Source organism: Gymnoscopelus microlampas (assembly GCF_963454915.1).
Source record: "Gymnoscopelus microlampas genome assembly, chromosome: 10".
Taxonomy (NCBI): Eukaryota; Metazoa; Chordata; class Actinopteri; order Myctophiformes; family Myctophidae; genus Gymnoscopelus; species Gymnoscopelus microlampas.
Window position 1 is genome coordinate 992,409 of NC_139947.1, and position 72,089 is coordinate 1,064,497.

The window sequence follows — 72,089 nt, forward strand, 5'->3', positions numbered from 1 at the left end:
AAATGTATTTATTTATTGTCTATTTTTTTATATCATTGGGTTTTCTATTTATTTCTTTGTGGTTCTTATTTATTTCATTGTAACTTTTAATGTCAAACTATATATATTACATGATGCCACTTTTAGCTATTTAATCAAGTCCATAGGTCCAAAAATTAAAAAATAAATATCGCAATGAAATGAATAAAATCCACAATGAAATTAATAAAAAACACAATGATATAAATAAAAATACAATTAAATAAATAAATCTATTTATTTATTGTGTAATGTTTTTTATTTTATTGCGTTTTATATTTATTTCATTGTGACTTTTAATGTCAAACTATATATATTACATGTTGCCACTTTTAGCTATTTCATAAGGTACATTGGTCCAAAAATGTTATAACAAATACCACAATGAAATATATAAAAAACGCAATGAAATAAATAAAAAATGCAATGAAATAAATAAATTAATGTATTTATTTGATTGTGTTTTTCATTTAATTGTGCTTTTTTATTTATATCATTGTGTCTTTAATTATTTCATGCTGACTTTTCATAATCATGGCTTTTTCAAAAGAATGGCTCCATTAACCGAATCATGGTTTGACATCGCCGTCTGTCAATCAACAGGAACGGGGCGGGATCATGGCCGGGGTCTAAATTTAACACTCATTCAAACCAAAGCAACAGATTGTTGAGAAGCCGATTGCGCATGGAAGCCTATGATGGAAGCCCATTGGACAAGGAGTAGTTCCGGCTGAGCGGGGTTCACTTCCGGTTCACTTCCGCGTCTATGATAAACATAACAATAACTCCTTATTTTTAACTATGAATAACCCACGTTGTATTCCGTGACCGTTTTAACTGCTTTAAGTTGTTATTTTTTTATTTACTATTGTTTGCCCCATGTCTTTGTTTCTTTGGTTAATTTATTTACCGATCGATTTTATCTATTAGTGTCTTCGACGTTTATTAGAAAGGGAAAAGTTGCTTGAATGCTGCACACAGAGAGAAAGAGAGGTAAAGAAATAACGCAACAACTAATTTGGTAATTAAACGTTTGTTCTGTGTTTGTCAGCGGAGTCTTTAAAGGCTTTTGGGCTGTATTGCATGTAAAAAAAAAAAAGTTTACTGTTAGTTAGCCACAATAGTATCAACGTGGGATCTGTTAGACCCACGTTGACCGTAGACTTGAACGTTTTGTGTTGATCTGGTAAGCTGTTGGTTTAGCCTATATTCTCATTTATTTAAGCATATATATCAGAGCTTGATATGAGACATATCAATTAATTGGTGTTTGTTATTATGTTAGCTGCATACTTTTGTTTACCTGCATGTAATGGAGTCTGAATGCTTTCTGTGTTCTTAAAAAACACAACGTTGTTACTAGATACACATTTAAAGTTTATGGATGATCTTGGACAGGGGTATTCAACGGGGGGTCCTCAGACTTACTACAGGGGGTCCGCCAAATCTTTGTGTAATAGTATTTTTACTTTAACCACTTGAACCCTGGCATCCCTTTTCTGATGAGAACTTTAGCCAAAAATAGCAGATCTGCGAGGCGTTGTGAGCTTGTAGATCAGCTATTTTTGGCAAAGACTTAAAGGTGTAGAGGGGGGAAAAGAGCAGTAAAAGTTTATCTGAAACACAACTTACAATATAATATACAATATAGAGGGGGTCCCTGCTTCATCTCTCTCTCAGCTAGGGGGTCCTTGGCCTGAAAACGTTGAAGACCCCTGATCTAGGATGTAAAATGATATGTGTACACTTGGATGCATGATAAATGGTGGATTATCTACCTAAACAACCAGTCACATAGTGTTGTGACCTTGTAGATCTGCCATGTTTGAATTAAAATATTAATAACCTCCTGTTTCTGTGTGGAGGGGAGTCCTGACAACCAGAAAGCCTGCATGGATACATGTTCAGACACCAGCAGATACAGGAAGGACAGTGGTGACAGGTATTGTTATTACAATACACCAACCTCACCAAGTCAAATATACTTCTATGTGCAAGACATTGTACCTAAAATAATGCAGCATTCTTTATGTGTGATTCTTCTACACTCTGCAGCCCTGTCTCTCCCTGTACCCAAACTATTATGGCATGTTGTATGTATGATGTATCATATATTTACCAGGCTGTGGAAGTGTGCAGTATCCCAGGGATGGACAGAGTGGATAGGCTGGCGGAGTACTTGGTGAGACTGAGGAAAGAAACTGGCCAAACACTGAACCAGGTGCGGAAAAACAACAGAGCGCTTCAAGTATTCAAGGAAATCTGAATTGACACCAGGTGTGGAGAGTATGACACGTTGTGTCTTAGGTTCATCAGTATCCCTAAAGTTGTAAAACTTTGTAACATTCATAACCCCAAAAACACAAGGGGGTTCAGTTCATCAAGATAGACTCTAGTCAAAGTAAGATCAGGGAGCTGGTTGACCTGTCCAAGGGCCTTGGGCAGCCCGAATGGTAGAACAATTCTAAATGCAGCTAGTGCCACCAGCCCTATCCCAGGAAACGGACAGTATTGTTACTTATACTGTGCCCAAAATGCTGCTATTCCACTTGACCAGTGGATGGAGATGAAGAGGGCAGATGTCTGCCCTCCCTGCTCATTATGCTAGGGTGGGATGACTCAGGATAGAGGACAGAGTAAAGCAACTTGCAATAGGCCTGGTCTTCAAGATACGCGAGAAATCATGTACCTGTCAGACTACTGCGTAAAAGACACACAGGCACAACACCAGAAGGATCTTACCGAACCCAATTTTGGCACAGAAATGGGGTCAAATTCGTTACCTTTTATTACTACTCTTGTATGATGTTTTTGCATATTACTGTATATTATCGTTTGTCAACTACCAGCAGATAGCAGGTAGATGATACCCAGCTGCATACATCCGTCTCACCAGACAACCCCAATGCCCTGAGTGATCTCACTTCTTACCTTAATGACATCCATATTTGGATGTGTATAACTTTTTAAAACTTAACAAGGGAAAAACAGAGATTCTCCTCACCGGCCCCAAATCTGATAGACAAATTACAGTCAATGCTTGGATCTCTGGCTAGACAGGTCATAACAGGTGTGATCTTAGACTGTGACCTAAATTATAATTCCCATTTTAACAAGGTCACAAGAACAGCCTTTCTTCATTTGAGAAACATGGCTAAAGTAAGACCTTTTTTAAATCTGAGAGATGCAGAAGTGCTTATCCACGCTTTTATCACAAGCCGGCTAGACTATTGCAACTCTTTTTACAGGACTACCAAAACAATCCATAAGAAAATCACAAGTAATCTAGAATTTTAACCAATACCAGAAGATCACATTAGTCCAGTCCTGTCAACTGGCTAGATTTTAAAGCACTCAATACCTTAATATGTCAATGATTCTATACAGGCTCTCCTACTAGTGGTTCCCAATGCCTCTCATACTGTAAGAACACCGGTGAGGCTTCTTTTGACCTGGACATTCGCAGCACCATTCAGTTGGTATGATATGATTTCTGTCTTTTACAAAATGTCTTGGTTTTTAGCCGTGATATTTGCACCTAAAAATGTATTTGCATACAATAATACACACACCCTCAACAGCCAATACCTCCTCCACACTCTCTTCCACATCACTTGAAATGTATGGGTCTCTAGTGTAAACCAGCAATTAAGCTACATTTTTACCTAAAACTGATACAAATGTGTGATCATAACAAACATTTTTGTGAATGTTAAATGTACATTTGTTACTTTTGTCACCAGCTCGAAGGCGATGCAGAGCTGACGAAGGAGGAGGTGGCAGGTGTTAACCAGCTGGCCCTATTATGGGACATTGACGTCTTCTCCCAGACCAACAGAAGATGGCTCTATGACCGTCTTCTCCTCTGTGCTGTGAGTACTGATGTGCTAACACACTAACAGTGAATAACGGATGCAGAGTTATTTTGATGTCATGATTCCACCACACCCCAGGTAACTATGATTTCTGATTTAGGTCATTCGGCGAAGTAGCAGACAGATCAGGCAGCTGAAGAAGGGGCTGAAGGATACCCAGGTCTGGGGTCTCTTCACGCAGAGACCAGACACCATTCCCCTTATGTTCCCGAGGGACTGTGAAAGTGCACCCACTGCAGAGGTAACGGTCATTCACACAGGAGCTGTCCACATCGTAGTTGCAACACCATCCATTAACCGCCCATTCATCCAATCATGAAAGCAGCCTATCTGATTGTATTAAATGATGATAAACTCACCAATATTGCAGATGCATCACACTTCAGGGCAGCACTCAAAGAAACTGGTTTGACACAGGGCTGCACCGCTCTGCTTTTGTTTTGGCTATTCTATCAATTGCATTCGATTCATCTAAGTTCATTTTAAACTAGACGCGTCGCAATTCCGGGGAAATTGCAAAGTGTGGTTGCGCCGACGCCGGTCGCGGGTCGCGGCCGCCGGGACTCGAGGAATACGTCGGGAGGAATAACGTCGGAGGCTGCGCCAATTACATTGTGTCGTCACTCCTGAGATGGCTTGCGTTTCATTTTGAGAGGATTGATCCCCCCGAAAATCATGTTTTTGCATCAAACGGTTACATTTTACGCATTTGTGGCGCCCCCTATGGATCAAATTGGAAATGCTTTTGGGGATTCGTTGAGTAAACCACCCTCGACATGTGATTCAAATCTGGGATCGATTGGACGTTTCGTTCGTGATTTGTGGCCTTTTTTGTAAAACGGGCTCCTCCCGCTAACTTTGGAAGCCATTTACGGATGAATGGTAAGGACTATCAAAATGCCGCTTGGAGATATTTATCGCAAGGGTCCATAGATTATGTATACTGATTTGTGTGAGATTTGGACAAAATTTGAAGGAAAAGGAGCAAAAAGTGTGTTTTGAAGAAAATTCAAAATGGCGGAAAATCTATCCTGACGCAAATGGGCGTGGCCTATATGGGAAGTTGCGTGTTGACCCAAGGAATCTAGGGAAAAAGGAATTTTGATTTTACGACCTACGGTTCAAGAGTTATAGGCAAAAACGTAAAGGGGGCTGTTATAGCGCCACCATGAGGCTGACTGGTGTGATTCTTTTTTGAATAATTTTGCAATAAATTATGAACCTTCCCTCCAAATCTGGTATCTCTAGCTTTTACGGTTTCTGAGAAAGAAATACTTGAAATCTAGTTTTTTCATTTTCCCATTTTCCATTGAAGTGGATGGGGAAATGTAATTCATTAATAAATTAATATCAATTAAACTATTCAACCAATCCCTTAGCAAAATACAAGCGCACGATTCCCGTTCAAGACGGTCATTTTGATATTTGATATATATGGGGGATACAAACTGTGGGAGGAGATGCGGTCCAAAGTTTTTTTAGTAGAGTACTATAGTCTGGTTGCCCTGTTGGGCAACCACACTAATTAGCCATCTTTATTTTTGCAAGAAATCAATTAACCACTAGCATTAGTTTCTAATGTGGTGCACCACAGTGTCGGGCAAAAATGGTGGAAACCGCAGGTCTACAAGCTCACAGAACATTGCGATGTGACATGTGGTTAAAGACAAAACTTCTCTTTTTGCAGTTCATCATCGAACACATAGTGTGGCCAGTCCTAGATGAGACTGCGGATGACCACGACGCCCAGTGCACTCTGGATGAGAAGTGCAGAGTGGCAGGGTACCTCCGGACATACATCGAAAGTGGTAATCATTATAACTTATTGGGAGCAGTAGTGGACCTGAATGCTATAATCAAAGTGAAAATGGGAGACAGCATTTGTAAACTGATTTGACAAAGGGGCCATTTTCAGTCATTGCTACAATTTTAAAGGGGTGGATGTGATCATGGTTAGTGCACATTGACACTTTGGTAGTGGTAGGTCTGGGTTGTGTAGTTACCTGGCAGTGGTGACATGAATGCTTAAAAGTACAAATTATGAAGTCATTTTTTTTATATCAGTGCTCTCCTTCCTGTATTTAAATTTAGAACATTCAATGTAAAACAAAACCTGACAGCTTTAAAAAATGGTAAAGATAGCAGATCTCCCAAACACATCGTGATGCATTGTGAGCTTGTAGATCAACTATCTATCTTGTGTTAATTCTTGGTATTCCTTTTTCACCTTCATTATAGCTTCCTCTGAAAAGCTGAAGGAGCTGCTCAAGTTCTGGATCGCGTGGAATTCGATGAACAACAAGATGCAGGAGATGGTGGTACAAGTGGTCCACAAGGCTCTCCCGACGTCCTCCATGTGTTTCCAAACCCTTCGACTGCCAGCCCACTACGAAGAGTATGACGTGTTTGTTCATGAATTTGAGGCCTGTATTGCCACCAGTGACACTGGCTTTGGCATGGCGTAGGGTGTGACTATGCGCCAGTGATGGAGATACTGCAAGGTAGAAGTACTCTGTTACAAGTAAAAGTCTGGAATTCAAATTTACTTGAGTAAAAGTACAAAAGTATTGGTACTGGTGGTGTTATAGGTACTTAAAGTACCAAAAGTACTAAAATGTTCCCTTTTCAAATAGCCTTGGTATAAAATGGGGATAACGTGGTTAATGTGTGTTTTATAATGTGTTTTATAATGTAATCGTTTATATCTGCAAGTAAGTTTTCAAATAATTGTAGTGGAGTAAAAGTACATTATACAATTATAATGTATTGAGGCTTATTAGCCAGTGTTAAGCTGCTACTATAAAATTGCACTGTTCATATACTTTCCCTTAGTGAAACTCCTCACTAATTACAGAAAGCGATTTTACTGTTAGTTTGGACTCCTGTTCAAAACGTTGCACTTATTTTTTATACGTTGTCAAATTTGTTTATTTTCCATGTTCCTGTTAACTTGCACTATAGACCAATTATTTGTTTACCAACATTGAGACTGGATGCACAGGTAATTGCGTCAATTCTCAACCTGTTTTTTCTCAACCCCCTCTTGTGTGTTGACTGTTGAGGCGCGTCCTAGCGAGACCTGACAGACTGGGTTTCATTGAGCGCATACTGGTTCTTATCAATGTGACGTCATCTGTTAAGGGGTCTATGGAACGACCCGAGTAAACTTGCACTACAAAAATGCACTGACTTTGAATGTTAATGGAATTTAATAAATAATTCTACCTCAACTTTGCTCTGTCAATTTCTGCAAGGTTATGTGAAACGGGAAAGATGAGACATGAGGTAGTGTGGGTAAATGACTGTACCTGCTAAAATGTATTCAAAGTAAATCATGGGACATGAAAGTACACACTGTATTTTACAGTTTTTCCATAGTCAAGTAAAATGGAGATGGAGTAATCTCACTAGTGAAATAACTTGGGGCAATTGTTTGTGCTGCCAGTGACAATCCTAGTACACTAGCAACAGTGAATTTAAACGTGAAATACAGAAACGGAAACATATCTGCCACCACAAGCTCTTTCAAGTAGTGACATCAAGAGATGGGTATCCATATGCACAAGGGTACATCTTTCACATGGGCATTACATGTAAACAAACTGGCACGACTGCAACGTTGATGCCAGTTAAATAATTGTGTGGGTACTCATTTTGTTGTGCAAGGGGATGGGCTAGTTACTAGATGGGCATTCCAAATTTGATACAAAGCTAGAAAATGTATAAGCAGACAGGTTCTGTTGAGAAATGGGCCGATTTTCCCAATTAAAAAAAATTACACACTGACTTTTCTAAAGCTCCCAGTCAAGGCTTTATTCTAGATTAACATTTTGACAGTCTGAAGATATGTCTCACACGAGGGTCAACACATGCCTTGTCTATTGCTGTTGAGATTTCTCTGTAAGATCTAATAGCCATGTATGCAGAAAAGTGTTCACAATAAGCCATGCCACTATTCTACTACTATTCTATGTTTTGTGTCGGTATTCATCTGGCAAACAAGTTAATTTGTACCCGTTGTCATTCAGGTACTGCTCACATAAGTCAGTCAAGTATAATTTAGAGAATGTCTACAGTTCAAGATAAACTGCCATGGCCATATGGAACATTAGAGTCTGGCAGATATTTAAGTTCTTGTTCACTACATTGGTGAGGGAGTTGGATCTCGATGTACGGTAAATGCCCTCCCAGTCCACAGCAGTCTTGATCAACCTGAAATGATAGAATATTGAGAATTTTGATCATCATTTGATGTATATTCTGTATACATATAAAATATGTTTTGAAGTCCTTTCTTTAATTGCCCCAACCCAACCTGTCTCCCTCATAATATTTACCCAAGTGAATAATTCCAAATCATTTGGTTCACTAACATCTCCTTTGATATTAATATCTACGCTTGCCACAATTATGGTATACTACACACCAGTTAATATTTCAAATGATATGAATATATTAAAAAAGGCATCCAGATTTCTTTGGAATTCTTTACAGTTTCAAAACGTGATGATGACAAGTAACGTTTTTCATCTCCATTTCAGGTTAAGGTGGGATGTTATTGTTATGTCTCGAGTGAGGTCAAAGTTAGGGTTATGTTAAGGTCAGATCAGATCCATACAGTTAACTCTCCTCTACCTACCACCATCTAGTATATGTTGTGATATCGATTGTGATTGGTTGGTGCACGTACTGAAGGGTTTGTCATCAGAGTCAGTGTGGTGGAAGTCCTGTGTATGTTTACATACAGCAGTCTGTTTAATCAACTCCATGTTACAGCACATCATCATCCAGACTAATTGTGCACAGTGTAAAACACAAGACAACAGTAAAATTGCACTTCCTTGTACATTATCTTACTTTGATATGTAGCCCTCTGGAGTTGCTGGAGTACAGATCAGAATTCCTGTAAGAAAACAGTGTCAATATGATCATTACACAATATAATACGTTCGTTTGAACAATCTGTATAGGGTCGAGTATGTTATGGTGTGGGGGAGCTTGAATATTAATTACGGGTACAGAACTGGATAACCTATATGCACCCATGCCGTGACCAAATGCAATCGCGCATAAAAACAAAAAGTTTGTATGCAAAATACTATTGTGCATAACAATACACCAGCAATTGCACATCAATCAAAGAATCAGCGACATTCATGATATTATTGTTATCGTTCGGGTGGTTGTAATTGTTGCCTCTGGAACACCCGAGAGTTAAAGAGGGAGATTAAGCCTAGGGAAGCCTTCTGATAGCACTGATCGCACAGGCCAATACAAACTAATACGTGAGTGCGCTCCCAGTGCGCATTTCCTAACGCACCAGAGAGAGCTCGCCTCACACAATTAAGAACACACAAAAGAACGCGCTCATTTCTGGTGAAAGAACGTCATGACTGATAATAATATGACGATGATGATGAGATGAGACCCGTGCGCGGCGCCTGATATGTAGCCGAAACAATTGACTGCGGTAACGACAGCCGTCAGCCGCCTGGCTCACGTTACCGCAGTGGTTTCCAGCCGCGTATTATTACGCATTGAGTAAATTCTATAGGCTACAGGTCAGGAAGTGAATTTCACATGCAGGCTGTATACACACACACACAATAATGTTAATCAAACTGTCTATAGCTCAATGCAGTACATGCACGCCTGACCTGTAGTACAGTGTACAGTACCTAGTGTACAGGTCCTGTACACTAGGCTATAGTAAAGTCAGTCAGCGACAGAAACCTCACCGTTGGTCACCAGATCCACACATCACCATGGCGCATCAGACGAACGATACAAATGAACTGTAACGCACACACAGCCTAGGCCCTAGGCTACTGTACATACTAGCCTAGCCTACTATTCTTGGGAGGTGCTATAGCACTGCTTTATAAAGCACCCTCCTAGCACAGCCTATAGTATCACTACAATATAACTAGGTCTACCGGGTAAGCCTTTAACTTAACACTGATTGAAAAGAGGTTTTTGCATCTTCAGATCAAAAAACACTAACATTATGGATTGCAGGCTGCAAGCTTTTGCATTTGCGATAATAACACACGTGATTATTCTATTGTAAACTCACCTCTGACCATTTTATGCCAGTCTCCTTCGAATAGTACGAGGTGAAACTCCAAAGACACCAGTGATCTATTGGGTTGACAGTCACTGGCTAGATGTATATGGAGTATATCCAGTGGACTTTCCAGCGTCGGATGTCCAACACCAGTGGCGGCCAATGACACGGTCACGTCTTCTTTGACATTCTCCATATCAACTCGGTGTTCAATCGCTTTTAGAGTATTGACTATTTGCTTATCAGCATCTATATCTTGCAAGAGCGCATACTCCCCAGCATTTCCAAGAGATCTTCAATGCGCATTAAAATAGCATCTGCAGATAAACTGGCATTCTCCATCTGATCTGCTAAAGTATCGCATCCCTTAACTCATTCAAATCTGCCATAACTTTACTTCATTAAAGATTATAATACTTTACCTACATAAAAAAAAACACTAGTGACATATTTACTGAGATTTAAAAATGGCGGAGGTGGTTTGCAGACAGACCAAAATAATCGAGAGCAAGGGATTACCCAATCAGAAAATAGGTCCCGCCCTATGGTCCCGCCCCGTTCCTGTTGATTGACAGACGGTGATGTCAAACCATGATTCGGTAAATGGGAAGCCATTCTTTTGAAAAGACAGCATGAAATAAAAAAAACATTTAATAAATACCAAAAATAAATAAATAAAAAGCACAATTAAATGGAAACACTAAAAAATAAATAAATGTATTTATATATTTATTTGCATTTTTTATTTATATCATCATGTCTTTTATATATTTCATTGTGGTATTTGTTATAACATTTTTGGACCAATGTCCCTTATGAAATAGCTAAAAGTGGCAACATGTAATATATGTAGGTTGACATTAAAAGTCACAAGGAAATAAATAAAAGTCACAATGAAATAAATAGAAAACCCAATGATATTAAAAAAATGACACAATAAATAAATAGATTTATTTATTTCATTGTATTTCTTATTTATTTCATTGTAGTTTGTATTTATATCATTGTGTTTATTATTTATTTCATTGAGGTATTTATTTTTTAATTTTTGGACCTATGGACTTGATTAAATAGCTAAAAGTGGCATCATGTAATATATATAGGTTGACATTAAAAGTTACAATGAAATAAATAAGAACCACAAAGAAATAAATAGAAAACCCAATGATATAAAAAAAAATACACAATAAATAAATACATTTATTTATTTCCTTGTATTTCTTATTTATTTAATTGTATTTTGTATTTATATCATTGTGTTTATTATTTATTTCATTGAGATATTTATTATTTAATTTTTGGACCTATGGACTTCCATAGAAAAACTTTGTCCACCCCTCGGGACATTGGCTTCACATACATTGCACTTTGCTGTGCTGGTTTTTGGCGTCTCAATTGTAAAATATCTCCAAACTAGAAAATGTGCTCCTCGGAGCACAGGTCTCCGCCAGGTGAGGTAGTTCTGGGCCAGCAATGTTCGGAATTTGACAATCAGGATGGAATAAGAACAATCGGACAGAACCATCTTGATCACTTAACTACAGAGTTAATTTGTACCGATTTGCATGATGTTTGGACAACATTTGTAGGAGTAATATAAAAAAGAAGAGTGTTGCAAAAATCGGCCTCCTGGTGGCGCTATAATAGGGCAAAGTTAAAGTGGCATTTGTTCCTCAACGTAGTGCGAATATTCGTGCAAATTTTCACCGCAATCGGACGCTGTGTTCATGATTTGTGGCATTTTGTTCAAAACGGGCCTCTCCTGCAAACTTTAGATGTCAATCTTAGCCAATCAGGATGGAATATGAAAAATCAAACAGGTCGGTCTTGATCACATGACTATAGAGATCATGTGTACCGATTTGCGTGAAATTTTGAATAAATATCCAAAAATGTGTTTTACAGAAGTCGGCCTCCTGGTGGCGCTATAAAAGGCATATGCAAAAAATGCAGGACAAGGGTTTTTCCTTGGCCTCTAGGGAGTGTACATACAAAGTTTTACACAGATGGGTGCAGTTATAGGTACAAACACAAATCGGCCTGTTATAGCGCCACCATGAGGCTGATTTGAAAATGTTCTTCATTTCATTTCTTCCTCAGCCTAGTGGGAAAGTGCGTGCAAAATTGCACGGAAATTGCATGCTGTGTTCATGATTTAAGGCATTTTGTTCAAAACTGAGCATTCCTGCAAACTTTGGAAGCCAATTTTAGCCAATCAGGATGGAATATGAAACATCTGAAAGAGGTATTTTGTTTAATGACTGTAGAGATACTGTGTACCGATTTTCAGGATTTTTGGACAAAATCTGTAGGAGTAATGTCCAAAAATGTGTTTTGCACAAATCAGCCTCCTGGTGGCGCTATAAAAAGCCCATGTGAAAGATTTGGGGCAGAGGTTCTGCTCTGGCATCCAGGGAGTGTGTGTGCACAGTTTCGCTGCGATCAAGCCAACGGTGCCAGAGATTAGCTGTTCACAGACACACACACACACACACACACACACACACACACACACACACACACACACACACACACACACACACACACACACACACACACACACACACACACACACACACACACACACACACACACACACACACACACACGGACGGACGGACGGACGGACAGGGGGTAAAATATACTCTCTCGCCATGCCTTTCGGCCTCGCGGAGACAATTAAGGACATGTTTTCTTTGTTTGTGCTGGCTCCACCAAACAAAAACACTTTCTTCAGCGGTGCCACTGCACGTTTAGAAGACTCGCCCCAAAACAAATGGCCCCATTGTTTTTTTCAAATACAAGAACCAGCGGTTCTTGTATTTGTATTTGTTTTACTGATAAGGTTAGAAATAAGTTTAGGTTTTGGCACTGTTTTACTAAGGTTACGTTTAGGAATAAGGTTAGGTTAAGCATATGTAACCTGTATGATCCTTGTTACAACATTAGAGTGGTTATATCAAGTGGCATAACTGTAAATACTTATTATAGTTATGTTGGGTTTGGACTAGTGCAGTGATTGTCAACCGCGGTAGATGGTACAGTAAGTGTACCGCGGATACTTGCGAGGTGTACCGTGAGCTTTGAAGAACGTGTGAAACCACCCCCTCGAGAACAATAGCGCGTCCGTCAATCGATACGGCCATCATCCGTTTCACACACAGCCACGGCCGAGTCCATTCAGTGTAGGGGACCATCACCCACAGGAATGCAAATATGTTGTCCTGTGCAGCCACTGACTGCCAGGGTTGCCTGCAGCCTGGAGAGTGTGTGTGTGTGTGTGTGTGTGTGTGTGTGTGTGTGTGTGTGTGTGTGTGTGTGTGTGCGTGCGTGCGTGTGTGTGCGCACGCTCGTTGTCGTTGCTCGTTGCCTCGTTAAAAAAAAAGAATCAGCAAACAGCCCAAATAAAGTAGTCCATTGAAGTAGATAGGGACAACACTTATTGTCGAGGTAAGCACAACATTTTAGATCCATTTTAGAGAGTTTAAAACTATCAAGTCCAGCAGAGTTTGATGCTAGCAGTTAGCGCATAGCAATGACATATGGTACTTTTTTTGCCTTGAATATTCATGAAAGGCAGAGTGACATGGTTTGTTTTTTGCCTTGAAAGCAATGAAAGGCATACAATGTTGCTATACTCAGTGTGCCAAAATATTATGGCTTTCATTCAGACAGTATATATTTGTAATGGTCAAGGTTTCTTTATACCTGCCCAATAATCTGTGTGTATATGTATATATATATACATATATATATATATATATATATATATATATATATATATATATATATATATATATATATATATATATATATACATATACATATATATATACATATACATATATATATATATATATATATATATATATATATATATATATATATATATATATATATATATATATATATACGCACCATATATCTAGGTGTACCCTGGGATATTTTGGCTAAGCCAGGTGTACCTTGGCACCAAAAAGCTTGACAAACACTGGACTAGTGACCAGAAATTGCTAGGATCGACTATGGAGCCAGGTACCATTAATTACACCAGAATGAGCACCACTGCACAGTTGTACTCTTTGGAGGGTTAAATGCAACCACTTCCTTTTATTAACACAGAGTAAATATGAAATAGAAGAATTAGAAAAAACATACACATACTCAAATACTCTTAGAAATACAAAAATACAAAATACAACCCGGGTTATCAAAAACAAAATAAATCCTAATTGGCCAATATCTAAATTCAAGTTCTCACAAAATCCCCTAAATCTCAGTCTTCAGTTCACACCACTGTGGAAGTGGTATGCGTGTGTTGGTCCCACGGTTGATTTGTCCTACCACACTGTAGAGTGAATTGGAACGATACGTGTGTATCAAGGCAGTCAGTGGATTCAGTTTTCTTTCTTCTGCATGCTAGTTGATCTTCTGGTTCATCTCCATTGGGTTGGGTAGCTCGCCATCAAGGTGTTTCATCAAGGCAGAATCAGACTCCAAGCAGTTCCAAAAAACCTGACCATGCTGGTATATCTCATCTAACTTCAAACACGAAGTCAGGGCTCATCTGGTTGCACCCAGATGAGTGGTTTTATGTATAAACAGCTTCTGGACTGTTTTTAGCTTGACTTTATCACTTTTAGTAACTTTTAATCAATATAGTGGCTTCTGGCTCCACACAGCTCTGCTGTCTGTCTGTCTCTCATGGGATGAGGAAAAGGAAGTCACATGCTCTACACACTAGACTTAGCTTGACTCAACAGGAAGTGACATGTTCAAAATAAAAGTACTATTTCAGAATAAGTTCTTATCTTAGCTGACGTTTTTCTGCATAATGTTTACTCACTGGGCATACTCATGTTTATATTTCTCAAACCTGGGTTACACATAGTTACTGAGGTTAGGAATACCGTCGGATTTGCCCCGGGGTGACTGTGTTTTTGGACGAGCGTTTTGGTACTCAGTCTACAGGCTTCCCATGCTGTGAAGCCGTGAGAGAAGCAGCGACGAAAAAAGGTTTGCTGGATAAGATTGTGGGATCGATTTATTAAACTAGAAAAAGTGCTCCTCGGAGCACAGGTCTCCGCCAGGTCAGGTACGTTATTGTGGCCTCCTGGTGGCGCTATAATAGGCCAATGTGAAAAGGGTGCCATTTGTTCAAGGGCTTTTCACTGCAATCGGACACTGCATTCATGATTTGAGGCATTTGGTTCCAAAAATGTGTTTTGCAAAATTAGACCTGCTGGTGGCGCTATAACAGGCCAATGTGAAAAGGGTGGCATTTCTTCCTCAACCTAATAGAAATGTGCGTGAAATTTCACGGAAATCACATGCTGCGTTCATGATTTGAGGCATTTTGTTCCAAACGGACCAATCCTTCAAACTTTGGAAGCCAATATTAGGCAATCAGGATGGAATATGTCAAATCGGATAAATCTGTGTTGATCACATGACTATAGAGATACTATGTACCGATGTGTGTGATGTTTGGACAAAATCTGTTGGAATAGTATCAATAAATGTGTTTTGCACATATCGGCCTCCTGGTGGCGCTATAAAAGGCCCATGGGAAAAATTTGGGGCAGAGGTTCTGCTCTGGCATCCAGGGAGTGTGTGTGCACATTTTCGCTGCGATCAAGCCAACGGTGAGAGAGATTAGCTGTTCACAGACACACACACGGACGGACGGACGGACGGACAGGGGGTAAAACATACTCTCGCCATGCCTTTCGGCCTGGCGGAGACAATAATAACTAGAAAAAGTGCTCCTCGGAGCACAGGTCTCCGCCAGGTCAGTTAGGTTGTTGTAGGCCAGAAATGTTCGGTATTGGCCAATCAGGATGGAATAGGAAAAATAGGACGGAACCAACTTGATCACTTGACTACAGAGATAATGTGTACCGAGTTGCATGATGTTTGGACAAAAGTTGTAGGAGCAATATAAAAAAGAAAAGTGTTGCAAAAATCGGCCTCCTGGTGGCGCTATAATAGGGCAATGTTAAAAGGGTGACATTTGTTCCTCAACGTAGTGCGAACTTGCGTGCAAAGTTTCACCGCAATCGGACGCTGCGTTCATGATTTGCGGCATTTTGTACAAAACGGGCCACTCCTGCAAAATTTAGATGTCAATCTTAGCCAATCAGGATGGAATATGAAACATCTAACAGATTTGTCTTAATCACATGACTATAGAGATCATGTGTAACGATTTGCGTGAAATATTGATAAAATCTGAAGGCTTAATATCCGAAAATGTGTTTTACATAAGTCGGCCTCCTGGTGGCGCTATAAAGGGCAGATGTGAAAAATGCAGGGCAAAGGTTTTTCCTTGGCTTTTAGGGAGTGCACATACAAAGTTTTACACAGATCGGTGCAGTTATAGGTAAAAACACGAATCGGGCTGTTATAGCGCCACCATGAGGCTGATTTAAAAATGTTCAAGTGGCATTTCTTCCTCGGCCTAGTGGGAATGTGCGTGCAAAATTTCACGGATAATTGCATGCTGTGTTCATGATTTGAGGCATTTTGTTCAAAACTGAGTACTCCTGCAAACTTTGGAAGCCAATTTTAGCCAATCAGGATGGAATCTGAAAAATCTGAAAGACCTGTTTTGTTTAATGACTATAGAGATACTGTGTATCGATTTGCAGGATGTTTGGACAAAATATGTAGGAGTACTGTCCAAAAATGTGTTTTGCACAAATCGGCCTCCTGGTGGCGCTATGACAGGCCCATGTGAAACATTTGGGGCAGAGGTTCTGCTCTGGCATCCAGGGAGTGTGTGTGCACAGTTTCGCTGCGATCAAGCCAACGGTGCCAGAGATTAGCTGTTCACAGACACACACACACACACACACACACACACACACACACACACACACACACACGGACGGACGGACAGACGGACAGGGGCTAAAACATACTCTCTCGCCATGCCTTTCGGCCTGGCGGAGACAATAATACAACACAGCAGTACATCTACCCACATGTAGACTCTGCATTCAGATATGCAGCCACTGACATCCATCTCTTTTTAAACAACAGGGCGTTTTTATCGTAGCTGGGCTGTCATGTGTTCCATCCTATATATCTGCTTAACTTTGTGTAACCACTGGTCAATTGTAGGAGGTTTAGGCTGCATCCAATTAATAGTAGGTTCTTTCAACCATCAACAAAATATACATTTATGTAACACTGGTCAGTAGTAAACAACTGTTCATCCATTAGTTCTGCTTTGATGTTTTTTCAAAATGTCTGTTTCCGGGCAGTCCCAAAATAGGAGTAGGCTCACCAAGCAGGTCACTGTTTCTCCAGCATTTGTTAGTGGAATTTTCTTTAAAAGCACACTATCAGAGGGGTCCTGAAGAACCTTATTTTAACCAGTCAAATTCTTTCCATAATTGTCTCTCAACCCCCCTATGACAATTAGATCATATATTTTCCAAGACATCATCCTCTACAACAACATTCAACTCCACTTCCCATTTAGTAAGGCGGAATTTTGCCGTTTTCAATACACGATAGTGCACTTGGTGATACAAGCGCGAAATTTGGCACAGATGACCTTCGTATGACCCTAATTGATAATCAACCTCTGGCCATGCAGAATTCCTAAGATTTCAAGATGGCCACCATCAGTTTTCAAAATGGCTGCAACTGGGCCAATGTGTTGGACTATATCGCTTTGCCGGGGCTTATTTTAATAAAAGAGAATATGTTCTGGAGGTATTCCTACCATGTAAGATAAAAAATAACATTAGGTTCCAATATGGCATATTCTGTATATGGCAATATGGCACATCTGCTTATGGTTTATCCACATGAGCGTGTAGTACATGTATTTGTATTAATTACCATACACAGAATCCATTTATGGAACATTTGAAAGTGATGTATTAGCTTGGAAAGCTTAGTGCTTACTTTTTGTTTTGTTATCAAGTCATTATAAACACATTTTCATTTACAATGGTGGCTGGGCAAGTGACAGGCCAGTGTACTAGCAACTGCAACCACAGAGGGGTGTGCAGATACGTCCAAATTTAAAGCATTTGCAGTGTCCAGAACATGCTTTTTTACATCCACATCGTGTCAGCTTCTGGCATAATTTGGCAAACAGGACTGCACAAGAGTGACTGGCCCCATATATGTCCTGCTTGGAATGCACTTCACTTGCATTCACTTCCTTGTAGGAACTACTTCTATGAAGTTCTATCGTACATGAGTACTATGAACTCCTCAATGACTTGCATATGTTTATCATTTATTGCAACAGGTGTCGAACCTAATTTGGAGTTGTTTGCCATGCTGACCTTTTTCCCTTTCCATGGAAGGACGAAACTGTGTGGCATCCCCTGAATGCATGAAAGAAGCAAAGACCTGATGACTTTGATTCAATAGCTGATGCAATTTCATGAACAATTGCTGATGCAATTTCATGAACAATTTCATCTGAGATCCTTCCCTCCTTCCAAAGGCAATCCACAGCTAATTCAAGCCAAGTCTTTGAACAAGTGAAACTGTTAATAATGTCAGTATCTGAGGAAGAGCTGCAGAGGATAGCATCTGACACATCATGATTCGCAGCTCAGATACTGACGCTGTTGTCATAGCAGTTGCACTTGTTCATATTAAGTAAGTCTGAGACTTATTGTCAGTATCAGCTGAGAACGCAGGGGTCTAATAGACCCCTGGTATTGCTGAGGTGGAGCGCCACACTCACCGTACCTACTCATACACTGATCCTGATCGAACCCATGACCATGTGATCCGAAGGTGAAAGCTCTACCGACTGAGCTACCCAGACACAAAGACTTGGCTTGAAAAAGCTGTCGAATGACCTCAGATGGATCCCCCTTCATGAAAATGCATCAGCTATTGGATCAAAGTCATCAGGTCTTTGCTTCTTTCATGCGTTCAGCAGATGCCATACAGTTTTGTCCTTCCACGGAAAGAGAAAAAGGTCAGCACCTGTTTGAGAAAACAAAGGTTTTTGTATTTATTGGTGAACATATTGAAAAGTCTGTTGCCCTAGGTCATTAAAAAGCTACCAAATCACTTCAAAATGTGCTATAAATTGATTCTGTGTATGGTAATTAATACAAATACATGTGCTACAAGCTCATGTGAATGTACATCTATGCAATTTATCGGCAGCCATATTGGAAAATATGCCGCCATATTGGAACCTAATATCATTTTTTCTATCTTACTTGGTAGAAATACCTTCAGAACATTTTGGACTATATCACTCTGCTGGGAATGTAAATCAAAGATTTACATTCCCAGCAGAGTGATATAGTCCAAAATGTTGGCCCAGTTGCAGCCATTTTGAAAACTGGTGGTGGGCATCTTGAAATCTTAGGATTTTTGCGTGGCCAGAGGTTGATTATCAATTAGGGTCATATGAAGGACATCTGTGCCAAATTTCGCGCTTGTATCACCAAGTGCACTATCGTGTATTGAAAACGGCAAAATTCCGCCTTACTACTTGCTCAGTATATAGTCTACACCAACGCACTGTCATCATCATCATGATCGGGGAAACAAAATCCATGGTGTGTTCATATTTAGTTCATATTTGGAGCCCTTGGGAAAAAGCTGTTGGACAGCCTGTTTGTTCTGGTTCTAACTACCTTCAGTCTGCCCGAGGGCAGGGTCTCGAACAAGTGGTGGCTGGGGTGTGTGGGGTCCTCGAGAATTCTCGAGGCTCGCTTGTGGAGACGGCGTGAGTGAACGTCACACAGATGAGGCAGTTCTGCACCGATAATCCGCTGTGCAGTCTTAACCACACGCTGCAGATCTTTCCTCTCTACATCGGTGCAGCTCGAATACCACACTGTGCAGCCGTAGGTCAGGATGCTCTCGATAGTGGAGCGATAGAAATTAATGAGCAAGTTCTGTGCAAGTCCGTTGCGTTTTAGTGTCCTCAGAAAAAAGAGGCGCTTCTGGGCCCTCTTGACCAAACTTGTGGTATTGAGGCTCCAGGTCAGGTCCTCTGTGATGGTGACTTTGAGGAATTTAAAACTCAAGACCCTCTCCACCTCCTCCTCTCCAATACACAGACCTCTGTGACATGGCTGTCCTTTAATAATAACATGTACTAAGGATTTATATATATTTTAGGAATGTTTTACACAGCATATGTTAAACATGAACAAACACATTAACAGACAGTTGTAAATGATGAACTGTCTTCACTTTACTATAGGGCACATAATAACATGTACTAAGGATTTATAGATACTTTAGGAATGTTTAACAAAGCATATGTTAAACATGAACAAGCTACCAATAGCTTGTGTATATTATGTAACATCAGTTACAAATGATTTAATAATCATTTACAGATGTATTATACATGGCTTATTCATGAATAGTTTTACTACTTACCAATACCTTTATAGATGATTTGTAACCATAGTTATAAAGGTTTTAGTAATCATTTACAAATGTCAATGAACAGGTTGTTAATGATTTGTTAATAGTCTACAAACTGCTTATAAACTTTTATAAATGCTTTATAACGGGTCATTATTGTAAAGTGCTACCACATTAAGATTACTTAAAAGAAACGCACGATCAGCTGTTCCCCCTTCTAGGAGAATTCATCCCCTCCCCTCTGGAGGAATTCAAGCGTCAGATTCCCTCTATCAATGATGTTGTCATTAACCTCGGCCTTAAACACAGAATGATCATATTATCCCACTAAAGGTCTTCAACTATATTTGACTAAAAGCTCATATCTATCTTTGAATTTAGAAAAAGACTACTAAGCATTTTAAGACTAGTTCTGTATATTTTACGTATGTCGGCTTGCTTGACTGGAAGGGACATCTGTTTTAGTGTCAACAAGCACTCTTGCATAATATTAGAATGGGCTCCGTGGGAACAAAGAGCTCGGCCGGGTGCTGTGTTTAGATTCACACCTATAACAATAGACCGGATACTTAGTTAGAAGTGTTATCTTGATTAACTCGACTGTAGCAAACAGCTACAGCTGAAATCTTCCAAATAGCTTAGTGACTTTTAGTCTCCTGATGTCATAAAACACTTTAACAGTTCCTGGGTTTATAATGTATTAATTTCATAGTTTCAGTCCATATTCTACAGCACAGAACCCGATACACAACACTCCCAAATGTAGTCGTTTAATTAATTAATTCCGCATTTGTGTGTTGTCACTGCTGTTGTATCTTACTACTCAGCTGCCAGTGAGAAGCCCCCACCAGGAGGACGTAGTAGAGCCTTCGTTCTACTCCTCCCGCCCAACACTCCCTGCTGAGAGGTGCCGCCCTAGCACGTACATACAGAGACACCCTCCCCGCCCAGCTTCCCTCCCTCAAACATGGACAAATTGTGTTCGTATAGACGCTTGACAAAGCTGGACCACTGTGGATTCTTTACCTTTGCACCACCAGAGCACCGGGTTAATATTTACAAACTGATACATAGTAGACCAGGTTCTGCTCTATTTTTCAGACATAACGTTCACTCCATTCTTTAACCTTGCTTTTCATCCAGCTCCGAAGTTCCGTCAACTTCAGCTGGGACACAAGTTTTCTGTTAAAACCTGGACAAGATGCATACTCTCTTCCTGGATGGTATGTGAACACCTCTGATTCCCTAAAGACCTCAACTAGTTGAAAAATGTCCTTGTTACGTTTGGTATCTACATGATAACCAGAGGACCTGGACACTTCCAGCTCGCTGTCTACGGAGCAGATTAGGTCTTTCAAGACACCAAGGGACATGCTGATCCTCTCTGCACTCTTCTCCGTCATGTTTGGGCCTAATCCTTTTAAGAAGGATTTCAAGAAATTATTCAAATGTTCCAGGTGCAAATCTTTGCCATCGCCCTCTTTCACTGCATCCTGCATATCTGCAAGAAGTAGCCCAAAGCCAAGTCTCGCCTCTGTGTGTTCTTTCAAGTGGTCAGCAGAGCTGGAGGTGCTTACATCTCGGAGATCTGCAATGTCCTCTAAATGTTTTTCATGACGAGCCCGCCACTTAACAGAAGTGTAGACTTTTTGGCACCCTGAACTACGGCAAGGAAACTTTACCCTGTCTGTGCATCCCACTGATGTTTCTCTTGCAGCAGCAGCAATGTCACTAGCGTTCAACATGGCAAAATTGTCTATGACCCGTGCCAAAGCGTTGTGCAGCCATGTCCTCTGCTCCTGGCATGTGCCCAGCCGAACTCCCTTAGGGATGAAATGATCAGGCACATCTGTAAAGACAGACACAAACTATTGCATAATTTATTTTAGGCCGTGTCCATATTCAGTCAGCCATGCCCATTGCCCACCCCATCAACGTAACACTGTCAAGGCTCTCTCGCCTGCTTCATCCTCTAAGCCAAAACACTCCATTGTGGCAGCCAGGAGGAGAGCCTCTGTGTCCTTCCTAGCAAACTGCTTGTAGGGGTTGTAGGCTGCATGAGGCCCTGGTTTGGCATTGCTATTTTAAATGGCTTTCATATACTATTCCGGATCTGACTAATATGACAAGTTGCTTATTGTGAACACAATAGGCTACAAATTAATATAAACATGTATTTGGATAATAAAAAAAAAAGAAGTTGTATTTTGCTGCCTAGCCTAGCCCAACCCAAAGCCCGACAAATACCCAATTGATGACCAATCAATTGGACCCGGCAGGAAAACAAGCCCAGTGTGGCTTATAATAATCAGACCAGGCAACAGTGCAGACAGGGAGATAGGAGAGCATATGATTGGGGATGACGGCTAGCGCAGTCTTCTCTTAAAGGCAATGGCTTCTGGAACGGTGATTGGTTTTATCATTGTAACGCCCAAACCACACCTATGCATAATGTAAGGGGTAGCTCAGGTGTTTGGTGGGTAAGGGGGGTGCCACAGAATAGCAAAGTTTGCGGGGAAACGCCTCTTGACTAGTCCTAAATCAGATATTAGTGTGTTTAGCAATTTGGGCCGTGAATGGGGCCCATTGGTGCCTTGCCAGTGTCTGTTGATATCTATAAAGTGTGACTCCTCATGAGTCAAGGCACAAGTGTAAGCAAGTTTCATGGCTGTCGGCCAAACTAGGCATGACTTATGCCTGTTTTAAGTTTGCATGTTCAAAAAATTGCTATAGCGCCCCCCTGTGGCCAATTGGAGTAAGACTGGTTTCAGTGATATTTGGAATGACCCTCTATATTACTGCAAAGTTTCAAACAAATGTGAGTCTGCATGTATGTGTTAGGGTTAGATGAATAATGTTTTCACTTAAAAACATTTTGCCGTGATTTCTTGTCGGTACAGGTCCAAAGTTTATGTGTAGAAAGTTTCGTGCAGATTCCTCAAAAATCCCAAGAGGAGGTTGATTTTAACTGCTTATCATATAATTCAAAATGGTGGGAGATCCAAAGGTCAGAGGTCAAAAGTCAGACCACGAAAGTTGTTAGGCATGAGGAGACGCATGTGTGTATCGAAGTTTCATGGCTGTACGTCAAACAGGGCATGTTCTCAGTTGGCACTTTCAATTGAGTGCTATAGCGCCACCCTTTAACGTATGAGTGTGAGATTCATTTCTTGATAGTTTTTCATGACCATCTACCATATGGACGAGTTTCGTAACAAGCGTATGCACGGTTAAGCCAGAACTGCGAAAAACGCCAGAAGAAGAAGAATAGTGAATAATGGCAATAATAAAACGGAGCTTGGCCCCGTAATAATACTAATAATAAACATACATGTGACTTATATAGCACTTTTCTTGGTACTCAAAGTCGCTTAACAAAACACATCAATTAAAAACAACTTTATAAGGAAAATAACTAGTTAAAAGGGTTCATAAAAATAGAGAAATAACTAGTGAAAAGGGTTAACCCATTTAGACCGATTCTAAAAACGCCTTCTAAATCCTGACCTAAGTTTTCTGAAAGACTTCAAATATGTATTTAAAAAAATACAAAAATTGTTACTACTGCACATAGAAACAGTAACCCCAAAAGGGGTTCCCGGATTGAAAGGTATAGTTACAAATAGGGGTTCCCACCCAAAATGGGTTAATACAAATAGAAAAACTAAGAAACTAATAAAAATAGAACAAACTAACAAAAATGTTAACATTTAAAAGTAGGAGGGGGATTTGAATTAAGGAATGCAAGTCTGAAGAGGTGGATTATGAGGTTGGTTTTAAACGTGGCAAGGATGGAGGCAGCTCTAAAGTGAGCTGGGAGTGAGTTCGATAGGGAGGAGTGGCAACTGGGAAAGCCCTGTCACCCCAGTTTTTTTTTCTTTGTCTTGGGGACGTCCAGGAGGTTGGTATCACCAGACCTGAGGTAGCAGGAGGGGGGCGTGGCGGTAGAGGAGAGAGGTAGCGGGGAGCTTGGTTGTTGAGGGCCTTGCTATTGCATATCTCTGCTGTCGGGCAGAAACCACCAGCTACAGTATGTACCAAAAAATAGGCTGTTGACTTCAAGTCATGATGCAAAGGTCCCCTTTGGTATGGAAGTACCTTAGGGCCATAGGAAAACATTTATCCAAAGAGACGAGTTAGATCACCCTTCAATTCTGAAATATACACGTTTTTAAAAATGGCCGCCACCATTTACAGCAATACAGCAGAACCGATATCTTTGCTTCTGTTAAAGCTATAATAATAATATTGGTGTCAAAGTGTACATTTTTGGGGTCAAGTAATCCAATTCAATAGGTTTCAAGGCAAAAAAAAAAATCATTTTCTCAATGCCATGAAAACAGGGCTAAAATATGCTAATTTCATTGGAAAATGTTGTTTTAACAGGGTAACTTTCCATTTTTCCCCACTCTAAAACCTTAATTTAGTTTCCTCTTTGGCATGGAAGTACCTTAGGGCCATAGGAAAACATTTATCCAAAGAGACGAGTTAGATCACCCTTCATTTCTGAAATATACACGTTTTAAAAAATGGCCGCCACCATTTACAGCAATACAGCAGAACCAATATCTTTGCTTCTGTTAAAGCTATAATACTATTATTGGTGTCAAAGTGTACATTTTTGGGGTCAAATAATCCAAATCAATAGGTTTCCAGGCAAAAAAACCAATCATTTTCTTATTTCCATTGAAAACAGGGGTAAAATATGCACATTTTATTAGAAAAATACGTAAATAACGGGTAACTTTCCATTTATTTCCCCTCTAAAACTTTAATTTAGTTTTCCCTTTGGCATGGAAGTACCTTAGGGGAATAGGAAATAAATTATCCAAAGACACAAACTAGATAAGACGTCATTTCTAAAGTATTTGTGTTTTAAAAAATGGCCGCCACCATTTACAGCAATACAGCATAGCCCATATCTTTGCTTCTGTTAGGGCTATGATGATAATATTGGTGTCAAAGTGTACATTTCTGGAGCCAAGGAATACAATTACATAGGTTCCAAGACTAAAAAACCCAATAGTTTTCTCATTACCCTCACAATGGGGGTAAAATATGCACATTTCATCAACAAAATAAGTGACATTAAAATGTTCCCCCTATAAAAAAAACTTTATGAAGTACAACCTCTTATGCACATGCCATATGCTTTATGTGTGTCTGTCCAATCTAGGAACCCAGTCAAAAAAAGGAAAAAACAGCACCCTCTGCTATTTTTTTCCTTAATATTTGACTCTGGGGGGGACCTCCCAATAGAATGTGGATAACAGGATGGTGGCCATTAGGTCCGCCCTCAGCCCTCCACTTCCGGTCTACGTGTCTTTGTTTACATTCCTAACATTCCTAACTATACACGTTGTATCAGGAGCTCCCGACAGATTCAGCTGCAGAGCTCTGAATCTGTCTTGAGAGATTAGTGTCTGTCTGACTGCAAGTGTATATGTCTGACTGCTATCACCTGAGAGTTACACCTGTTGCTGCCACAAAACATAAATTCTGCACAAGGGACTGCGACAATTTGATTAAATCAGAGGTGACAGAAAATCTGAGACACTTTGAGGTTCAATTTGAGGTTTGTATTACTTTCTCATTGAATACAGAATGTTTGTTATGTTAACTGTGCCATTATTGATCAAAAAGTGGACAGAGCAAGAAGAAGACATGAAGAGTCTGTGAGCCCAGTAAAAACACAGTGCATGAATGGTGGTGGCAAGTTCACTGCACAGGCTATACTCTCATGCTCATCATCATCCTCATGTGAATAAACCACACCGTGTTTCTTCTGTGGTGAAGTTGGCAACAGAAAGGAACTAAGGACGGCTTCCACCCTGGGATTGGATCGAAAAGTGAAATAATGTGCTCAGGTGCTGGGTGACAAGTGTCTGTTAGCTAAACAAGCTGCTGGTGACATGGTAGCTATGGAGGCAGTGCATCATCGTGCATGCCTGACTAGGCTCTATAGAAAAGCAGAAACCGCCGTTGTGACACGACAGAAAATAAGGCAACACAGGTCATCAGAGCACATGCCCTCAATGAATTGTTTGAGTCAATCAATTATTATTAAATGTAACACCACGCGCCTTCGAGAGGATATTGACATCAGATCTGTGCGACTAGATCGTGGCTGATGATGACCTGAAAGCTGTTGTTGGCATGAAAAGCAACACATTTACTGATGTCTCCATCATCTTCAAAGCAGCTAAAATCCTCCGGGAAGAATATCTTCCGATGAAACAATAATTTACAGGTTCCTTCACAGCCTCCTGATTCAATCCCTCCCCTGCTGCAATTTTCCTAAAGATGCTTCTGGATGGATAAGGTATTGACCAGCCAGCCCCTGAACCAGAGAAGTGCCAGGTTGCTACATCAATTGGGCAGCAAATCATTTACAACTCTGTGAAATGCAGATCCAAGAAATGTCCGTAGTTGCGAACGCGGAAGGAGGCGCTGCGAAGCAGCGTCTCCGCCCAAGTGGAGCCTACTATGTAACTCGGCTCGGCTTGTGTGTCTGTCTGTGTGCAGTATGTGTGCAGCCGCGCCCCCATGTGACTCACGCTCTCATTGGCTCGCGCCCCCATGTGACTCAAAACTCCGTGACTGAAATATAGCAGCTGCACTACCTGTGTGCAGCCGCCAGAGTGCGCCAGAGTTCACTACTACAGTGTGGCTGAAATATAGAACTGCGTTCGCTTCCAGCGTTCGCGCGTCTTACTTGTGTTAGTTGTCACATAAGAGAAAGGGAACCACAGCTTCACTGTATCTGGCAATGAATCTGCACCTGCATACTGGCAGTAAACACCAGGTGGATACCATGCATAAGCGAGGTATGGTGTATCATGTGATCGCTTGAAAACATTGAGTACAGTGATCAATCAGTGGGAGCAGATTGGTGTGGTGGTCCCACCTCAGGCAGTTAAGGGTGTCTTCACTAATGGTGGTTTTGACAACATTGACCTCAACCCATCGTCAACAACAGCAAAATCAGCCCTCCACGGGACATGCATAAGCATTCAGCAGCACTTCCCGTCAGATGACCAACAAACAGCCAATCTCACTAACATCCTAGTTCCAGCTAAGATGGGGAAGAAGCATGTACAATCCTTTCCAGCTTTCTACACAACAATGGATCTGGATGTTTCACTCCAAACTGATGTTCCTGCCCTTAATACAAACAGTCATCCTCAGCCAGCCTCTTGTCCTCTCAGCAACATACTTGAAGAAGGCTCCCAGTGGTTGGAGAGAGTCACCGACACCTTGTGGGGAAAGACAACCTTGAGGATGAAGAATGGATCTCATGGGGTGCATATTATGCAAGCATTGCAGAGCCTTGTTCAGCCCCCCCATCCAGATCATACATACTGCCACTGTTCACAGAGTCTCCTACCAGTCCCACTATGGCTTGGCTTGGCATGCAATGAATGTCCTCCTTCAAGCAATCAACTACCTAAATCCAGGTCAGACACCAGTCATGTTAGCTGATCAACCCCTATTCACACTTGCCAAAAAAGATGCTCTGGAGTGTGTCTGGAGACTGGCTGGATGAATGGCAGTGGATGGACTACAGCTCTCACCAATAGTGGTAATTCAACTAGTGGCAAAGCTCAGTCTTTCATTGGTGTTGACCACATCTGCAGAACCTGGTACATGCATCAGGTGTCTGTAGCTGCTCTGTACTTGTGATGAAGGCTTATGAGCGATATTTGGAAAAGGCTGTAAATGATGAGTCGAGCCCCCTCTTCCTTTTGCCCTTTGATGAATGGCTTCAATTTCAATTATTTCAAAGGACTTGCCAGAACTGGTTATTTGCAAGTGCAAGACTCAAATTACCACAGCAACCCCATTGTCATGGTAGTAAGAAAATTATTGGGGATTTGTTTTGCCTTGAAACCTAATTAATTGGATTCCTTGACCCTAAAAATGTTTACCATTATAGCTTTAACAGAAGTAAATATGGGTTCTGCTGTATCACTTCAAATGGTGGCGGCCATTTTAAAAAACGCATATATTTCAGAAATGAAGAGTGATCTTATTTGTCTCTTTGGATCATTTCTTTCTTAGTGCTCTAAGGTACTTCTATACCAAAGGGAAAAGTAAATCAAAGTTTTAGAGGAGGGGGGGTAAGTTACCCTGTTAAAACGTATTCTTCAAATGAAATTTACACATTTTACCCCCCGCTGTCATGGCAATTAGTAAAGCATTGGGTATTTTACATTGAAACCTATTTAATTGAATTCCTCAACCCCAAAAATGTACAATTTAACACCAATATTATTACTATAGCTCTAACAGAAGCAAAGATATGGGGTCTGGTATAATAGTGGTTAATTGTCGTCAGCCATTTTTTTAAAACGCCTATATAAAGAAAATGAAGGGTGATCAAACTTGTCTCTTTGGATATTTTTTTTCCTATGGCCCTAAGGTACTTCCATGACAAAGGGAAAAGTAAATACAAGTTTTAGAGGGGGAGGGGTTAAGTTACCCTGTTAAAACGTATTTTTTTAATGAAGTTTGCATATTTTACCCACCGCTGTCATGGCAATTAATGAAGTATTCGTTTTTTTGCATTGAACCCATTTAATTGAATTCCTTGACCCCAAAAATGTACACTTTGACACCAATATTATTATTATAGCTCTAACAGAAGCAAAGATATGGGGTCTGGTGTAATAGTGGTTAATTGTCGGCGGCCATTTTTAAAAACGCCTATAAAAAAAAAAGAAGGGTGATCTAACTTGTCTCTTTGGATATTGTTTTTCCTATGGCCCTAAGGTACTTCCATGACAAAGGGACAAGTAAATACAAGTTTTAGAGGGGGAGGGGTTAAGTTACCCTGTTAAAACGTATTTTTTTAATGAAATTTGCATATTTTACCCCCCGCTGTCATGGCAATTAATGAAGTATTCGTTTTTTTGCATTGAAACCTATTTAATTGAATTCCTTGACCCCAAAAATGTACACTTTGACACCAATATTATTATTATAGCTCTAACAGAAGCAAAGATATGGGGTCTGGTGTAATAGTGGTTAATTGTCGGCGGCCATTTTTAAAAACGCCTATAAAAAAAAAAAGAAGGGTGATCTAACTCGTCTCTTTGGATAATTCTTTTCCTATGGCCCTAAGGTACTTCCATACCAAAGGGGACCTTTGCATCATGACTTGAAGTCAAATGTTGCTTAGCACCTCCACTAAGCTACAGTATGTCCAAAATATAAACTTTTCAGGAATTAAAAAAAACAACACAATACTGCCTCATCAAAGTTGGTATGGTGACTTTATACATTGTCAGATACTTGAATGTGTCCTTATATTATCATCACTTTACCCAAATACAGCTCAGGTGGAGCTCGGAGGTTTTTGACCATTAATGTGGAGATTATTTTCCATTTGACTTCGTCAATCTAATCAATGATCGAAAAGAAATACCCAACTACCTCCAAAGTTGGAGTTAGGTGTTTGACCGACATTTTGTGAATCCAATGGAATTAGGAGGTTTATTCTTTAACACATTACCCGCCAAGCCCGCAGATCTACACACGCGCGCACGGCGAGGGCGTAAGTGTTCCACGCGCACGTTACCCCTCCAGCTGTGATGTGATCGTCGCCATCATTGTTGTTTAGAAAACAAACATAGAAAGAAAAACTCACTATCTTGCAACCCGTCACCGCGCGCACCGAGTCCGTGGATGGGATCTTATTTCTTCATATGGATAGATCCGTCTGCCATGCAGATTGTAGATACTGAAGGTAGGATCGCTGCACGCGGGTGTGTGTGTGTGTGGGCGCGTCGAGTGCACGTGTCCGCCGCAGGCTCGGCGGGCGCGCACACACCCACACAGAGACCGTCTGCCGTGGATAGATCTGTGTGCCATATGCGGATTGGAGACGACTTACTGAAGGTAGCCTCGCTCGCGTGTGTGTGCGTGCACGCGCGTCAATGTTGCAGGGGCGAGCAACGCGTGCCTGCGCAGACGCGAGCACACACACACAGACAGTGTCTTCCGTGTGAGAGTCGCCGATCTGCAAGCTCACAACCTCTGGGCTTGTGGATCGGCTATTTCCCCACACTAGGCTTGAATTCCTATGTGGTATGTTTAGTTAGTTAGGCAGTACAAATAGTAAATATCACTTTGTTTTTTGGGCTTGTTTTCATATACCTGGTTGCTTATTTCTCTCTCCCAACCTGGCGTGGAATGTGCAGTCTCACGTGACCGCTTCAGTGGGGTTCAACCTGTGGGTTGGGACCTCAACGCCTCGTTGTGAGCTTGTAGATAGATATACTTTATTGTCCTTGCGGAAATTCATTTTGTACCAAGCAGCCATCAGGATACAAAAAAAATCACACCCAGTGTGAAGTGGGCGGTGTGGTCATCACAGTGGTCATCCCAGTGATGGAAGCGCACTTAAAAATGTTTTTGTTTTTTTAAGTGCATAGTCCTATTTATAGGTGGCCAGGGGCCACCCATTGTGGGTGGAAGGGGTGTACAATGGGTGGCCAATCACAGTGCAGCAAATGTCAATGTCCCAACCCCACATATAGGGTTGGCTACACCGCCCAAAAATCACAAAACATAACATAAATACACTATACATAGACAGATCACGCAATACATTGACAAACACTAGAAAAGGCTACAAACAGGAGTCCTATACTTGTAGGGACAAATGATCTTGAAGCCATAGCCTGCAACTGTGTACCTGCTATTTTCATAATATGTACATGTATCTGTGGAACCGAGTCAAACACAATGGGGGTCCCCAGTTCAAATATGATTATTTTGGGGGGTCTCTACACCTCTAGCTAAAAAACGGAACATGCTATTAACTAACTTTTTATTCAGGTGAAAGAAGAGATTCTAAGCTTTGTTTTGAGATATTCCATGTGTTCATAGTCATAGTACAAAATATTCTGTGGGTCCTCAAAGATGAGTCAGAATGGTCAAAAAGCCCGGCATTGGGGAAGCATGTTATAGAAGAAACCCTGGCGTGAATGTGTTAAAGGAGGTTAACCCAAGGTTAACCCAAAAAATGACTTATTTTCTTTCAATTACACATCCCATGAGGCCTTGAGTTTATTCAGATTTGTTTTTGTTTTTGTCACATTCCTACACCAATCACTTTGATCTGGTCTATTGACCGATTTTATTGGTCATAATTTATTGACCACACAGATGTAAAGGGTGTTCAATAGCACCGATTTATAAAAAAAAAAAAAAGGATTCAGAAACACAAACATAACATGGGCATATATACACCAGAGTTATACAAAGTAAAGAAATATACATAGGGAGAAAAAAATATTAAAAACAGCATTTAATTTGAGTGTTATAGTCCAACAATTCTTAACTTCAACTCTGAAAGAAAATCAGACACCCTGTCTGCTTTATAAAACCTTTGGTGATCATTGTTGTATCTCAACCACGTTTTAAAGGAGACACACAATTATATTTCAGCATGGTGAATATATGTATTCAACGTTATTGACTGTTTATGGATTTTTGTTTTATCTTGTGTATGGATCTTGTTTATTTTTTCCAAGATAATGAGAATGAAGATCAAAATGAATAGTGCTCATTTCATCCAGTCATGTTATTATTGTCAGCTGATGTATTTTCTGTGCTTTAGTATCTATGACTTATTGTCATCCTGGATTTACAATGAATGATCATACATCTGTCAGTGTTGTCACGTGTAAAATCACATTTGAAGAAAAATAAATCATTGTTAATGTTCATCTTACATCTCCCCTGTTTGAATGTTAATGTTCATCTAACAACCCTGTATGAATCCTCATTATGTTCACGTGCATTTTGTCCAAAGCATTTGATACTAACTTCAATTAAAGTGTCCCCCCCGTATGAGTCCTCCTCATGTGTCCTTTTAGAGTGTCACTATGATTTCAGCTGTATGAGTCCTCATGTGCATTTTTAGACTGCTACCACGACTGAAACGTTGTTCACAATCGGTGCAAGCAAAGGGCTTTTCGCCTGTATGAATCCTCATGTGTACTTTTAAAGCACCGTTTTGACTAAAACTTTTTTCACAAACTCTACAAGCAAAGGGCTTTTCACCTGTATGAGTCCTCATGTGTGTTTTTAGACTATTTCTATACCTAAAACTTCGTTCACAAACTGTACAAGTAAAGGGCTTTTCGCCCGTATGTATCCGCATGTGTGCTTTTAGATTACCTGATTCAGCAAATCCTTTACCACAAACTGTACAAGAAAAGGGGCTTCCCCCTGTATGAATCAGCATGTGTGTTTTTAGACTATTTCTATGCCTAAAACTTTGTTCACAAACTCTACAAGTAAAAGGTTTTGCCCCTGTGTGTGTCCTCATGTGTCTTTTTAGATCACTTGATTGAACGTAGTCTTTACCACATATTGTACAAGCAAAGGGTCTTTCTCCAGTATGCGTACTCATGTGTGTTTTTAGAGTACCATTTTGACGAAATCTTTGTTCACAAACCATACAAGCAAAGGGCTTTTCGCCCGTATGTATCCGCATGTGTGCTTTTAGATTACCTGATACAGCAAATCCTTTACCACAAACTGTACAAGGAAAAGGGTTTCCCACTGTATGAATCAGCATGTGTGTTTTTAGACTCTTTCTATGCCTAAAACTTCGTTCACAAACTGTACAAGCAAAGGGCTTTTCGCCCGTATGAATCCGCATGTGTATTTTTAGATGAACCATGTCAGCAAAGCCTTTACCACACACTGTACAGGGAAAGGAGTATTCCCCTGTATGAGTCAGCATGTGTTTTTTTAGACTATTACTAAGCTTGAAACTTTGTACACAAACTGTACACCTAAAGGGCTTTTCCCCTGTATGAGTCATCATGTGTCTGTTTAGAGTATACATTCTAGCAAAGCTTTTACCACACACTATACAAGCTAATGGCTTTCCCCTTGTACGGCTCTTTATGTGTCTCTTCAGATTTTCCTTTTGATTAAACAATTTGCCGCACTCATTTTGCAGTGTGTTCAAAGCTGACTGAACTTCCTTGTTCTCCTCCCAGTCATCACGGTCTCCAGTGTCAGATTCAGAACAGTGTGAAGAGAGGAGCGGGTCATCACAAGTTGGTTTTGATGGTACCCAGTACTTTACATAAGCTTGTGTTTTCATGTGTTCAGCTGAGGTGCTGGTTACAGGCTCTGTCACTATGTTTTCTTCATCATCATCTTCCTGTTTCATTGCTAGTAATGTCTGTGTTGACTTATCAGCCTCCTCTGGTCTTTGAAGTAGCTCCCTCTGTTCCTCTTTAATCTGTCGAGGTTCTGGTTCCTCCTGGACCAGACAGGAGCTCCTCTCCGGCTGTTCAGGGGAAACCTCCTCCTTACACACACAGGGGAGCAGGGAGTCTAGGGAGAAAATACAATGAGAGACCATTACAAGTTTGAACTTTACGTCCTGAATTTCCCCAGCGGGATCAGTGAAGGTCTCATCTTATCATGCAGTGTTTACTCTAGAACAGCAAAAAGCAACATCAAACAAACTGCAACATTCATCAACAGATGCTTAAGACATATCCTGGCCATTTACTGGTCTAATACCATCACAAACAAAGAGCTCTGGCAAACCACCCAACAAGAACCAATCAAAACCCAAATTATACGCAGGAAATGGGTCTGGATTGGGCACACCTTGAGGAAACCACCCTCCAAAACAACCAGGCAGGCCTTCACCTGGAACCAGGGGAAAAGAAATCCAGGAAGACACAGAAACAGCTGGAAAAGGCCTGTTGAGGCAGAACTCAGGGAAGAAGGAACATCTACAGTAGGAAGGAAGCAAAGATCGCTCAACACCGAACCAGCTGGAAGAAATTCATTAATGACCCATGCTCCCCAAAGAGCAAAAGGGTTTAAGTCAAGTAAGTCAGTGTTTCCTCCGTTTCATGAAGAGCTAGTGCACTACCTCCACTTCAGTGCCCAGGTATACGACAATAGTTCAACAAAAAGGGAAATATAGTGTGCACACTGGTTAACAAAGCGCCGCTGCTTTTATTGCACTTTGTTGTGCTCAACATTTTAATTTTCCTCAGTCAGATCTTTTATCAGGAATGTCCTGATCGAATCCATGGGAGAGGAGATTAATCATTTTATAACTGAAACATTGTCCGATTAATGGTACATTTAGATTACCACCGCTCGGGTGAAGCAGTGGTAATTGAAAGTAGCTACCCACCGTTGACTCTGGGGGGATCGAATCCCCACGGTTCATCCGGCTTTGTCGAGTGTCTATAAAAACACAATTGGCCCGTGTTCGGGTTAGGGTGATATTTGTCCTCTACAGGCTGGGGCGGCACCTATCCAGGCATGCAAACAGCCCGAGGTGAAAAAGGTGACAACATGTTGTTTTCTTTCGGGTCAGGTGTCACACAATTGCCCTATTTGGGTTCGAAAAGGTGACTGTAGCTGAAAAGTGACACTTTTGCATGTCTGCCTTTGTTATAGGGGCGGCCATAGCTGAATGGTTAGTGAGCCCGCCTAGGGAGCCAGAGGCCCTGGTTGCCCCAGGTTCAATTCCAGGCCAGGTCAGCATATGTGTCGATGAAATGAAATTTGTCCCTGAGCAAGACACTTAACCCCTAATTGCTCACAGGTTCTCATTGGAAACAAGCCCGCAAGGACTTTCATGAACGACCTGTTAAAAGGAATTATCCTTATCCTTATCCTTTGCCTGTCAAGCAGGGAGTGTTGGGCGGGAGGGGTAGGACAAAGGCTCTATGTTCACCCGGTTGGGGCTCCTCACTGGGAGGTGAGCCAGTAGCATACAACATGACAACACACAGAAATGTGTGTGGGGAGGACAACGACAAAATTGGGGGGAAGCGGCAGGCCCCGATGACATACCAGGTGGTGTCCTTAAAGTCTGTGGCTGGTGTGTTTTCAGATATCTTTAACCTCTCCCAAGCTGAGGATCCTACTGGCTTCAACATGTCCACCATAGTACCAGTCCTGAAGCGTGCAAACACATCACGCCATAATGACTGGAGACCTGTTGCCTTAACACCAATCGTCAGCAAGTGTTTTAGAGTTTGGTAAGAGTTAACATCTGCTCGGTGCTGCCCGCTACGCTGGATCCATGGCAGTTTGCATACCGGGAAAAATAGATAAACCGGTGATGCAGTGGACATGGCTCTCCACACCGCCCTCACTCACTTGGCTGAGAGAGGGTGTAACAACAGACTTCAGCTCGGCCTTCAACAAAATTGTCCCTGCACGACTCGACATGAAGCTCAGAGGCCTAGGCCTGCACCCAACCATGTGTAAGTGGATACTGAACTTTCTATCCAGCCGTTGTCAGGTGGTGCGGATGGGAAATATAACATCGGCACCCCAGGGCATCTGTAGACTGGATGTGTCCTCGGGTAAATGACAGTGTTTTGCGGAGTATAAGTACTGTTGTGTATTATCGTCACTTGAGTAAAGCAGCTGATTGTCACAACTTCATTCTAACATTGATGTTGTTCAATAATCATTTAGATTCTAAATGATGTGGTTGAGATTCAATTTTTTGGGGCGGTGTAGCCGCCCCTTATAAGTGAGTTTTGGACACCGACCAAAAAATGTGTGTACCCCCTAACCCTTCCATTGTTAATGCAAATTGATACTTTTTTTCATATCAGCCAATCACATTACAGCTAGTGTCATCACCACTAACTGTAATGTGATTGGCTGACTTTGCAAATTCAGGACTGTGATTGGCTAGCGAAACACATGACACATGTGCAGCCCTATGAATAGCAGTATGGACTTTAAAAAAAGTAATTTATCCTTTTTTTTAAAGTGAGTCATGTTGTGATGACCACACACCGCCCACTTCACACTGGGTGTGATTTTTTTAAATCTCAAACACAGATAACTGGTGTCTAAAACCATATTGACAGGAATATAGCACGGCAAAAACTGTGAAATCAGGCCACGCACCATTTTAGGATGAATCATGAATCAGGCTTTATGAAACGCAGGAATAGCCTAACAAGAAGGAGCACAAGCTCAAGTTTACAGTAAAGTCATATACACGTCATCATGCAATGTTGCAGGGAAATGCAGGGAAATGGGATTTTGTCTACAATTTAACCCATTTTGAGCGGGAACCCCTATTTGTAACTATACCTTTCAGGACGGGAACCCCTTTTGGGGTTCTTGTTGCTATGTAAAAAATATTTTTTATGTTTTTCATTAAACTTAGGTCAGGATTTAGAAGATGTTTTTAGAATTGGCCTCACATCTAAATGGATTAAGCAAGTGCCTTCATGTTTATAATATTATTTTATCTAGTGAACTGATGATGAAGATAATGAACTGTTGCATGTCTAGCTCTGTGACTGGCTAGTCCATTGCTAGGCCAACCAGGTGACCAAAACTAACACTGTTCTCAAAATATTCTCTCAGTTCATGATGTTGTCGCTAACCCCTCACTTTTTGTATTAATAAAGTATAATAAAATACCTGCCTCCAACAAAGCATATTTATTTGATAATAACTATGAACATATGAGTCTGCCTGTTAGCATGGACATCACACTGCAGTAGTCACCAGTAAATAAAACAGTACATACCCATCCTGTACAGCTTTAGTACAGGTTGCATTCTTGCATCAGAAAGTCCACGTCCCTGGTCCATCTCTCGCTGTTCCTCAGACAACTTTGAGTATCTTTTGGAGGCCATCTCTCTAGATACTGCAGACCTCTCCCTGTGGTCTGTGGAAATCACCAGTAGAAATAACTTTTAGTTATCATTCAGCAAACCTTAGTTACATACATAAAATATAATTAACACATGGCAGCCACCAATAGTAGTAAGCCTTGCAGAGCCATGTGGCCCATAGGGAAGGAGCCTATCTCCTGTTTCTGTAGTAGATCCCCTGCCATGATGCACAAGTACACATATGACCCAGGCACTCAGCATCAAGATTTGGATTTAGGGTAACTCCAATCCAAATAATAGTTAGAGCCTACTCCTGCTTTAACTCAGATTCCAGATATGAACACAGTTTTAAGTGTGCAGAGACTGGCTTTTATTGTTCATATGGTTTCCTTGTGGCTCCAGCCCCTCACCCAAGTCTACTACTGGCAGACTTTGTTTTTCTTTTCACTATTCTGTGTCAATGTATAATGTACAGTGATGTTGCTAGGTTTTCAATGTAATGGATCTCCAATCTCCATATCTTCTATGCGTGTGTGACTGTGTACATTATATCCTGATGCAGTGGATCTCAACCTTTTCAGGCAGCGACCCCCCAAAATAATCATATTGTAACTGGGGACCCCTCACCCTGAGGAATTAGGAGTTGAGGCACTTCATTTAGTTTGATTCAGTTCCACAGATACATATTGTGAAAATAGCAGATCTAGATCAGTGCGACCCGTTCCTGCTTTTCAAGACCGATACCGATATATATACATATATTAAAAAATCATAAATATATTTTTTCAAATCTATATGAATCTTTAGTATTAGCACACCTTATGGTAAGAAATACTAGTAGTGGGCAACAGATGGATTTAACATACCTTTGACCAATAGAATACATTTAATCATAGAACCTTTTAATCATTTATTATTTTATTTTGTATTATTTATGAATGTAGAATTTATTTTTACTATTTATTGTGTAGCAATAAAAGACTGAAAACACTGGCTTACAGTGGAATTATTGCAAATAAAGAAATAGGAATTCAAGAAATAATGAAGACAAATACTGGCAATGCCTATGAACATTGGCTTGCAGTTATTGCACAACATGCAATAATAATATTGAGAAAGGAAAATAAAGTTGTCTTTGAGGAGAAGTGGAACCTTATAAGTCATTTTAAGTTTAGCATGAGGGAGAGGGTCTACCCTCTTCAGGGAATTAATTGATATGATATATCTAGGCTACAGAAAACATCCAGTTGCCTATTAAACATACACAAGACACAGACGATAGACAACCGGTTACTTACAGCTGCCATTAATTAGTGCTTTTGATTGCCTTTGTGGTCAAATCAGGGTCAAATGCATATAGGCTCAACGAGCCATCGTTAACCTGCTAATGTTACACAGCTGATTGGCAACATTAATCCACCACATCACTCTGATCTCCAAGCAAGTTGGAGAACACTCTAAAATCGGGGATTTTACTTTGGCTGGTCAATTTAAGATGACAACAGCAACAAAGATTAGTAGTAGACCTGTATGTATGATGATCAGTTATTATTCCAGACAGTGGTCTATCCAAGACGTTTTAACACGTTTAAGACCTGGTCTCAACCAGCTCCTCATGCCGTCTCTCTCTCTCTCTGTGTGTGTGTAGCGTAGTCTAACAGCGAGGGGCTGTGCTGCTGCTGCTAAAACGTATGCAAGTCTCCACACAACGCTGTTTAACCGAGTTATACTTCTCCAGTACAACGGTGTCTAACCGAGTTATACTTCTCCATCAACGGTGTCTAACCGAGAGAGTCCATGCAGATCACAGCTGACAAATATTATATATTATATCGGAGCTATTATTAATGTTATCGGTTTTATCGGGATGACGTCATAATTCCTGATATCAGACCGATAATTATCGGGCCGATACTTATCGTGCACTACTAATTTTACCGCGAATTATTGTTATATTTTTCTCTGTTTTTGGTGACAACTCTAGTGCGTCCCATGGACGCAACGACGGTGTCATGAATGCGTCCTTTCGCAATATGGTGCGTCAGCGACGCAGGACGCAGGCCTACGAGCATCTCTGAATGTACCTTGTCTGCTTAGGATTCCGCCTAAAGTGCAACTTGTTTAAGCAGTGCATCCACTTACATACATACATGGTGTGTGTGTGTGTGTGTGTGTGTGTGTGTGTGTGTGTGTGGGAGCAATCAAACGGGTACATTCAAGCGATCTCATCGGGAGAGTCATTAAATGGGTGCATCCAGAAACAATCATGGAAAAGAAGCAGTCAATTCAGTGGAAATAGCTGTTGTGGTACCGTTGTGCACTGAGAGGGAGTCGCGGGCCAAAAACAGATCTGCAAATTAACACCTCACAATGTGAAATAGTTAGCTTGTAGATCAGTTATTGTTGTACCGTGACAGAGAGCAGCTCTTACTGATAACACTGTTTAAAGAGCCCACTCACCCACACACACACACCCCCCCAGACACACCCACACACACTTCTGCATGTCCAAACATTTAACTGCAGTTTGCTCTGTCACTAAATTATAAAATAAATACATAAGTGTTTAACTCTGATGGGCTGCTGCTTTACATTTACCAGGGTAGATTATCAAGCCATGATGCCCCAATACCCCCAAAAGGAGTTTGATTTCACAACACAGCCCTCATTCAGTTTACATTACTTTTGATGTACTAGTTACCACTGGTAAGCCAAAATGTTAAGTTTGTTCCCTGCTCTAAAAGTAAAGAAAAGGCTGCACACTTATGGCCACAATGCAGGATTTATTAAAGGGAAACTCCCTGAATAAGACCTTACCAGCTTGAAACATTGGTTTCCCTTTAATAAATCCTGCATACTGGTGTGCGGCCTTCTCCTGTTTGTTTGCAAGTTTGTTCTCTGCTAACATACCAACCATCATGTAATCAAATCAAACTATTGCAGAGTGCTTTTATCATTATCCAAAAATCGATATTTCCCGTCCCTAATTGAGACGTATAAAGCTACAGTCTGCAGAATTCATGTACAACAAGTTATCAGTCATGAGTTTGTCCGGTTATAGAAAACAACTCGCCTCAAATGTGTTTTTTTTGTTGTTGTTGTTTTTTTACCTGCTAGAGTGTCACATCTCATCCTCCTATGTAGTAATGTCAATGTTGATGTACGAGCCTCTTCGTCCTGTGGAGGTGGTGGTTCCTCCTGGACCAGACTGGGGCTCCTCTCCTCATGTTGTGGTTCTTCCTGGAGGCTCCTCTCCTCATGTTCACAGGAAACCTCTTTACACACAGACAGAAGGAGGAGAGAAGAGACAGCATCAACAACTTAACAACTTAAAGTGCTTTTCTCATTGGATGAGATTTATTCTCCTATCTATTGTCTTGTTTTATTACACGGCTTGGTTGAATGCTCGATTCTGATTGGTCAGTCATTATTTCTGGATAATGACCGATGAGCTCTATAACGGACCGCTGTGTAATCAGAGACTCAGAGCACCTGCACATGACAGCCATGTAAACAAACAACCAATGTCATTTACAACTAAACGTTGCTATCAAGAATGTCTTTGAAAACATTTGAAGTGAGAAATAGATGATGCAATAACCGAAAAGTGATTCTATTTGATCCACTGCACTTCCTTGTTTATCGTGGCACAACAACGGGGAAATACCAAAACGCTCGCCCTAAAACACAGTCGCCCCGGGGCAAATCCGGCGGTATTACAGGCAAATCGGCAGTATATAGAATGGGGGGCGAGTGTGTTTTGGGTCGAGTTTTCCGGTTACCTTGTGTCATTTGTTTTCCGAGGCGAACTTGTCCGCCCAGCCCAATACTTATTGAATACTTTCATTGCTGTAAGCAAGTTAATACTTTGTTTTGTTGTTACTTTTGGGTCAATGTATTTATTAAGTAGCCGTGTAATAAGCGGGATAATGCATGGGGAGGTCAAATTTCAATAATGACCATGCATTATCCCTTGCACAATCACCAATGTTTGTATATTGTGTCTTTTGTATGACGGGGCTCCTAGAAGGGGCAAGCCGACTAGAAGAGGTTGTGTGTGTGCATGTGCGAGGTGCTAATCTCACAAATCAATTTGTGTGCATGCTCCCCGTAAAGGCACCTAGATGGTTTTCACATGCGTCAGGGGTGAGGACGTGAACGGCCTTCTACCATGCGGTTTAAGGCACAAGGGGGCGAGGGGCGGGGCTGGCGGGCTAAGTTAGTGCAGTTGTGAGAGTATATAGCATGGGACAGTGTTGCCATGTCCGCTGATTATACACAGCTTGTTTTTCTGTAAAGTCGCTTGTAAATATTGGTAGTTGCGGGTTACTTTTTTTTGGGGATCGTTTCTAAAGTGTAGTTGCTTATTTGGGCTAATGATTATTTAAACCAGTGGTTCTCAAATATTTTCATGTCATGGACCCCCAAATTAATATGTATTTGTCCATAACGCCCCTGAAAATGTTTTGTGCCAGATTTGTGTTCTTAGAATGTTACTTCCAAATATTCCACATTTTATTTCACTTTTTTGTTTTTTTAAAGCAGATCTACAAGCTCAAGCGTTCATGTGGCCTAGTCACTTATTTTGGGCTTGTTTTCATAGACCTGGTTGGTAATTTCTCTCACAAGATCTGGCCACGGCTGAATAACGTACAGTGAAAGCACGTCGGGTTGAGTTCAGGCCTCAGCCGGACGGACAGATATTTTGAGGAACGTTCGATAGACAAAACGTGACAAATCTGTCTCCCCCTCCAGTCCCTACGTCAGCCCACAGTTCTTCTTACAGAGAGTATGTATGTCACTTAGGCCAAGTAAGTAAATACCATGACTTTTTTTTCACATATTGTGATATATTTGATATATTTTATTTATTTGAACACCCAACAGGAGCTTGATTTCACAACGTGTTACCTTTTCCAGCCCTCATGAGTTTGCAGGTCTACCTTCAGTCCACTCACAATTATGCTAATATTCCTTAGTTGTTTAGGATAGTCATTGAGCTTGTAGCAGATCTACGTACAAGCACATGGCGCGGCACTCAATGCAGCAGTATGAGCTTGTATATCTGCTAGTTTTGAATAGCCAAAGACATCTAAAAACGATAAAGATGCGTTACCGGAATTATTAAAGGGGAATTTTGTACCACGGTTTTCTTACCTTTTCTATGATGTTATGATATAGGATGAATGGTACAGTAGAAAAAAATCATAACTCCATCCCGGGTCCGCCACAGCTTAAAACGTGCGCCAATAGGCCTTGCGCTAGATCGCATATTTGTATAGCTTTTTTAGGTGAGATCTGACGTTCATAGTGACAGAACACTATGCAACCAAAAAAAAATTAGAGAAAAACTGAAAAAAAAATGTGATTGAAATCTTGAGATTTCAATCTTGTCTAGCGAGACTTCCGTTTTTGTTTTTATTTGCATAGTGTTCTGTCACTATGAATGTCAGATCTAAAGAAATAAAATAAAATAAAAAGCTATTAAAAAACGTGATCTAGTGCAAGGCCTATTGGCGCACGTTTTAAGCTGTGGCGGACCTGGGATGGAGTTGAGAAATGTTTCTACTGAACAATTCATCCCAAGATATCATAACATCATAGAAAAGGTAAGAAAACCGTAGCCCAAAAGTCCCCTTTAAGCATCTTTAGCCTAGCTATAGCAACATCACTCTCCTCCATAGCTCCGAGTGAGGTTCCGAACGGGGCTGGTCTAGCTATAGCCTTAAGACTCTCGTAGATGTATTTTATCGATTCTGACATTTTCAATCTACCAGAATCTTAGCTTTCACCCCTTTTTTCCACTGGATTGTCAACTCCAAAGCCTGTACTTCTCCAAACATGTACAAATGCAATATATAAGGTGCTTACCTGCTTGCCCCAATTGTTAACTCGCCCTACGGAGTAGTTGTGCAATATAATAGTCCATATAGTTCAATACAGAAGTGTTTTAATTCAGTCTGTATTTTTCCCTCCTTGTTTACTTCCTATTTACATCCTACTATAATTCTAGTAACCTCTGTCTGTCCGTCTGTAGTGGTGAGTGAGTGAGTAGGTGAAGCTACCCGGTTCTCCTCAGTGGCTGGACCAATTGCTCTGATTTTGCACACAGCCATTGACCATTACCATCTGAACTTAACTGTGAAGCCCGTTTTTCAATTTCATCAAATCTCAGCTTCTTATTAGCGTTTTAGTGTAAAACACTGTCGCCATGGTTACGGGTTGCCAGATCATGTGCGCATATCCCCCCACGGATGCGTCGACCGGGTATGGTCTAGTTGAGTGTAATTCTGGATGCGCCCCATCACTACCACCCATTGGGAATTTCCACAGACGGGATTAAAAACACTTATTTATTGAAAAATATGGACTATTACATTGCACAACTACTCCGTAGGGCGAGTTAACATTTGGGGCACGTGGGTAAGCACCTTATATTTTGCATTTGTACCCAAGTGAAAAAATAATATACTAAATATATTTTTCAGAAGTATACTTAATATACTATTTTTGTACTTGATAAATTACATTTAAATTGTGTTATTTTGGAACCACTTAAGTAGTACTTAGTATATTAAAAGTTGAACTAAAGATATGCTAAAACATATCTTTAATATACTTTCATGTACTTTCCCCCCCAAAAAAATACAATTTAATTACAACTTTACTTAACTGAAGTACAATTGCTGAAGTATACTATTATAGTGCATTACAAATACATATCAAGTACTAAATAAATATATATAGAGTATATAGCAATTATGCTTAAAACATACAATCAATGTATTACAAATATACTTGGACTATAAAATAAATGAATGTGAAGTATACTTTTAATAGTTTCAAGTATACTATCAATGTAATAATAAAGTATTTAAACTACAATCCAAATGTGCTAAAATATACTTTCAATGTAATAATAATGTATTTCAACTACAACTCAATTTAACTAAATGTACACAGTTAGTTAATTTAGAATATACTATTATTACATTGAAAGTATATTTTAAGCATAATTGCTATGTACTCTATATTTATTTATTTAGTACTTGATATGTATTGGTAATACACTATAAATTGAATGATAGTACACTTTAATGACATCAGCAAAACTGTACTTCAGATACTATAAGTATATTTGTAATTAAATTGTATTTTGTGTGGGGGAGAAAGTACATAAAAGTATATTAAAGATATGTTTTAGCTTATCTTTAGTGCAACTTTTAGTATGTTAAGTACAACTTAAATGTTTCCAATCAACATAATTTAAATTGAATTTTATTAAAAAAAAATACAAATGAGTATATTCAATATTCTTCTGTGAAATGTAATTTAATATTTTTTCAAAATAAACCTACACGAATGGAAGAGCAATGTAACGTGAAGGCTTGAGGTTTAGTTGTCTGTAAGAGCCATGACAACTCTCAATTGATACAACCTTCAACAACACACTCCCGCTATATTTAATGATGTGAAAAGGGGAGAGAGACTGACCAAACAAACAGACATTTACACTCATGGTTTTACTAACAAATGACATAAAATAACATAAATCACCAAATAGCACCACAACAAAACACTAAACTCAATAACCCATAACATAACCGCACTACGCATTCCCATATTCAAATAATAACACAAATAAGAACAATAACACAAATTTCCCAGCATGCACTGCGCCTCAGTGCATGCTGGGAAATGGACTTCCTCTAGCCACCATAAATGTAATGATAGTATACTTTAATGACATCAGCAAAAGTGTCCTTCAGATAGATAATGTAAGTATATTTGTAATTAAAGTATATATATATTTAATTAAATAAAAATGTGCTTTTCAAAAGTGTATTCATATAATGTTCATTTTTTGTTTAACTTAAGTACATTTAATGTTAAATATATTTAAATGATTAATAGTATAAGTGCTTTTACAGTATATTTATAGTAGATTATCCTCAATATGCACTTATTTTAAGATATACTATAATGTACTTATTAAAAGTATACTTTTCACAAAAACTATTTAAAATATGTTCAAGTATATATTTTTGTAAGTACACTTTTCATCAGTGCATTTATAATATAAGGCTGAAAAAATATATATATATATAACATAAGTTTGCTTTAGTATACTTTTTAAGTATACTATCATGAATATGTTCCCGGATGCTATTAGTAATATACTTCTTAACATTATACTTGTAATATACTTGTTTTAAATGGCATTCAATATATACTTCTACAAAGCACATGAAATACTAACTAAGCACATTTTTTTAAGTTTACTAATGTGCTTTGTAAAAATATATTTTGAATGCACGTCAAAACAAGTATATTACAAGTATAATGTTAAGAGGTATATTACTAATAGCATCCAGGAGTACTATGCTTCTTGAAATTCTACTTGTAATATACTTGTTTTAAAGTGCATTCAAAATATATTTTTACAAAGCACATTAGTAAACTTAAAAGAAAGTGTGCTAAATTATAAATTAATTTATGTTAGTATTTAATGTGCTTTGTAGAAATATGTTTTGAATGCACTTTAAAACAGGTATATTAGAAGTATAATGTTAAGAAGTATATTACTAATAGCATCTGGAACATATTCATAGATAGTATACTTATAAAGTATAGTAAAGCAAACTTTAAGTATAATACTTTTTCAGTTTATTTTTCCAGCCTTATACTATAAATGCACTGATGAAAAGTGTACTTTTACGAAGTAGTACTTGAGTGAAATTTCAATACAATAGGCATTAACATACTTACAAAAATATATACTTGAACATATTTTAAATAGTTTTTGTGAAAAGTATACTTTTAATAAGCATATTATAGTATATCTTAAAATAAGTGCATATTGAGGATAATTTGCTATGAATATACTTTAAAAGCACTTAAAATATAATCATTAAAAATATATTTAACATTAAATGTACTTAAGTTAAACAACAATTCAACAGTATATGAATATACTTTTGAAAAGTACATTTTTATTTAATTAAATATATATTTTTTGTTTAGTACACTTTGAACAATGTGCTAAATTACAACTTAATTCATGTTGACATTAAATGTGCTTTGTAGAAATATATTTTGAATGCACTCTGATTATATTTGCTAAAATATATTTTGCCCAAAAATGCACTGTTAGTATGCTTTGACAAAAGTTCAAATTGACATTTAACATACTTTTTGTGCTAAAAGTATACTTTAGCACAAAAAAAATACTTTTTTTTTTCACTTGGGGTACATGTCTGGAGAAGTACGGGCTTTGGAAGTGACAATCCAGTGGAGAAAAAAAAGGGGGGGGGGGGGAGTTAAGACCAGTGGCGGAGCGTCCGGGTAGGCTAAGTAGGCGGCCGCCTACTGTCCCGGGACTCCGGGGGCCTGGGCCGTCAGATCACATGGACCTTTATTTTATTAGAATTAGACGCACTTTGCGTGCTCCGCCTCTCTGCAACTTTCCCAGAGATTCACCAGCTTACAGGGAACTGCAAATATATTCGAGGCAATTCACCCCAATACACTGTTGGAAGCCCACCCTAACCCTAAAACCGAAATAAAGTAACAAAAAAACGAACACAATCCGCCCAAAAACCGCGCGCACGGGCTGGGCACACATGCACGCGCGCGCCCGGCCCAGCTTTCAGTTGCTCCGCCACTGGCTAAGACTCTCGTAGATTGAAAATGTCAGAATCGATAAAATACATAGACGAGAGTTTAAATCTAAGGCTAGTCTAGCTAATGAAAAAGATGCCAAACGGTGGAAAAGCAAAGACACAGTGGCCCTCATTTATCAACGCAGCGTATAAACCGGCGTATATTTTTCCATATATTCGGCCGTACACCAACGTCGAAGTCACATTTACAGGGTCCCCACACATTTTTTGCAATGAATTTCCAGAACTTTTCCAAAACTTTTCCAGAATATTTAGCCCAATTTCCAGGCCTATATAACAATCATTCAGTGCAATAATGTGTCTCTTACTCCTATGTACAATGCCCAAAGATAGGCAGTGTAGCAAAATAAATAAATAAAAAACAATAAAAAGTGTTTGGGGGTGGGGCACAGCTGCGAAACCTCGCTCAAATAGAGCCTGCGAGCGAAAATAGGAGGGGTGGACGACGTCGTTGCACGGTTCGTTGTTGCTTGCGGTAGGTCAGGACGGTCTCATTCAAAAACATGTATTTTAATGAGATTTCATCGCCCGCTCGCGTTGCGTCGCATCGCTGGCAGTGCGGATGGGGTGTTACACAGCCTGCTCGGCGAAAAACTACTTATGTTACATATTTCGTGTAATGTTATACATGTTTATGAAAAGGTTTTCTATTTAAAAAAATCAATAGCCATAAACAATGCATAGCCAAATATTTTTCCAGGACCCTTGATAAATTCCAGGACCTTTGATGAAGTTTGATCAATTCCAAACCTTTTCCAGTACTGGATTTTTTTTTTTTTTTTTTCAAAATATTTCCAGGAATTTCATGACCGTGGGGACCCTGCATTTATCAACGAATCCTACACAGCCGATCCGAGCGGTCATTTGGTCCCAGCCTTGATAAATCTCACGTCTGAAAACGAGCGTCATTTAAATAACACGCCCTTAAATATTCACAAAACGCCCGACTTCACGACATGAAGAACCAGAATACGACCCAAAAAAAGCATGTTTCCCCCGCTCGCCTCGCCACACACATCCGTCCGTCTCCCTCTCCCTACCCCCCCGCCCAACTTCGTCTTTCCGTAGCGGTAAATGAGACTCGGGCGGAATGCAGTGATTCCGTGCCGCCACGTTAATATTGGAGCGTCGGGTTTTAATCCTTAACCCAGCCAGGTTGTGTAGCCTACATAACTCTCTATGACATAACTCCATAACATAGGACAAGCTACTGTAAGTTTGTAGACCTCACTGTCCATGAAAAGCGGCGCAAAAGCGCGTGTATATTTTTGAAAATAGCAGATCTACAAGCTCACAACGCGTCGCAATGCAATGCAATGCTGGCTTGTGAACTTGTAGATCTGCTATTTTCAATACAGACAGATCTACAATCTTATCTGAATGACTGTTAAAGCAGTTTGTTTAAATTACTTTATAAAATGATTTGTATTTGTACTTCCATGTACTGTTGTTCTCATGTCTTACTAAATAAAGTACATCAATCAATCAATCAATGATATATTTTCACAGTGATTATTTATTAGTGTAGATATACACATTTAGGAGTGGATTATGTGTCCAGATGCTTGTCAGACAGTCAGACAATGGTGCTCCGCAGGTCTAGAATGGAATAAACGGGCGCAGCCAACGTCAACAACTGGTCTGGACCAGACGTGAGATTTCAGCCTACGGTAGGATGAAGCCCACGTCAGGATATATTGATAAATGCCGAAAGGTGCGGTGATCTCGCCGTACGGTCATTATTCGGGCTGCACCGCATTGATAAATGAGGGCCAGTGAATCTACACACAAGCGACAGGTCAATGTAGTTCAGTTCAGCCAGTGGTGGAAAAAGTACTCAAATTCTTTACTTAAAGGAGTAGTTCACCCAAAAAATGACTGATTTCCTATCAATTACACACCCCATGAAGCCTTGAATTCGTGGATTTGTTTTTGTTTTTGTTGCATTCCTAAGATAATAATTTGATTCCCAGCTCCTACCGACTAATGTATCCGGTAGGAGACACAAAGTAGATTATTTGTGTCTACTACCGGAAATACACACGGTCATCAAATTGCTGGCTTAGGAATGCGACAAAAACTAAAATAAATCCATGAATTCAAGGCTTCATGGGGCGTGCAATTGATATAGAATAAGTCATTTTTGGGTGAACACCTCCTTTAAGCATAGTAATCGGTTACAAGTAAAAGTCCAGAATTCAAAATGTACTTGTACTTAAAATACCAACATTTTAACTACTAAAATGTTTGAACATAGCAGATCTACAAGCACATTGTGAGCTTGTAGATGGGATATTTTCAAATAGCCATGCATAAAATAGGGCTAAAGTGGTTAATGTATGTTTAATAATATCATATTTCATATCTGAAAAGTAACTAATAACTAAGGTTTTCAAATAATTGTGTGGAGTAAAAGTACAATATTTGTCTCTGAGATGTAGTAGAGTAGAAGTAAAAGTAAAGACAATTGGAAATACTCCAGAAAAGTAAAAGTACCTCAACATTGTACTTAAGTACAATACTTGTGTAAATGTACTTTAATTTACACCACTGAGTTCAGCTAGTAGCTTAGCTACTTGCAGCTAAGAAGCTAAGCTATGTGTAGCTCGTGTTCAAGACAATGTAACAATGTTTACCAACCTGCAGTGTCAACATCAATGTCCAGCAGAGTTTCTAGTGTCTCTATCTCTCTCTGGAAGAGGTTGCACATGAACTCTGCAGCCGCACTGAGGCGCTCCAACACAAACACTCTGACATTAAGCTTCACACTATAAACATCAGCACCACGCTGATGTTTCTCCAAAACACACAATATCTCTTCTCCCACCGACGTCATGTGTTCATTTATCCACCGCCTAACAGACTCTATACTAATTTTACCTCTTTTGTGAGACATTTTCACCGAGCGGTTTGTTCCACAACACCGTGAAAAACGACGCGCTTTGCTTCGCTACGCTAGTACGAGCTGTGTTCCGTGAGCTGAGCTATTACACCTCGTGGAACATGTATTATGCAACGCGCATGCGCCTAGTGCTTTGACCCGGAACCGAAAGTAGGTGCGTGCCGTGAGCTCCGTTCCGTCAGCAACGATAGGACATCCGGTTTTTGAGCTAGCAACAATAAGGTTTCCGGCTGCCTTCAAAATAAGATCATGAATTCGTAATGTTTTTTATAAGATACAAATCTATTTTAAAAATACGTTTATGATGTATGTCTTTTAAATGGCACATACTAGAACACTTCTAAGTGCCAATTTTCTTTTTAAAGACACAAATGTGTTTTATAAATATATTTATGATGTATGTCTTTTTAAATGGCTTATACTAGATCACTTCCAAGTGCTATGTTGTGCCTGATTTAAACCTGCTATTGATCCCCATTAAATGTGCACTTAGCACAGTTTCTGATCCTGTTTTGTACTTTAACTGGATATTCATTTGTGTTTGTTACTTGTATTGTTTTTGTATTGTTTGTCCATTATTGTAATAATGCTGCCTCTAGGCCAGGTCACTCTTGGAAAATTATCATGATATAATATTGTTTATTGCAGAAGCAAATAAACAGTGATAAAAGCAACAACAAAATATGCAACAAATAATATAATATGCTACTACTAATAGTAGGTAGTGCAGGTGAGATTTAAAAAATAAAGCAAGGGGGGTTTATAAAGTTGAGCTCACCTATTTAAAAAAAAAAAAAATCAGAAAAATTAACACAAAATGTGTGCGTGTGTGTGTGTGTGTGTGTGTGTGTGTGTGTGTGTGTGTGTGTGTGTGTGTGTGTGTGTGTGTGTGTGTGTGTGTGTGTTTGTACTGTTCCATAACTAGAATGTTGGTGAACATTGAGAGATAATTTGTAAAAAAAAAAATAAAAAAAAAAGTGGCAGGCCGTCCAGTGCGGCCAGAGGTAAGAAAAGAAAGTGCCGTTTTCAGACAATAATGGACACTGGACAGGAGACGGCTGATGATGCCAACACATCTGACATACGTATGCGTGCGGGGACACCTCCCCTACAACGCCACACTCTCGCTGTAAAAAAAAGTGTGCCGAATCGTCCAGTGAGGTCAGAGGTCAGAAATGCGCCGTTTTCAGACAATAGTGTATACAAATTGTACACTGGACAGGAGACGCTGCTTAGTGCCGGCACTTTTGAGGTACGCACGCGTGCGGGGAGACCCCTTCTACACCGCCACACTCTCCGCTAAGCGGGAGAGGTGTATTTTGAAAAGTGGTGGGCCGTCCAGTGAGGTCAAGGGTCAGAAAAAGGCCATTTTCAGTGCATATCCTTTACAAATTGGACGCTGGACAGGAGACGCTGCTTAGTGCCGGCACTTCTGAGGTACGCACGCGTTCGGGGAGACCCCCTCTACACCGCCTCATTCTCCGCTAAGCGGGAGAGGTGTATTTTGAAAAGTGGCGGGCCGTCCAGTGAGGTCAGGGGTCAGAAAAAGGCCATTTTCAGTTTACAAATTGAACGCTGGACACGAGACGCTGCTTAGTGGCGGCACTTCGGAGGTATGCACGCGTTCGGGGAGACCCCCTCTACACCGCCACACTCTCCGCTAAGCAGGAGAGGTGTATTTTGAAAAGTGGCGGGCCATCCAGTGAGGTCAGGGGTCAGAAAAGCGCCGTTTTCAGACAATAGTGTATACAAATTGGAAACTGGACAGGAGACGGTGCTTAGTGCCGGCACTTTGGAGGTACGCACGCGTGCGGGGAGACCCCCTCTACACCGCCACACTCTCCGCTAAGCGGGAGAGGTGTATTTTGAAAAGTGGCGGGCCGTCCAGTGAGGTCAGGGGTCAGAAATGGGCCGTTTTCAGACAATAGTGCAGACAGTGAAACGGAGACAGAACGATTCAGATGCAGGGGGGTTTATTAACTAAACAGGCAAAATAAAGACAACAGGTAACCGACAGAACACAGTGACGACATTAATGAACCAACACAGACTGGAAACAGAGGTGCATATAAATAGACAGGGACTAACTAGGCACAGGTGAGAACAAGAGGTTTTTATTTAGGATGCACGTTTCGGCCGCTTGGAGCTTCATCAGGCATTCATCATCCTATATAAAAACCTCTTTATAAGTGAAGACAGTGTGCGGGACTCCCTCTCTCTTCCATATTCAGCATTCATACTCCGACGCACCTGTCCGTTTGTAGGTGTGCATAAGGACATATCCCAAAAGATCTGCAAGCTCACAACGCATCCCGGACTTGAAGTTCTATTTTCACTGTTCTTTTTTACTAATTGATGGAATTTCTTAGAATTTTTTTATTTATTAATGAAATTATTTTGAGAAATCTTAGCTATTTTTTTTATGATGAAGATTGATTTTTTTGTGGGAAATCTTTTGAAATAATAATATAATAGCACTTGGAATGTAGGAGTTGATGCATTACTTGACTCTATTGTGAAAATAGCAGATCTTCAAGCTCACAGCGCCTTGCAAGGCGTTGTGAGCTTGTAGATCTGCCATTTTCAAAATGTTTGCCTCTTTCTTATATTATTTGACAATTTGGCCAATGTTTGACCATTTTCTATAGTTTGTTTTTTACTTTTGATGCAGTAATGGTCTTTTTTTTAGGTATTAAAGGTCCTTAAATTGTCACTTCACTGTCATGGGGACCACCCCAAATCATGTGGGTCACACAGTTTAATGTATGTTATTCTTGAAAATGTGTTGTCATCAATGTTTGAAGTCCTCACATTTCATTTTACACAAAGGAACATTCAACAGAGCAAAATACATCGGTTACAAGTTGTTATAACCGTTGCCCACACACTAGTATAACTAAAAATAAAATCACTAGAGTACAACATTTCCCCTACGCCTCCCCAATCACTCCTTACATACCTTAGAAAAAAATTAGAGCAATTATTCCATCAACAGATAAAAGTCAAAGTCATAATCAATCTGTTAACCATGGTCTGCATAAACCTTAATTAAAAAGAAAGCCCTACACTGTGCTCTCATATTCACTGGACCAAAAGCAGACTAGCCCACTGATAAAAATGGTCCCATTACAGAAAGGCTCATCCCAACTACAACTATAAATCCAGACACTAAAACATCTTGCTGTTTGCTGTCTTTCCATAAGGGAATGAGCTAAAAGACCAGAGATATAGATGAGAATCTTCTCGTCTTGTGGAGTTGTAATTGCTAAAGCTTAAATACCCCATAGCATGACAGCGTTGCTTGCCTCAACGAGCGCGTGCGTACCTCAGAAGTTCCGGCACTAAGCACCGTCTCCGGTCCAGTGTCCAATTTGTGGAGTCTATGCACTGAAAACGGCCCATTTCTGACCCCTGACCTCACTAGACGGCCCGCCACTTTTCGAAATACACCTCTCCCGCTTAGCGTAGAGTGTGGCGGTGTAGAGGGGGTCTCCCCGAACGCGTGCGTACCTCAGAAGTTCCGGCACTAAGCACCGTCTCCTGTCCAGTGTCCAATTTGTATACACTATTGTCTGAAAACGGCGCTTTTCTGACCCCTGACCTCACTGGAAGGCCCGCCACTTTTCAAAATACACCTCTCCCGCTTAGCGGAGAGTGTGGCGGTGTAGAGGGGGTCTCCCCGCACGCGTGCGTACCTCAAAAGTGCCGGCACTAAGCAGCGTCTCCTGTCCAGTGTCCAATTTGTATACACTATTGTCTGAAAATGGCGCTTTTCTGACCCCTGACCTCACTGGACAGCCCGCCACTTTTCAAAATACACCTCTCCCGCTTAGCGGAGAGTGAGGCGGTGTAGAGGGGGTCTCCCCGAACGCGTGCGTACCTCAGAAGTGCCGGCACTAAGCAGCGTCCAATTTGTAAAGGCTATGCACTGAAAATGGTCTTTTTCTGACCCTTGACCTCACTGGACGGCCCGCCACTTTTCAAAATACATCTCTCCCGCTTAGCGGAGAGTGTGGCGGTGTAGAGGGGGTCTCCCCGAACGCACGCGTACCTCAGAAGTGCCGGCACTAAGCAGTGTCTCCTGTCCAGTGTCCAATTTGTATACGCCATGCACTCCTTTGAACAGCATTTATCCATTTAAATAAATGATTAATGTTTTAAATCCCTTTTAGTTACACAGAAACATAATATGTGTTGTATAGAAACATAATATGTCATTTAAATGCTTAATTTATAGTTTTAATGTGCAAATTAACCGTTAAATGCTTCATTTATAGTCTTAATGTGCAAATTAACCGTTTTTCAATGGCTAATTTTTGCTTTAGAGGGTACTCTTATTCTGAAGAGATCGTCCACCAGAAGTCTTATCGTTGCTCCGTTATCGTTGCTGACGGAACACAGCTGGTGCCGTGTAGTAGTTTTTTCCATCATGGTGGAACAAAGAGCAGCTACGGAGAAAAACGTCTCTTTAAACTAGAAGCTCTGGAGGAGCAACACTACAACATGATGGACGGTTTGTAATATATACTAATATGATACTATTATTATACTCAGATATTTGACTTCAGTAAAAGTAGCAATACCATGATATAAACATACTCTGTTACTAGTAAAAGGTCTGTGTTCAAAATGTTACTTGAGTAAAAGTACGAAAGTATTGGCGTCAAAATATACTTAAAGTACAAAAAGTAAAAGTACTGAAATGTTTGAAAATAGCAGATCTAAAAGCTCACAAATGGCCGATCTACAAGCTACAAGCTCACAACGCGTTCTGAGCTTGTAGATCGGCTATTTTCAAAAAGCCATGTATAAAATAGGGCTAAATGGTTAATGTATGTTTTATAATATAGTATTTTATCTACAAAGTAACTAGTAACTAAAGTTTTCAAATAATTGTTGTGGAGTACGAAAAGTAAAAGTACAGAAATGTTTGAAAATAGCCGATCTACATCGCGTCGCTTGTAGATCGGCTATTTTCAATTAGCCTAATAGCACTAAAGTGGTTAATGTATGTTTTATAATATAATAATTGATATCAAAGTAACTAGTAGTAACTAAAGTTTTCAAATAAGTGTAGTAGGCTACAGCCTCTGAGATGTAGTGGAATAGAAGTAAAAGTATTGGAAATTGGAAATACTCAAGTAAAGTACAAATACCTCACTATTTTAAGTACAGTACATGAGTAAATGTACTTAGTTACTTTCCACCACTGGTATAAGGTTGTTCAAACAAGGACCCCAAATGAACACGGACCCCCATTTGAAACGACTTGATGCCTAACCTCGGTCCCAGCCTCACTCATCTGCGAAAAGAAGAGCCTGGTCACGACCTAAAGCATCGAGTGTCTAGGAAGTCCGAGTGGACAGGATTTCCGTTTCCCCCGGAAACTATATTTTTTTTACCAATCACAACACTCGTTTCATTCACAGAGAATGTTAACAGATTTTTAAAGCATCAACGTCATTTCCTTGGGCGGTACTTCCGCCAAATTCAACCGTTTCCGGTTGTCAACTTCCTAGACAACCAACATCCCAGGTCTTGCCCAGGGTGCTTGATGCCAGAGTCTCAGGCAAGACTGGCATCAGTGTTGCCAGATTCTGCGAGAAAAAGAAGCAACCAAGTTTTTGATTGATTGAATGAATACTTTATTAACAGTTTGCAAGAAAGCACTATGGCTTGTTTCAGTTGGGGTCCTGTGTATTCAATTCATCGAGACATTTAATGACAGACAAATAATACAATACTATGCAAAAACATTATTTAAACAAGTAGTAATGGAAAAGAAAACTATTTACAGTAAACATTTGGGGGTCTATGAAAACAAGCCCAAAAGAAGCAACTAGGCCACTTATACATAAATTGGCTATTTGAAAATAGCCGATCTACACGTGTTGTGAGCTTATAGATCTGCTATTTTCAAAAAAATCTTGGGAAAAATATTTTTAAAATGTGAATATTTTAACAGTCTGCAGACATGCATATTACTTTGGGGGTCCTCCACATGAAAATGTTTGAGAACCACTGGTTTAAAGTCTTTAAACAACAAACTGCAAGCCCAAATATAAGCAACTACACTTCAGAAACAAGCCCTGAAAAAACGCAACCTGCAACATTTACAAGCAACTTTACAGAAAAACAAGCCTAAAGCTGCTTACATTAAGCGGACATGGCAACACTGGTGAGCAACCAATCTTGAAAAAACAAAAACAAAATGTGGAATATTCTTTTGATTTTAACTGGAGGGAACACTATTTTAATGACCTCACGTGCACGCTCGCACATGTATGCGTGAGGATGGCACAGATAGGCCTGTCACAATTATTACATTATTGTCTAATCGCAATTTTTTTAGATAATCGCAATTATTTGAGTTATTTAAAAAAAACAACGCATCGTGCAGCGACAAGTACTTCAGTTATTTCTGAAATAGTGCTTATGGTGGTTAAACTGTTCCTCATTTTGCTGGGGACCCCCTGGAACGCCCGTCCCCCTCAGGACCCCTCGGGGTCTCCGCCTCGGACCCCACTTAGAGAACCACTGATCTAAGCTACTAGCTTGTGAGTAGCTTGACTACTTTCATAATGTTGTAGATGTCAAGTAGCTAAGTGATTTCTTCCACCATGTAGCTGGTAGCTTGATAAAAGGTACATCACTAAATATATAGAGAGAGAGAGAGAGAGAGAGAGAGAGAGAGAGAGAGAGAGAGAGAGAGAGAGAGAGAGAGAGAGAGAGAGAGAGAGAGAGAGAGAGAGAGAGAGAGAGAGAGAGAGAGAGAGAGAGAGAGAGAGGCTATTGGCCGCAATGTGTTCCGAGCTTGTAGATCTGCTATGTTTGCTATTTTATTGAGACAATTTAACTTTGAAGTGAAAGTGTATCTGTGGGTTTTATAATTATGGAACCAATGAAAAGTACTAACAAGAGCTTTTGACTAAATAATAACTACAGAGGATTCATTGGAACACAGATTATTTGTTTCCATTTCCTGAAAAAGTCACAGTTTTGGACACACTATGTAAACACTCAACATTGATTGATCATGTCAACAAATCAACATTTTTGAAATTATGAATTCAATCCATTTACCATCTGCCAGAATAGATTGTAGGTATGTATGAGTAGGGTTGCCAACATCGCGTGCGTGCATGGGTCCCTCGTGCGCGCGATTGTTTTTGGTTTTCCCGCGGATAAAGTAACTTTTTTTGTTACTTTATTTCGGTTTTAGGGTTACGGTTGGGAACAGGCTGACATACCACACAAACAATGATGCCGTTCCCTCCGGAGAAAATCTCACACACACACACACACACACGCACAACTCTATGGTGCGAGCACTGTGCCTGCCCTGTCAACTGAGCGGTCCTAGCGCCCTTCGCATACAGCACACAAACACGCAGCCAGACACACTGCAGTGTGCGCAAACAGAAATATATTTTTTATTTTTCCCTTTACACCGGAGTCCGGGACAAAAAAAGTCCCGTACGGGACACGCCCCTTTTGGCTCAAATACGGGGCGTCCCGGCTAATACGGGACTGTTGGCAACCCTATGTATGAGAGACCCTGGTTACCAAAATGTTCTGGGATTCATTTCCATGGCCTACTGGCAGTGCAAGGAATTTGCCATTGATTGGTCCAGTGGTATACTAGATTACCCTCCGACAGACAGACAGACAGACAGACAGACAGACAGAGGCACACACACACACACACACACACACACACACACACACACACACACACACACACACACACACACACACACTTCTAGATGGCCCACCCCATAGAAGACCATTTTTACTCATCTTTGAGTACCCACAGAATAGTTTGTGCTATGACTATGAACACATGGAATATCTCAAAACAAAGATTAGAATGTCGTCTTTCATCCGTTTTTTAGCTAGAGGTAGTTGAATACAGCTTGGTTTTCACCAAAAACAGCCCCTTTTTGAGTTATGAGCATTTTAGTGAAAGACACACTTTAGAGGCATACAATGATTTCAAGTCTTTGACATTTATTTTGTGCCTTCATTGACATCAGTCATGTAAAAAAATCCTGTTTATAAAAAAAGAGATATATATAATTTATTATTATTATTTCAGCTCATTTCAAACAAAGTTTTTCAACTCAAGTTATGTACATCAAATAATAATAATAATAATAATAATAACTCAAAGTTCAAAGTGCAACATCAATACATCGGTCATCGAGAGCTTCATGAGAACACTTATTTTCCAGTCCAATATTCTATACTGCAGTGGTTTTCAAACCTTTTGTGCCCAAGCCACAAAGTCAAAGTCAAAATCTCAAGCCACACCTGTATTCATAGCAACAAATAGCAGATATACAATATTTTACTGAGCTTGTAGATCCATTCTTATATGCCATTTATGACAATTTGTGAAAATAAATAAATAAAAATAAGGGATGCCAGGGCGTGACCCCCCAAAATAATCATATTTGAACTGGGGACCCCCATTTTGTTCCACAGATAAATATTGTGAAAATAGCAGATCTACAAGCCATCTCTTCTCCTTCTTCCTCTCTTCCTCCCCTCTGTCTGTCTGTCTGTGTATCTGTCTCTCTCACACAGTGGTTCTCCAACTTAACATTTACAACTCTGAGTGAGAGTGCACAAAACACAAATGGGACCAAATGGACCTGAATCGGTTATCTATGCTGCAGTGGTTCTCAACCTTTTCAGGCTCTGACCCCCTAACATAATCATATTTGACTTACTTGGGACCCCCATTTTGTTTGAGTCAGTTCCACAGATAAATATTGTGAAAATAGCAGATCTACAAGCTCCGTTTTGTTGGTCCCGGCCCACAGGTTGAGAATCTCTGGCAATTAGCAGTGACGTCATTAACCAAAGGGTGCCAGTTTTTTTGCGAGAGAAATAAACAACCAGGTCTATGAAAACAAAGTTTTATATAGAGATTTTGCTACAAGCTAAAGTTGACTAGTGATCTGGCCTAGTCTTGAACGTCACCGGAGGACGTCGTCATGATGTCATTGTGCTTGCTGGGTATACATTGACACAGAATAGTGAAAAGAAAAGAAAAGAAAAGAAAAGGTCTGCCAGTAGACTTGGGTGAGGGGCTGGAGCCAAAAGGAAACCAAATGAACAATAAAAGTCAGCATCTTTACACTTAAAACTGTGTAAATATATGGAATCTGAGTTGAAGCAGGAGTTGGCTGAGTTGGCTAGAGTGTCGGCCCTGATATTAAGGTTGGAGTTTGATCCCCGGCCGGTTTGTACCAAAGACTATAACAATGTGACCCAATGCCTTCCTGGTTGGCACTCGGCATCAAGATTTGGATTGGGGTTACCCTCAATCCAAATCTTGATGCTGAGTACCTGGGTCATATCCAGGGAGTGTACTGGTGCATCATGGCAGGGGATCTACTACAGAAACAGGAGATAGGCTCCTTCTCTATGGGCCACATGGCTCTGCAAGGCTTACTACTATTGGTGTCTGGCACTGGTTAATTATATTTTATGTATGTAACTAAGGTTTGCTGAATAATAACAAAAAGTTATTTCTACTGGTGATTTCCACAGACCACAGGGAGAGGTCTGCAGTATCTAGAGAGATGGCCTCCAAAAGATACTCAAAGTTGTCAGAGGAACAGCGAGAGATGGACCAGGGACGTGGACTTTCTGATGCAAGAATGCAACCTGTACTAAAGCTGTACAGGATAGGCATGTACTGTTTTATTTACTGGTGACTACTGCAGTGTGATGTCCATGGTAAAAGGCAGACTCATATGTTCATAGTTATTATCAAATAAATATGCTTTGTTGGTGGCAGGTTTTTTATTATACTTTATTAATACAAAAAGTGAGGGGTTAGCGGCGACATCATGAACTGAGAATAGTGTTTTGGTCGCCTGGTTGGCCTAGCAATGGACTAGCCAGTCACAGAAAACAGACATGTACCAGTTAATTATCTTCATCAGTGCACTAGATAAAATAATATATTAAACATGAAGGCACTTGCTTAAATTGTAGACAAACTCCCATTTCCCTTTGCATGATGACACGTATATGACCTTACTGTAAACTTGAGCTTTTGCTCCTACTTGTTAGGCTATTCCTGTGCAGGGCCGGACTGGGACCAAAATTGAGCCCTGGCAGTTTGTTCAGAACCGGCCCACCACCCCCGGGCCGTTTTGTCTGGGGGGGGGGGGGGGGGGGGGGGCAGCCTGAAAAAGAAACGCGGCAGCCCTATGTTGCACAGTATGAACTCTGCAGCCGCACTGAGGCCACTGCTGGAAAGCATCCCAGCCCAAACATCAACGTAACTTATAATTGGGCCGCGTGACCCGGACAATGACCGCAATAATCCTAAAACGGGGGCAAAAATATAAAAATAAAAAATAGAAATGTTTTTTTTTTTTTTTTGGTGACCCAGCGGCCCACCGAGCACTTGCCCGGTATGCCAAATAAATGGCCAGTCCGCCCCTGTTCCTGCGTTTCATAAATCCTGATTCATGCTTCATCCTAAAATGGTGCGTGGCCTGATTTCACAGTTTTTGCCGTGCTATATTCCTGTCAATAAGGTTTTAGACACCAGTTGTCAGATTTAAAAAAATGGAATTTCAACCACATCATTTAAAATCTAAATGATTATTGAACAACATCAATGTTAAACACTGCGGATATAATCAGTGCTACATTTGATTTCGAGCCAGATATGAAGTTCAGTACAATCAGCTGCTTAACTCAAATGACAATAATACACAACAATAGTTACACTCCGTAAAACACTGTAATTTACCCAAGGACACTTCTTGTGCACCGGTATTGAGGGTCATTGGATCAGATGTTATATTCCCCATCCGCACCACCTGACAACGGCTGGATAGAAAGTTCAGTATCCACTTCCACATGGTCGGGTGCAGGCCTAGGCCTCTGAGCTTCATGTCGAGTCGTGCAGGGACAATTTTTTTGGAGGCTGAGCTGAAGTCTGTTGTTACACCCTCTCTCAGCCAAGTGAGTGAGGGCGGTGTGGAGAGCCATGGCCACTGCATCACCGGTTTATCTATTTTCCCGGTATGCAAACTGCCATGGATCCAGCGTAGCGGGCAGCACCGAGCAGATGTTAACTCTTACCAACCTCTCAAAACACTTGCTGACGATTGATGTTAGGGCAACAGGTCTCGAGTCATTATGGCGTGATGTGTTATCACGCTTCGGGACTGGTACTGTGGACATTTTGAAGCGTGTATGAACCTCAGCTTGGGAGAGGTTAAAGATATCTGAAAACACACCAGCCATCTGGTGGTCACAAACTTAAAGGTTATATGACATTCATTTTCACTTTTTTTTAATTTTTGGGCGGTTCAACCGCCCCTATATGTGAGGCTTGGACATCAACATTCGCTGCACTGTGATTGGCCACCATTGTACCCCCCTAACCCTACACATTCAATGCAAATCACTGGCCACCATTGTACCCCCGTAACCCTGCACCGTGATTGGCCACCATTGTACACCCCTAACCCCTACACATTCAATGCAAATCTATTGGCTGACTCTGTTCAGGACTGTGATTGGCTAGTGAAACACATGACACATGTGCATAGCCCTATAAATGGGGTGCTCCTTCCATTCCGACATCTCGCCACTCCGACTAGTGGCTTCCGCGTGTGGTTAGGGTTAGGTATAGGGTTCGTTAACGTCGGAAAGGCGACATGTCGGAAAGGCGAAATGCACCCCCTATAAATAGGACTATGCACTTAAAAAAAACACATTTATGTTTTTAGCGGTGCCAACCGCTCTAAGCTTGACTTTGTCCGTATGTCCGTTTCAGCACGGGCCGTCCGTCCGTTTCAGCACGGGATGAGCACGGCAAAAAAGATTTTACACAGCTATAACTCCAGTTTGCAGCATGCCACCAAGTCCAAATTTGGTATGTGGACTTAGACCACCAATAGGGACGAGCATGAATTGCTGATGCCCCGCCCCCTCTGTCTTCCCATTGGCTGGCCTTCAAACAGCCATAACTCAAGTTCGCAGCATGCTAGGGAGTACAAATTTTGCACATGCACTAAAACCACCAATAGGGACGAACTGTTATTACTTAAGCCCCGCCCCCTCTGTCTGCCCATTGGCTGGGCTTTAAACAGCCATCATTCCAGTTTGCAGCATGCTACCAAGTAAACATTTGGTAAGTGGACTTAAATATATCTTGAATATATTGGGGGTCCTTGAAGGACCCCCAATATATTCAAGACCCTTTACAGAAAAACAAGCCCAAAGTAGCTTATAATAAGCAGACTTGGCAACACTGCCTTAGACGCACTAGCCTAGTCTACACACCACAAATTCTGTGAATTATCGATGGCTGCCCGTTTGCCACTGGGCCCACCCCGCGATCGACTTACAAGGCTTTGATGATCTACCAGTAGATCGTAATCGACTGGTTGGTTACCCCTGGCATAGAGCATGCCGGTCAGTTATCTTAACTCACAAAACCATCTGACAATGTATACAACGACACGTGTACTGAGTAGAGCGCGCATAGCTAAACCTCGCTCCTCTGTTTTTCACTTGATTTCTGGACGAACCTGACTACTGAATGTAATGCTATTGTTGAAGGCTGCTATCTTTTTCAACACACTTTTAAATTGAGTGTTGGCTATTTGCATTTGTGTAACACATGTAATCACAGTTAAACGGGCGGACAATGGGTCCATTATTTGAAGGGCGGGTCTGGTTTGTATTTTGAAATAATCCTACCCCTCCCGCCCAACACTCCCTGCTTGACTGGTGCCGCCCCAGCCTGTAGAGCAGGCTTGTCAAACTCATTTTGGGTTCTGGGACGCATTGGTCAAAAAGTGACTTGATATGGGCCGACTGGCGCATTCAGTTATACATCATTGTTTTTCAGTCTGTTGGCTCAGTCACTGCTATAACTACAGTGTATCATTTAAAAAAATATATATTATGAAGAATATTATCTACTTTAACACATTGAGTGCCAAAACCGCATATATACCTTTTTGCAAATACACCTGTGGAGTGCCAAAAAGGTGTATATATATATACGTTTTTTTTTTAATATTTTTGTTTACCCTAGGCGATTCTGAGAAGGAAGGGACAGATGGATCACCGTGTCAAAAACATGGCTCCGCTTCCGTTCTATTTCATTCTCTAAACTATAACTTATAACTCCGCAACTTTTTACGCTGGGGAAAACGACTCATTTGGTATCCGCGATCGCTTTGCCATTGTGACCCGCGTGAAAGATGTTATCGTTCCAGCCGTTAGCCAGGCCCATCGGGCAAAATGGAGGCATGCTTTTTTTTTCATGGATCGCTCATCATGGAGTCTACAGCTTTAAACAGCACAATGGAACACAACGGTGAGATTCCAGGCACCGAACGTATTGTTGTTATAAAATTCTGGCATCCCATGTGTGTGCACAGTAGCATAACTTTTGGAGTACGTGTAAGCCTTCATTTTCCCGTTTCAATGTCGGGAAGGATCGGAATAATAATAATAAATATAGCTGCAAGCAGCGATAATACGGGGCCAGGGATTGCAGAGAGAAGAAAGAAAGAAGCAATGATAAGTAATATGCACAATAAGCCATAGAAACATAGAAGACTGAACTTGAGAGAAAGAAGACCATGCAATTAACAAATGAGCATTTTAAACCCATAACCCTAACCTCAGTGAAACTATGCCTTCCCCTAACCTCAAGAAATACAATACTACGAATGCCAAATCATGATCGCCTCAACACATCGTCGGGGACGGGGATCGAACCGGTGACCTCCGGACTACAAGGCTGCCTTTCTTCTCATTGAGCTAGAGATACGATAGACTGTGATAAACTGTTCAAAATTGCGGACAATCTAAGGGCGGAGCTTACTGGTCAAAGCGATAGATGTGTTCCTCATGAGTTCAGCTATGAGAGAGAGAGAGAGAGAGAGAGAGAGAGAGAGAGAGAGAGAGAGAGAGAGAGAGAGAGAGAGAGAGAGAGAGAGAGAGAGAGAGAGAGAGAGAGAGAGAGAGAGAGAGAGAGAGAGAGTCAAAAGTCAAACAGTGACAGTTGTTAGGCATGAGGAGACGCATGTGTGCATCGAAGTTTCATGGCTGTAAGTCAAACAGGGCATGAGTTGTACCTGTTCAAAGTTGGCATTTTCAACTGAGTGCTATAGCGCCACCTTTTGACGAAAGATTGTGAGAATTATTTCTTGATAGTTTTTCATGACCATCTACCATATGGCCGAGTTTCGTAAAAAGCGTATGCACGGTTCAGGAAGAAGAAGAAGAAGAAGAAGAAGAAGAAGAAGAAGAAGAAGAAGAAGAAGAAGAAGAAGAAGAAGAAGAAGAAGAAGAAGAAGAAGAAGAAGAAGAAGAAGAAGAAGAAGAAGAAGAAGACTGCCAATACCAAAGGTACAGAGCTGAAAGCTCTGTCCCTGTAATAATGCCAATAACAAAACGGGTCCATGCTGGAAGCCTGACCCCGTAATTAAAGCTGCAAGCAGCGATGAACGGGCCCTCGACGTTCTGTCCAAGATACAACCCTGTAAGGCTACAGGGCTTAAGCAATTTCAGCCTGTTGGCCGTCTAAGTGTACCTAGCAAATTTCGTAGGTATTCGATGCTCAGAACCAGTGTTATGGCTGTTTAAAGCCCAGCCAATAGGAAGACAGAGGGTGCGGGGCTTCAGAAATTACAGCTCGTCCCTATTGGTGGTCTTAGTCCACATACCAAATTTGTACTCGGTAGCATGCTGCAAACTCGAGTTATGGCTGTTTAACAGGCCAGCCAGTAGGAAGACAGAGGGGGTGGGGCTTCAGAAATTACAGATCGTTCCTATTGGTGGACTAAGTCCACATACCAAATTTGGACTCGGTAGCAGGCTGCCAACCGAAGTTATGGCTGTTTAATGCCCAGCCAATAGGAATTGGAGATCGGCTATTCTCACTTCCTGTTAAGGATAAGGATAATTCCTTTTAACAGGTCGTTCATGAAAGTCCTTGCGGTCTTGTTTCCAATGAGAACCTGTGAGCAATTAGGGGTTAAGAGTCTTGCTCAGGGACAAATTTCATTTCATCGACGCATATGCTGACCTGGCCTGGAATCGAACCTGGGGCAACCAGGGCCTCTGGCTCCCTAGGCAGGCTCACTAACCATTCAGCTATGGCCGCCCCAATTGGCGTTGAAGTTTGACGCTTTGCCACGGTCACGCCCTTTTACGAAAACTCTAGCTTTTAATAACTTTTCATCGTTATCGTTTACTTTTGTGTACTCTGAGCGAATTTGAGGCGGATCCGATAATCCGCCTGGGAGGAGTTTGTTAAAGTACAACCCGTGAAATACACAAAAACACAAGAATTTTATAGATGTAGGTGAAACCGTATTGTCGGGCTTGAAGCACAAAGTTTTGTAGGGGGCCCTATTGAGCCATTAGGCCACGCCCACTTTTTTCTTTTTTTTAAATACGTAATTTTTCACCACTGATGATGTGTGTGCACAGTAGCGTAACTAGCGAGTGATCGGGCCCTAATAATCATTGCAGTTTCAATAGGGCCTCGCACTACTGTGCAGTGCTCAGGCCCTAATAACTGTATCACAGGGGTTGGTGCGGGCGTTCTCCTCAGTAGTGGCGTGATATCTCTGTGTGTCCTCAGCTTTCAGGTGAATGGTGATGACTTGTTGCCTGAGGCTCTATTCATACTGTGTTTGACGACGTAAGAGAGGCCATGGTCCTCTCTATGCTAATGACCTTGGCCATGGCTTCATGGCTTAGCCATTGTTCTCACAGAACAAGTTTGGCCACTATTCATACTTTCTCAGTCAGCAACGAGGGGGGGTGGAGGGAATAACAGCCTCAGTGCCTGCAAGAAGTGGTGCTGCCGTTTTTCTGATGCTTACATCCTCTCGTAGATTAGAAACATGCAATCGGTACTGGTCCAACTGTTGACTGGTTCAAGAAGAGGCAGACTTTACGTGGTACAAGAAAGAAAATAGGCTGCATGTCGTGTTTAGTCGTCCAAAGGTAGACTTGCAAAAATGTAAACAAAATCTGGACATAGGACAGCAGTCAGCGTTGCTAGTTGTTGTTGTCGTGGGAACTGGGAGCAGTGTTGCCAGATCTTATGAGAAAGATAAGCAACCGGGTCTATGAAAAAACAAAACAAAAGAAGCGGCTATTAGGCCACATAAGAAATTCAAACCTATAAACGTTGGCTATTTGAAAATAGCCGATCTACAAGCTCACAACACGTTGCCATGCGTTGTGAGCTTGTAGATCTACTATTTTCCAAAAAGTGCAATATTTTTTAAACGTTTTAACAACTCATATCTGGTACAGGGGTCCCTAGGGGGGTCCTTGGAAAAATACACATACATTTGGGGGTCCTTGATGTGGAAATGTTCGAGAACCACTGGTTTAAACGACAATCAAAACATTAAAATGTCAACTACATTTCAGATACGAGCCCCCCCCCCCAAAAAAAAAACAATATTTACAAGCAACTTTATAGAAAAACAACAACAAACAACATGGCAACACTGCAGAACACCCCCATGCAGCCTCCCCCTCCCCACAAGGAGGGGCAGTGCACCAAAGCATTATGGTCATTGTTGTAATGCAGCAGTCCAGTCAACCCCTAGTCAAACACACAGACTACTCTATTGTCTGGCCATAGGGTGCACATTTAAAATGTTGCTAACATTGAGTGACTGCAGCTTCTTCCAGTGGTGATATGCCCCTTTAAGCATTCTGTAATTGACTCCCTCCAAGTGCTGAATCGGCTTGTGAGTGTTCACGTTCATCGTGATTCGCAAAATAGTATTTGCTGGTTGAATGCTTGTGCTATGACTTACATACCAGATACTGCCTGACGCAAAATAATGACAGCTGGTTAACCCATTACACACAGCTGGTTAAGTCAGTGGCAACACAATGGAAGGTAAACAACTTGGAAAGAGAAATAGGAAAGGTTGAACATTCAAGAAATGTAAAATTTAAGCATAAAATGTTTTACTCTCATTTCATCTTTTGCCTAGACTTCCTGCACCTCCCTGTGTGTAAAGAGGAGTGTTCCACTGAACAGCAGGAGAGGAGTCACAGTCTGGTCCAGGAGAAACCAGAGCCTCCACAGATTCAAGAGGAGCTACTTCAAAGACCAGAGGAGGCTGCTGGGTCAACGTTGACGTTACTAAGAGTGAAAAGTGAAGATGATGATGATGATAATGACAATGATGGTGAAAACCAAGAGACAGAGGTTGTAGCCAGCACCTCAACTGAACACATGCAAACACAAGCTGATATAGAGGACATTGGAACATCACAATCAACTAGTGATGACAAGCTTCTCTCTTCACACTGTTCTGAATCTGACACTGAAGATAGTAATGAAGATTGGGAGGAAACTAGGGAAGGTCAGTCAGCTTTAACCACACTGAAATCACAAAACACAAAACAGGTGAAAGGGCAAAGATTGTCTTTAAGCAACAATATGTCCCAGGACCTGACATCAAAACAAACGCACTCCATAAGAAGGAACACAGGGAATACACGTTTTAATTGCACAGTTTGTGGCAAAGGCTGTGTGGATGGGGGTAATCTAAAAAGACACATGATGACCCATACAGGAGAAAAGCCCTTTACTTGTTCAGTTTGTGAGAAAGGCTGTGGTACAATGAGTCTTTTGAAAGAACACATGAGAACTCATACAGGAGAGAGGCCCTTTACTTGTGAAGTTTGTGGAAAAGGCTCTAGTTGCATGGGTAATCTAAATAAACACATGATAATTCATACTAGCGTAAAGTCATTTACTTGTACAGTGTGTGGCAAAGGCTTTGGTCGAAAGGGACACCTGAAACAACACATGATAACTCATGCAGGAGAAAAGCCCTGTACTTGTGAAGTTTGTGGCAAAGACTTTTCTTCAATTGGTACTTTGAAAATACACATGAGAACTCACACAGGAGAAAGGCCCTTCTTTACTTGTGCAGTTTGTGGGAAAATATTTGGTGACAAGAGTTATCTAAACAAACACTTGATGAGACATACAGGAGAAATGCCGTTTACCTGTGCAGTTTGTGGGAAAAGATTTTATGACAGGAGTAGGCTAAACAAACACACAAGGATTCATACAGAAAAGCCCTTTATGTGTACAGTTTGTGGCAAAGTCTTTGGTACAATGGATACTCTGAAAATACACATGAGAACTCATACAGGAGAAAAGCCCTTTACTTGTACAGTGTGTGGCAAAGGCTTTGGTCGAAAGGGACACCTGAAACAACACATGATAACTCATACAGGAGAAAAGCCCTGTACTTGTGAAGTTTGTGGCAAAGACTTTTCTTCAATTGGTAATCTGAAAATACACATGAGAACTCACACAGGAGAAAGGCCCTTTACTTGTGCAGTTTGTGGGAAAAGATTTGGTGACAAGAGTTATCTAAACAAACACTTGATGAGACATACAGGAGAAATGCCGTTTACCTGTGCAGTTTGTGGGAAAAGATTTTATGACAGGAGTAGGCTAAACAAACACACAAGGATTCATACAGGAGAAAAGCCCTTTATGTGTACAGTTTGTGGCAAAGTCTTTGGTACAATGGATACTCTGAAAAGACACATGAGAACTCATACAGGAGAAAAGCCCTTTACTTGTACAGTTTGTGGTAAAGGCTTTAGATGGAAGGGTTGTTTAAGAAACCACATGAGGATTCATACTGACGAAAAGCCGTTTACTTGTACAGTTTGTGGCAAAGGCCTAAAGGGACATCTGAAACAACACATGATGACGCACACAGGAGAAAAACCCTTTACTTGTACAGTTTGTCGTAAAACATTTGGTAGTAAGAAACTACTTAAACCACACATGAGAACTCATACAGGGGAAAAACCCTTTATTTGTGACGTTTGTGGAAAAGGCTTTAATTGCAAGAGTAATCATAAGAAACACATGAGGACTCACTTATAAAACATTGTTTACTTGAACAGTGTGTGGCAAAGGCGTTGGTCTAAAGGGTTATTTTAAAATACACATGATAACTCATGTAGGAGAAAATCATTAACAAGGAAAACAACTTCATGTAATGTCTTACAGCTTTAAAAGTCTGAAATTAACAATAACATAAATTGAAGTATGTCCTTGGATCTGGTGAATGACATTGTCTTAATGTGTGAGGGGGCCATACTTGTTTTTATTTATAGGATTGTGGCGATCATGACATTTTCTTTAAGGATCAATTGTATTACAAATAATTGTAATTCACTTTTTGATTGACAGAGTGATAGTGTAATAATGTGCCACCACTGCCAGAGAAAATTAGCGATTTTACTGTACGTGTGAAGAATCATGGAATATTCTTAGATTATTTTTTAGAATTCAAGTCGGCGGGAGTAATCCCTCTGTGTAAAAAAGTAAGCAAATTAGACCTTGGCAACCACAGGTCTGTTTCCATCCTTTGTTCCATCTCAAAGGTCATAGAGCGATTAATACAATAACAAATCAACAGCTACCTTAGCGAGCAAATGCAAATGAGCCCCATTTGAAAACAAAGGCAACTTTCTGTGGTTGGCTACAACAGAATAGGGTGAGGGGCTGTTGATGTTTTGATGATTTTTATTTTTTTCCCCCTGGCGGATCTTGCTCCCACACAGGGGAAAGCAGGGTTTACAGACCGGGCCACGGCCTCTTTGGCCTTAATGACGGTACGCCTCTGGCGAGCATAAACTGTGAATTCCAATCGGGCTTCAGAACATCAATCTCCACTGACACATGCCTTCTGTATTTGCCCAACTACATCAAACGTGAGGTAGACTCGGCAAATACTGCGGCATGGTAATGCTGGACCTCAAAAGGGCGTTTGACACTGTAAACCACTCAATTCTACTTCATAAGCTGAGGGCGATTGGTTTTGATAGCTCTTCACTAATTTGGATGAGATCTTACTTCATCAACAGAACTATGTCCTCATCCCTCCCGGTGAGCTGCGGTGTTCCTCAAGGCAGCATTCTAGGCCGTTACTGTTCCTTCTATACATCAACGACATGAATGCTGCCTGGAACTGCAAGTTGCAAGTTGAGGAAGCTCTCGGCTCTGAACTCTCCAAAATACATACTTGGCTTACCGATAACAAACTGTCACTACACTTTGGGAAAACTGAATCCATTCTCTTTGGGACCAAACATTCCCTCAGTAAGATGAAGGTAAATGACTTTAAGGTCAAAGTCGATGACACAATCATCTCTAGCAAAGAAGAGATTACCTATTTGGGATGTATTCTTGACAAATACCTGACAGGTGGAAGCATGGCAACAAAGGTGGTCAAAAGAGTAAACCAGAGAACCAGATTTATGGGCTGAGTTTCCTCTTTTGTCAACACGAATGCCCTCAGGACCCTCTATAGGGCCCTGATTCAGCCCCTTTTTGACTATTTTTGCACCTCTATCTTGTTGATATTTTAACTGTTTGGTTTGCTGCTATATGTGTCTATGAATTTAATACCAATGACCCCAATGGAAACAAGACTGCAAGGACTTTTTTGGACGGACCTTTCGGACATAGTATTATAAATGTAATTGTGCTGTTTATTTATTTTTTGCCTAATAAAATATTCAATTAATCAATCAATTAATTCTCTGACTTCTGTCCTCACGGACATCGCCTCATTGTACGCACAGGGTTGTCGTAGTAGAGGAAATATTTTTAATCCAAACATGTTTTTGCTGTAAAGCAAGAGGAACAGAGATATTGGCATTTTTTCACAGGAAATAAACAAACCGTAGCAGAATCCGGCAGTCAAAGATTTTTTATTTTTTTAGGTAATACGTTTCTGCCCAACAGCAACAATATTAGAAAAAGAAATATAGCAGCATTAATTACAGACCGGTAAAGTCTTGGTGGTGCTGCTGCTGAGAATAGGCAGGTCCAAATTCTGTCTCGTGGAACAGCCCCTGCATCTCACACCTGAGCCAGGACTGCCTTTCTTGGGGCAATCGCCTCATTGTACGTAGGTGCCAAGCTCAGGAGGAACAGAGTGACCTCATCTCTCTGCTGTTCTCTCTATTCCTCTCACTGATCTGCCCTGGCTTCCTTCCTGAGAAGGTACTCCTCCAGTATGGGTGCATCCACACATGAGCGCCAACTTGACACCCGGAAGTCCCATCCACTCCCATGTTATAGGAAAAACCATGGACGGGACTTCCAACTTCCGGGTGTCAAGTTGGCGCTCATGTGTGGATGCACCCTATGCTGTCAGTGTCACTCGACTTCCTCTTTGCCTTACAAAGTGACTCTACAGAGCGTTAATGAAGCCGATTTTTGAATTATTTCAAATCGGCCATCTTTAATATATACCAAAAAGCAACCGGAAATCATGCAATCGCTAAATGAAATGCTATTGGCTGGGTAGCTTGACAATCAAGAGCGGGGGCAGGGAATGAATGCTATTGGTTGTGTCTACTAGCTTGTCTACTAGCTTGTCAATCAAATCATCCCGCCTCTCCTAGAGCATACCCTACTTTATCGTCAATTTAAAAAGAAATGGGAGCATAACTTACCAAAACTCATATCATGATGATTGAAAGAAGACTTTAAACTAGCGACTGGAAGCATACATCATTTATGACTATGTTTATTAAGAAAAAAATCTTTCTGACAGCAGCAGGAGTAAAACGGTAAAACTACAGGCCATTCATATGAACTGTCACTTCCTATAAAGACTCAATTTCAAAGGTGAATGCTGGGCCCTTGGGTGCAACAGGTAAACAAATCTGTTTAATCGATTAATAATAAAGAAATACATCACATGGATGCAACTGGGACGCATCATCAGTGTTGTAGCCTGGGGTCATAGGGTGTTTCGGGTCTCGCAACATACAACATACACCCTCGCCCAGGTGACCCAGCCAGGGTTGATCAAGCCCCGACTTACGTCCCAGTAGCACCCACGGTCAGTCCTATAGGGAAAGACAGGGCCACTCAGTCCGCTTCTCCGGAAGTACTCTGCCGGGATTCGGGGAGGCTCTGGCACGTGGAGGGACTAGGCACTGTGGGTTGTCTCCTGGCCGGGCTCCTCCTTCGTCTCACCAGGTCCAGGACCTGAGCGCTGCGCCAGATCAGATGCACCGCCCCGATCCAAACATTTCCTTCTGGCGTGATGGTTCCTTGGGCCGATACCACTAGATTGGGCCGTCTAATGGTATTAGCTCCGCTTGCGGTACGCTGGAATGGAATGGCCCTCCTAAAGGCCTCACCGCGGGTTTTTTGGGCTTCTTCCTCACGGAAGACACAGCATGGGGCGCTAACCCATACTGCTCCCGGGATGCCGTCTACATTCCGGCTGTCAACAGTCTCTCCTGTGGTCACCAAACTATTCCTGGTTGTCACGTAGTCTATAAATTCCTATGAGCCACTATAAATAGAATAACTAATAAAGAAATACATCACATGGATGCAACTGGGACGCATCATCAGTGTTGTAGCCTGGGGTCATAGGGTGTTTCGGGTCTCGCAACATACAACATACA